This window comes from Oryctolagus cuniculus, chromosome 16, assembly GCF_051225735.1.
Source record: "Oryctolagus cuniculus isolate XC-2025 breed Fujian yellow rabbit chromosome 16, ASM5122573v1, whole genome shotgun sequence".
In the NCBI taxonomy this organism is placed as follows: domain Eukaryota; kingdom Metazoa; phylum Chordata; class Mammalia; order Lagomorpha; family Leporidae; genus Oryctolagus; species Oryctolagus cuniculus.
Genome location: NC_142882.1, coordinates 38,713,642 through 38,774,589, shown reverse-complemented (window position 1 = coordinate 38,774,589; position 60,948 = coordinate 38,713,642). Strand labels below are relative to the sequence as shown.

At 43.8% G+C, this 60,948-nt stretch overlaps 1 pseudogene across 1 annotated transcript; it reads left to right on the top strand.

The window, feature by feature from the left end:
- Positions 1-6,983: 6,983 nt before the first annotated feature.
- Positions 6,984-13,504, top strand: LOC100358210 (small ribosomal subunit protein uS5 pseudogene; annotated as a pseudogene). The gene is made up of 2 exons (XR_016222353.1): positions 6,984-7,295; positions 12,482-13,504. The product of XR_016222353.1 is annotated as a small ribosomal subunit protein uS5 pseudogene (transcript).
- Positions 13,505-60,948: the final 47,444 nt, after the last annotated feature.

Here is a 60,948-nt window from a genome sequence, read left to right as displayed (position 1 = left end):
GTGGCCCAGGAAGGCAGTGGAAGATAGGCCAGCTACTTGGGCCCCTGCACCCTCAGGGGAGACCAGGAGGGAAGCACCTGGCTCCTGGCTTCGGATCTCCATAGCTCTGGCCGTAGCAGCTATTTGGGGGGGTAACCAACAGAGGGAAGACCTTTCTCTGTCTCCCCCCCTCCTCTCTCTCTCATTGTCTTAACTATATCTGTCAAATAAATGAAAAAAAATTAAAAAAGAAAGGTATGCTGAATTAAATTTGAAAAAAAAAAAAAGGAACTATGGAATACAGCAAAAGCAGTGTTAAAAGGGAAGTTTATAGCAATTTGTGCCTACATCAAGAAATTGGAAAGTCATGAAATAAATGAATTGTCAATTCATCTCGGAAGCTAGAAAAAAAAAAACAGTAAAGCAAAACACAAATTAGTAGGAGGAAAGAACTAATTAAAGCTAAGGAAGAAACAAACAAAATTGAAAAAACAATTGCAAAATAAGAATGATATGAATTGCTGTTTTTTTAGAAAATTAAAAAAAATTCACACATCATTGGCCCAACTAACCAAAAAAGAAAAAAATAAAAGAGGGAGGAAACCCAAATCAACAAAATCATGGAGAAGGCCGCCCCAAGAGGCCGGCCGCCCTTGGAAAGATGTGCTGGCCCTTTCCAGAAGGCCTGTGGATATAACTGGAAAAAGCTGTTCTCAGCTTTCCTCTCAACCTTTACAAACAAAACGCTTTGCCTGCACCCAGGCCTTCTAGATGGACAGAGCTTTTTGACATTTGATAAGTAGATATAGGAAAATCGCATGTCTTGCTAATGCCCGTTGGTAGTTGAATTATCATACCAATGAAAAGATGTAGTTTAATCTACATGTTCAGAAGTACCGGACATAGGTTAAAGGTAGAAGGAGTGAAATTGCTTTGTAAATATCTTACTGGTATACTCATGAATTGCATCTCTGGGGAATGGACTTGTTGGCCACCACTGTGAGCCTTGTGCCACCTGTGCTTGTTTTGTGGTTTGGAGGACTTGGCATCTAGATTCTAGATGTTAAAGAGGGTGGCAGTGCATGACAGAGGAGTTAGGGAAACTAGCATATTTTAGATATTAGTGATGAAATTCATAGGAAAGCTTGTCCTCCCTGTATATGACTTTTGGATGTCCGTGTGTAAAGCCACCCCCAAGCGTTACATAAGCTTGCACTTTTCCTCTGGATCAAAGGCAGAGAGGAAAGTGAGGAGGGAATGGCTGCAGACCAAACTGGTCACATTTCAAGGATACACCAGTTGCTAACCATTGTGACATTTGTGCAATTTTGTTTAAGGTGTTGTGTTCTTAGAGGGCAAGCCCTTACCCTAGAGGACGTCGGAAAGTTCATGGAAAATAAAATCAAAAGAAACTTATCTTGGTACAAAGAAATTGAAGCCCATATAGCTTCTTTGTACTAAGTATTTTCCATGAACTTTTAGAAGAGCTACATCTGAAATATCGAGATATCTAGGTGTTTAGAGGTGGTTGGTGCATGTCAGAGTTGGAGCAGCGGATTACTACTTTCGTTTAGCTTTTAAAAAGTGATAGAAAACATTTGGAAGTGGAATTGTAAAGACCTTTGCTGAAGAGTATACTCTCTTGAATATTGTTTTTTGGGTTGAGAGAGGTGGGAGGGATGAGATTTCAAACTGTATTTTTGAGATTGTTTGCTAGAACATTGGTGCTTACCTATTGCCCTGTATGTTACATGTATTTCATTTAACATTGCTTTAATGTACATGTTGTGTATATACTGGGCAAAGGAGTCCTCATTCCACAATATCTACTCTCTAGATATTAAAGAGGTATCAATGTGTGACAAAAGTGGTGTTAATAATCTGACACGTGTTGTTTATTTTGTGTTAAATTTCCTAGAAAGACTGTCCTCTGAAAAGGACTTTTGGAAATGAAATTGTAACTTCACATGGTATTGAAAAGTGTGCCCACATCTACCTGTCGGCAGTGCAGAGAAGACTTTGGAAGAAACAAAGGCTTCTCTAGAGCTTCGTGAAGGTTTTTCTTTAGAAGACACTTTCTGAGAGAACCAGTTCTGCATGTATAGTTTCTGCAACACTCCTGTGTATAGGGTGGACACAAGGAAGTCCTCATTTGAAACATCTAGTCCTGCTAGATGTTTAGAAGTGCGCAAAATATGTTAAAAGTGGAGGTAGTGTATAATGCATTTTGTAGCTATCCTTTTGTGAAATTCATATGAAATACAGTCCTTTGGAAACAGAATCAGGCATTCCTTGTCTGAGTAGTATGCACTGTTGGGTTTGGTCCTTCTTCAGGGAAGAAGCAGTGGAAAAATGTCAAGAGCTTTCTACCAGCGTTTGCGTGGTGGGACAGGGTTAAGCATGGGCCATGCTGTTTGTCATGTTGTTTTTCTTTTCTTTGCTGTGTCTCGAATGTACATATACAGGGCAAAGGCATGCTACTTTACAACATCTAGTCTTTGTAGGTGTTCAAGGGGTTGCTGGGGTATGCTGAAAGTAGAGTTAGTGCTCAATTTCTTTGAGTCTGCTTTGTGTTACCACTCGTGGGAAACACTGTTCTTTGAACCAGTATGGAAGTGAAATTGTTAGATTCCCTGTAAGTGTTAGAGGCGGTTATCCAAGTCCACTGGGTTGGTGGAGCTGGGAAGGGAATGGTTTGCAAGGCACAGTGTTCTTGTTGAGAAGATTTTCACTGTAGTGCCTTTGTTACATGTGTTGGTTTTTAGAGGGTACTGTGTGGAGCGTGAGAACCTGACGCCCTCCCTGGAAACATCAGGTCTCTAGATGTTAAACTTAACACCCGTGTAAGGAGTTTGTCATTTCCTAGGAGTTTTTATATTTTTGGATTGGCATAAATCTTGAGGTCTAGGAGAGAATGCTGATGTCACTGTGTGGTGGCTGGCGTCAGGTGGGGCCTGGGGTTGGCATGAGTGAGTATGCTTCGAAGGGTTCCTTTCCTCTTATAATGTTCCAGTTGTCTATCGGTTCCTATATACGTGCGTGAACTGAGAAACAAGACCCATCTATGTGCTGCCAAGAAGACAAACCCCTACCATGATACAAACAGACTGAAAGTGAAAGAAGGGAAAAAGATATTCCATGGGAACAGAAAAGAAAAGGTCAGGTGAAGCCTTCTTAATATCAAACAACATAGACTTTTTCATTGAAAGTTTTTATTTGATGATTGCAAATTTCCTGTGTACAGAGAAACAACATATACTTTGGCACAAAAACTGTTACAGGAGACAGAGAAGGAATTCCTGCAGAGAACTCAGTCGCGGTTTGTTCTCCTGGGGCCCTCAGGAACAGATTATGGCATCTGGCCTACAGACTCCTGAACCCTGGCTGCCACTGATTGACGGCCCTGATCGGGGCCTTGAAGAGGCAGCGAAGCCCCCTGGGCCCACATGAGTGATCTCCCGTGGGCGATCGCCTCAGAGTGCAGACCCGGCCTCCAGGAATAAGGGCTCCGGACACCACCAGTGCCTGGGGCTCAATGAACAACCCTGAGGGGCTTCTCTGAGGCGCCAAAGATGCTGGGCCTTTGAGTGGTGCCAGTGAGGCCGCTCGAATGCCTTGGCGGCCAATAGGCGCTGGAGGGCCCCGGAAGGCAGGGGTCTGCAGACACCTGAGCCCTTGCTGCCACTGATCCATGGCCCTGATTGGGGCCTTGAAGAGACTGCAAAGCCCCCTGGGCCCACCTCAGTGATCTCCCGTGGGCGATCACCTTAGAGTGCAGACCCCACTTCCACGAGTAAGGGCCCCGCACACCACCAGCGCCTGGGGCTCAAGGACCACTGGTCCCCCCACCCCACGCCTGGGCCTCTGTGAGGCTCCTGCTCCGATGCTCCGAGGCCGGTGGAATGCCGTGGCGGCCATTTGGAGCTGGAGGGCCCCAGAAGGCGGGGTCTATGGAAGCATGCGTGGCCATGTTTTCAGTCCTTGGGCCACGCAGATGCGGGACCTGTGGTGAGCGCCGTGTCCCAGTTGGCTGACACCTCACCTGGTCCAAAGACGACGAGGATGATGATGACCACCGAGGACTCAGTGGCCTGGCAGAGAGCAGAGCCCCGCGGGACAGCAGGCGGCAGAGCGGTGAGTGGCCATGGGCACGGGCAGGCGGTCTCGGCACCTTCGGGAGAAGGCCTCCCCGAGAGGCCAGCCGCCTTTGGGAAGATGTGCTGGCCCCTTTCAGAAGGCCTGTGGATATAACTGGAACAAGCTGTTCTCAGCTTTCCCCTCAGCCTTTATAGACAAACGTCTTTTCCTGCATCCAGGAAGGGAAGAGGGAGGGTTCTAGGCCAGCCTGGTCATGTTTAGACGAAATCTTCATGTAACGACTATTGTTTTCTGTGTGCGTTTTCTCTCCTCTGTGTATAGTTGATAGTGCTTAGTACTTTTTTGAAATAGCTAGTCTTCCTAGATGTTTTGCTGTGTCAGGTATATGCTCAGAGTGAAGTATTAATATAACACATGTTGTAAATAATCTTTTGGTGAAAATTCATATGAAACTTTGTTTCGAGGGTGGAGGTGATGTGTGGCGAGACTCAGTCCTGAGCATTAGGCGTTGTGTTAGGGCACTAGTCTGTGGGAGGAGGAGGAGGTGGAAGAGAGGTGGAGCTCCAAAGAGCTCCACGCCAGTGTGCTTCTAGTGAGGCCAGACAGACACGTCCCCTGGGTGTGTGCTTTTTGTTTCACTCTGTCGTGTATAGAGTGTATACAAAGGACCAGTGAGTCCTGGCTTACAACATGTAGCCCAGGTAGCTGTGAAAGAGGTTTCCACTCTATGACGTAAGTAGAGTTGCTTAAACTAATTTTGTACATTTTATATTATGAATCCTGGGAAAGATTGTCTTTGGAAAATTGGAGCATTCTAGCTCCCTGAGATGGTGAAGAAGGGAAGGGTTCTGGGCCAGAAGGTTCACATTTTGAAGACACATTCAATTCTAACTATAGTTAGTTTTGTGCAGTTTAGGACTCTTTTCTTTCTTTTCTAGTCTTTTCTTTCGTTTCTAATCTTTTCTTTCCTTTTCTTTCTCAGATAGAATTAGACAGTGAGAGAGAGAGAGAGAGAGATAGGTCTTCCCTACATTGGTTCACCCCCAAATGGCTGCTATGGCCGGACCTCCGCCGATTGGAAGCCAGGAGTCAGGTGCTTCCTGCCAGTCTCCCGTGTGGGTGGCAGGGGCCCAAGCACTTGGGCCATCCTCCACTGTCTTCCCGGACCACAGCTGTTTTGTATATAGTGGACAGGTAAGTCCTTACGTAGAAACATCTAGTCTATTCTGGGTGTTAAGAAGTCCTGACCTAAGTTAATTGTAGAAGTGAAATCACTATGTAAGTATCTTTTTTTGGTAACACCAATGAAATGCTTCTCTTGGAATGAATGGAATTGTGAGCCAGCTCTGTGAGCCTTGTACCACCCACCTGTGCTTGTTCCGTGGTTTGGAGCAGGTAGACGTGGAGGAACTGCAAAAGGTATTATGCTGGTGTGTTCCTAATTGGGATGTTTCCAGTCATTCTTCTGTATGTTTTTTGCATGTTATTTTACTATGTGTATAGTTTATATAATGGACACCTGAGTCCTAATTTTTAAATCTGTTTTCTAGATGGTAAAGAGGTTTCCACTGGAAAACAGAGTAGTTAGCAAAACTAGCATTTTTAATGTATGTGTGTTGAAATTCATACTAAAGCTTGTCCTCTGTAAATCACTTGTGATTGTCAGTTGGTTTAGCCATTTCTAAGCATTGCATTGGCTTCTGTTTGTGCGCTGGATAGAAGGTTGAGAGGCAAGTGAGGAAGCAGTGGTTCCTGACCAAAATGGATATATTTAGAAGATACCTCCGATCCTAACCATTGTGACTTTTGTGCAAATTTGTTTAACGGTGTTGTGCTCTCAGTGGGCAAGTTCTGATCTGAGATTACCACAGAAAGTTCATGGAAAATGTATATAAAAATGTTTATCTTGGTGCAAATTAAGCCCACATAGCTTGTTTGTAATACGTACTTTCCATGAAGTTTTAGAAGAGCTGTGTATGAAATATCGAGTTTTCTATATGTTTAGAAATGTTTTGTGTATGTAAAAGTGGAGCAGTGGATTTCCCCTTTTGTAATAAGTAGCTTTTAAAAAGTGATAGGAAACGTTTGGAAGTGGAATTGCTAAGCTACTTTTGTGAAGGGTATAGTCTGTTTTACTTTTTCATTTGATTTTGGGAGGTTGGCTGGAAGATACTCCAAAATGTGTTTTGCTAGTGTATGCTATAGCATATGAGCTTCCCTTTTGCCCTATGTGTTACATGCATTTCATTTAACATTGCTTTAATGTAGAGGTTGTTTATATACTGGACAAAGGTGTCCTCATTCCACAATATCTAGTCTCTACATATTAAAGAGATGCCGATGTATGACAAAAGTGGTGTTAATAATCTGACACGTGTTGTACCTTTTGTGTTAAATTTCATGGAAAGACTGTCTTCTGAAAAGGACGTTTGGGAGTGAAATTGTAACACGACTTTACAGTGACAAGTGTGTCCACTTCTACCTGTCTGTATTGGAGAGAAGGACATGAAAGAAACGAAAGCTTCTCTAGACCTTCCTGAATGTCCCTACTTAGGAGAAACTTTTTGATATACCCAGTTCCATGTGTATAGTTTCCTCAACACTACTGTGTATGTAGTGGACAAAGTGAAGTCCCTATTTGAATCTTGTGTTCCTTCTGGATGTTTAGAAGGGCACAGTGTATGTTAAAATTGAGATAAAACATAATACATTTTGTAGCTATCCTATTGTAAACTTCATATGAAATACAGTCCTTTGGAAAAGCAACGATGAACTCCTTTTCTAAGTAGTACACACTGTTGTGTTGGGTGCTGCTTCAGGGAAGAAGTGGTGGAAAAAGTCTCAAGGGCTTTTTCCTATAGCATGTGTGCAGTAGGGGAGGGTGAACCATTGTCAATGTTTGTCATGTTGTTTTTCTTTGCTGTGTATATAATGGATACATAAAGGTCAGACGAGTCCTACTTTACAATATCTAGATGTTAAAGAGGTGGCTGGTGTATGACAAAGTAGAGTTAGTACACGAATGCATTGAGTATGCTTTGTGTTATAACTCATAGGAAGCACTGTTCTTACAACCACTTAGGGACGTTAAAAGGCCCACTAAGTGTAACAGGAACTTCGACCTGTTTACTGGGTTGGTAGAGATGGGAAGGGAGAGTTTTCTGGACTAGAATGTTCTTGTTGAGAAGACATGCATAGAAGAGCCTTTGTTACAACAGGTGGGTTTCTTGGTGGCTACTGTGTGGTTAGTGGGAAACTGAAGTCCTTCCTGGAAACATCAGGTCTCTAGGTATTTAAAATTAACGCCTGTTTAAGGAGTTTGTTATTTGGTAGGGGTGGTTGCATTTTGGGAATGGCATTAAACTTGAGGTCTTGGAGAGAATGCTGAAGTCCCTGGGTGGTGGCTGGCGGGATGAGGGGGCAGTGGTTGGCGTGAGGAAGCATGCATAGAAGGGTTCCCTTCCTCATGTTATAATGTTCCAATTGTCTGTCGTTATATACGTGCATTTGAGTGAAACTGCTGTGTATTAAATAAGTCCTGTGTCCAAAGTATGTTAACAGTAGAGGTAATAAGATATTCCCTATCTAAACACCCCTTTTGTTAGTTTGTAGGAAGGACTATCTTCTTGGAGTGACCCTTGCTAGCCCTCCTCTGGGAGGGAGATGTTGCAGTCCTGGGCTTAGTCCCTGGAATGGCAGTAGGCGAGGGTGAGGGAAGTGCTCATTACAAGTAGCTCCACATCTAGCAAATGGTTTTAGATTTGACCAGTAGGTATGCGTGCACTTTTTGGTAAATACCCATGTTTATTGTGGACAAAGTTCATTTGTTCCAGCGGCTACATGTTACAGATGTCTTAGGGCAGCAATAGATGATAAAAACTCTCTTTCTTTTCTCTGTCTCCTGACTTCTGGCTCTGTATCTGTCTCTCTCTCTCACACCCTCACCTTCTTTCTCCCTTCTTTTATCATACTCTCTTGTTAGTCAGACGGCAGGGATTTCAATGTCCACTGATCTGATTTTACAGGTCGCAATGGGAATTTTCTTTTTCCACGATCCTTCGGATTCTCTTGGTAGCCTCCTACGTAATAGGGTCCCTCTCAAATTGGCTCCAGCCCTCAAACCCCGATGCCTCATCTTTCTCTGTAATTGAGCGTGGCCCATGTATGACCTTAACAGTCAGTCAAAGTGGCCCCTCCATGGTACGTTTGAGCCCGATAGCATTCAAGATCTTTATCACTTCTGTGAATGTTCAGGAAAATGGAAGGAGACCCCATATGTTCAAGCTTGCTTTCTTCTATTTAAACCTTCTATGTGTGCTTCTTGCTTCCCAGCCCAGGTCCTATTGGCATCCAAAGTTTCCACTAGAGGTCAAGGGCTTGAGCCAAAACCTCTGCCTTCCACGTTTGCAGCCCCAACTCTTCACTGTCTCAGCTCACTGTACCTCCCCATCCCACCCAGGAATTCTGATTTTATCTTAGAATCAGGCCTGGTCCAAATTCTACTCTCCCTGTCTTATCAATGATCCATGCTTTCACTCCCCATCCCTTGCCCTCCAGCTGGTCTTTTGCCCCTCCCTCTCTTGTTCCAGTTTTACCATAAGCGTAGCAAGGGAGTGGTAATCCCATCGTTTTGAGCTCCCTGCTTATGGAGAAACAAATTAGGTATCCCACCCTTCTGATGGCACTTTTGTTTTATCATGAGCAAGCCAGACAGGAAAATCAGGTCTTTTGGCTTCCACTGCAGTGGGCTTCTTATCCCTGGTGCATTAGCTTCTGGTCCACCTTCACCTTTGGGCCTGTCTTGCAGCTGCTTGCACTTTTTTTTTTCAGAGGCAGACCCAATTGGCTGACTATGATTTCCTGGGCCTAAGGTGTTCTCAGGAAAAAAAGCAACTGTAACTAGACACTGAGTTTGAAGAAATTTCTATCTTTCAATCCAGGAAGATCACTACCTTTGAAAATACTGCTTTGTAACATGCTGAACTTAATTTGCAATTTATTTTAACAGGTTTCTGGGTAATCAGTACTCAGTGAAAGAGCAGTGGGGAATTAGTACTTGTTTTAGATGAATGCAATTTTAATTTTAATTGAATCCAGATAGAGATATAATACAATATCAGCATCTAAAGTCATTTAGGTGTAACTGCTCATTTAAATTGGGTTAAGGCATAAACTGTCCATGAAAAGTAGTTCAGCACTGCTTAAAGTAACTGAGGCTGGAATGTGATGTGTTACCTTATTGAAAAATGTTTTCTACATTTGGAGATTATTTCAAAATGTCAATCAAGAACATTGGCAGATGGAAAACAGCACAAGTATAGAAATGTGTACTCGGTAAGAAAGGCTATGAAGGAAAGAGTGTTCTTGGTAAGGAAGATTATGAAGGAAAGAGTTCTTTTGAGTATAAAGAAAGGATATAGTTTGTAAGGATGACTTCATCCTGATGGCTAGTTTACTCTAGACTGGAATGGAAATGATGGAATGTTTCAAGTTGAAGAGGGTGTGTGGAAGTCACAGAAGGTTATGAAAGAAAGAAATTTTGGATAGAAAAGCTATTAATCTATTTTTCTTTGACATAAAATTAGAATCTGATCTTCCATGAAAGCAGTGAGTTAAAGTAATCTATTTTGTTCTCCTAAAATCTGATTGTTTAAAACAGCTGAGTGTTTTATCAAGAGCTATGGGTCATTTAAATATGTGCTTATTTTCAAACATTTGAATGATCACTTTGTAACCATGATAAAATTTGGTCTATATTATGTCATGATGTTAAGCGATCCTATTTCAACCAGATATTGTGGATGTTGAGCCTTCTTTGCATCCTTGACAGTCATTCAAAAAATCAAAATTTCAAAAATTTAGACTTTGACAATTTCCAAATGGCCCCCAGGACACATGAGACACCAACTAATCAGGCTGTTTGCATTATGTTAGAAGTACTGTCAAGATGTGAAGTGGAGCTAAACTTTAAGTTTGTATAATATAAAATGCTACTGATACAAATGCATGAAAGATAAAAAGTCTAATGATCTTGTGTTACTAGACATGATGGTTATCTTAATGAGAAAGCTCTAAAGGCCTAAAAGGGTTAAATGCTTTGTAAAATCCTACAGGTGCTTTTTAAAAGACTATGTGAAGTAGGCCAGTGCCTCTTGTTGGGTAATGAGTTTATAATTTTAAACATGGCTATTTAAAGTCTTTTGTCATCCACAGTTTTGTATAGGCTCCAATGAGCTTTTTCCAGCCACTTCTGTTGCATTCAGTACTTTGGGGGTGGTTCTATAAACTGATGAAGCCAATAATATATTACAGGTACCAACTGAGAGAAAGTATGGATAACTGAGATTACTAAGAGAAGAAAGTCTTTGTATTCAATTGATAATTTACAGAAAAAAAAGTTAAAGATTTTTAAAAGCTTATTACTGAAACTGCTTTATTGTTCTATCTTTTATGTTATATGTGTATACATATTGTATGTCTACAAGGGAAAATTTATTAAGAATGTTGTTTTAATTGGCTTAGAGATAAAAGGTTGACCATCAATTTAAACAGCTAAAATTAATCAAAGATACATTTTGATTCATGTGACCTGGATCTCTGTATCAGATGTTTTAAATCTGTTGGTAGAAAGAAACTGAAAATGTTTTATATGCTTGTGCTTGAGTTTTCTGGTTAAATAAGCTACACCATGTTAGATATTTAAAAGGTGTTTCCAAATACATGTATTCTTCAAATTTATAGAAGGCATTGGATCTTCTGGTAAATGTTTTCCTATGTTGTTATCTAACGGTTGAAATCGCTTGCTAAGCTTTCATTTGATACTGCTATTGTCAGTAAGCAATCTGGGACTTGCTCCCTTATTTCTCTATTCTAAGCCCGACTTGTTCTCTCATTTCTCTGTTCTCTACAAGGTAGGAAACTAATTCTATTCTGAAGACTCCCCAAAATGCACAATTGGATTTTTAGACCTTATAAAAGGGATGGCTAGCATTTCTCTGTAATAGGATAGCCAAAATGAGAGCTTAAATTATAATTTCACAGCTAGAATTACTTTGCCATCAGCACAATAAACAGGCAGAACCTCCCTTTCAGACGAAACAAAAGGAGAGAACGTTTTAATTAAGGACATAGCTTTCCTCACAGGTATTGTCTACCTCAAAATAAACCACTATCAGAACATGCCTGTGACTATAGACTTCTAGTTTAGGCCACAACGATTAGAGATGGGACTTGAGAGCACCCCCTTGACTTGCATCCTCTTGTCTGCTTTAACAAAAACCAGGAGGAAAATAAAGCTAGGCATCAGAAGCAATGTAAAGATAGGTGGCAGGCCAATGAATGGCTGCTTTACACAGCCATTGATCTTCCCTCAAGGAGACCCAACAGGCCAGTCCACTGCAGTGGCTTTCAATGTGGTAAGCCAGGCCTTCAGCAGAAGTCAGCTTGTGAAGAGCCCTGGCAGCTCTGCCAGCCAAGAGTTGGATCACTGGAAATGGAACTGCCCTGGAGTCGAAGGACTTTCAGGTCAGAGCTACAGATCTTGCTGGCTCTAAGCTGAAAAGCCCTTCACTCGGCCCAGCTTCCAAAGTGACCACCGTTGCAGAGGGGACGGCCAAGAAGGGTCAGTAACATAGAAGTATAAATTTCCTGTTAGAGTTGTATCTTTTTGTTATAATTGATAGACTAGAGACATCCTGGATCAGGAATCGTTAAACCACCTCTGAGCAGTCAGCGAGTATCAGAAATTCCTCACTGGGCCAGCAGCAAGGGGGCAGAAGGAGGTACAAAGCAAGAGGTGTCCTATTTACATTTTGATGATAGTCATTGGTGGATGGGCATGTCTTTTGGCTGTGCTGTGGTAGTACATTAAGAAAGTGAATGCAAATATGCCTTCTTGCTGATATTTTGGTAGTACCAATCTGATCATGAATTCTCGTAGAAATAGAATGCTTAGTATGCAACATTGCTGTGTGTGTCACTGTGATGCAGTAAGGGAATGCAGCATCTTAATTGTAACCTGTACCAAACTTGCTTTTAGAGGCCTGTTGCTGTTTTTGTCTTTTACAAAATTCTTGCTCCCAAGAAAATCAGTGACATTTTTTCCTAGATTGAGTTGATGCAGTATATTTTTGGTTATCCAATAGTCATAGAACGTAGGGATTTTGAATTGGGAAAAAGTTTTTGAAGTGTGAAAAACCATGATCCATACATTCTTTATCAAAGTCACATAAAAGCAGATGTTGAGTGTGTATGCAAGGGACCTAAAAGGACTTGTTGATTTCAACTGCTTGTGACTGTAGATGACTTTGTTATTTGCTTCTTTTGTTTTGAAGTTTCATTTAATTCACTTGGTAGCTTTGATAAAATTAAAGTCATTTAACGCCCCCCCCCCCAAAAAAAAAAGACAAAGAGGGATGACACAATGCAACAGAGGATTTCAGCACCTCACTTTCATCATGGGTAGATCACGCAGACAGAAAACCAACAGAGACCACAAAGGTGACCCCTGCTATGGACAAAATGCATCTAACTGATTCGACAGAACTTTTCATCACACAGTTAAAGAACACATATTTTGCTCAGCAGTGCAAGGAGCTTTCTCCAGAATAGGTCGTATAGGAGGCCATAAAGCAAGTCTCATCAAATTAAAAAAAAATCAAAATCATAGCGCACAACTCTCTGATCAGGACAAGGAGTGGCTGCCGGTCACCAAGCTGGGCCGCCTGGTTAAGGACATGAAGATCAAGTCCCTGGAGGAGGTCTACCTGTTCTCCCTGCCCATCAAGGAGTCCGAGATCATCGACTTCTTCCTGGGCGCCGCCCTCAAGGACGAGATGCTGAAGATCATGCCGGTGCAGAAGCAGACGCGGGCCGGCCAGCAGACCCGCTTCAAGGCATTTGTGGCCATCAGGGGACTACAACGGCCACATTGGCCTGGGCGTGAAGTGCTCCAAGGAGGTGGCCACCGCCATCCGAGGGGCCATCATCCTGGCCAAGCTGTCCATCGTGCCTGTGCGGAGAGGCTACTGGGGGAACAAGATCAGCAAGCCCCACACACACAGTGCCGTGCAAGGTGACCGGCCGCTGTGGCTCTGCTGGTGCACCTCATCCCCGCGCCCAGGGGCACCGGGATCGTCTCCGACCCTGTCCCCAAGAAGCTGCTGCTGATGGCTGGCATTGACGACTGCTACACCTCAGCCTGGGGCTGCACTGCCACCCTCGGCAACTTTGCCAAGGCCACCTTCGATGCCATCTCCAAGACCTACAGCTACCTGACCCCCAACCTCTGGAAAGAGACCGTGTTCACCAAGTCTCCCTACCAGGAGTTCACCAACCACCTCATGAAAACGCGTACCAGGGTGTCCGTGCAGAGGACCCAGGCTCCAGCTGTGGCCACAACATAGGTTTTTACTTGAGAAAAATAAAGTGGATGGAGCCTGAAAAAAAAAAAAAAAAAAAGTTCAAATCCAACAACTCAAGAATCTGAAGAACATATGCAAACACATCAAGATTGAACAACATGCTCCTAAATGAACAGTAGTTTATAAAAGTAATCTCTGCTGTGGCCTGGGAAAGCAGTAGAAGATGGCCTGTGTGCTTGGTCCCCTGCACTCTTGTGGGAGACCTGAAAGAAGCTCCTGGCTCCTGGCTCCTGGCTTCAGATCGGTGCAGCTCTGGCTGTTGCAGCCATTTCTGGAGTGAACCAACGGAAGGAAGACCTTTCTCTCTGTCTCTTCCTCTCACTGTCTATAACTCTACCTCTCAAATAAAGAAATAAAGTCTTTTAAAAATATAAAATTAAATTAAACAACATTGACACAACATTTGCCCAAATACCCCCCCCCCAAAAAAAGAGGGGAAAACAAATCAACAAAATCAAAGTTTTGAAAAACTTAATGACAGATACCACAGAAATAAACAGAATCCTGAGGAAATACTTCAAAGAGGTTTATGCCAGCCTAGAAGAAATATATAGATTCTGGGACAGATGCAATCTACCTAAGTTGAGTAAAGTAGACATAGAACATCTAAACACACCAATGAGCAAAAGGGAGGTTGAATCTCAGAGAAAGAACTCCCGCAAACAAAAACAAAATCCCAGGACCAGATGGCTTTACTCTGAATTCTACCAGATATATAAAGAAGTAATTCAATTCTTCACAAGCTATTCAAAACAATTGAAAGGAAGGGAATCCCCCAAAATTAAATATATGCAAACTTAAGATGCCTGAAAAACATGCTCCTCAATGAAACGTGGGTCATAGAAGAAATCAAAGAATTTCCGGAAATGAATGATGATAAAAAATATCAAAATTTATGGCTGGGGCTCCAGGCCCAACCCCGTGGAGCCTCAGTGAGGCTCCCGCTCTGAGTCACCAAAGACAGACGCTGCACCTTGGAGAAGTGCCGGTGAGGCCGCTCGCATGCCGCAGCGGCCATCGGGAGCTGGAGGACCCCAGAGCAGCCATGTTTTCAGGTATTGGGCCTGCGCACATCTGGGACCTGTGGTGAGCACTGCCTTGTTGACCAACACCTCACCTGGTCGAAAGCCGAGGAGGATGATGATGACCACTGAGGACTCAGTGGCCTGGCAGTGAGCAGATCCCTGAGGACGGGCGGCAGAGCAGTGAGTGGCCCTGGGCATGGACGGGCAGTCTCACCTCCCATGGATGGTGGTGTCATCAGGGGGAGGCCGGCCGCCCTTGGAACAAAGGTGTCCTGGCCCCTTTCAGAAGGCCTGTGGATATCACTGGAAAAAGCTGTTCTCAGCTTTCCCCTTGGCCTTTACAAACAAAACGCGTGGCTGCTTGCAGTCCTTCGAGATGGAAAAGCTTACTGACACATTTGAGATTGGACTTAGAAAAATCACAGGTCTTGCAAAAGCCCATTCGTCTGGATTATTAAAGGAAAGAAAGCTCTTCAGGAAGTGACTGTGAACCACCTTGATTAAGCCACTCTTGGTGGCGTCCCGGGAGAGACAAGCAGCTGTGGACTTTCAGAAGTTTGGAGGACCTGGAGTGGAGCGAAGGGGAGGAAGGAAGATTCTAGTTAGCCTGGTCATTGGAGAAGGACATGTCCTTGTTACAACTATCGTTTTCTGTGTGTGTTTTCTGACTGCTATGTAGAGTTGACAGTCCTGAGTACTTTTTTGAAATGTCTAGTCTTACTAGATGTTCTGCAGTGCCTGATATATGTTCAAAGTAGAAGAAACGGGTTAACACATTTTCTAAATAGACTTTTTGTTTCAATGCATATGAAACTATGAAAGTTTTTTTTTGGGGGGGGGTGTTGGCGAGTGGCCAGACTCACTCCTGAGTGGTAGACCTTGTGTTTGGGGAAGGATTTGTGGGAGGAGGATCTGAAAGAGAGGACGGAAGTCCATAGAGCTCCACGCCACTGAGCCTCTTGTGAGGCAAGACCACTGTCTTCCTGGGTGTGTGCGTTGTGCAATGTGTTTCACTTTGCTGCATCTCATGGACGTGGAATTGTTGGCACCACTGCAAGCCTTGTGCCATCTGTGCAAGTTCCATGGTTTGGAGCAGGTGGAGGTGAGGAACCGCGGAAGATGTTCCTGCTTGGGATGTTTTCAGCCGTTTCCCTGTATGTTTTCTGCATTTTGTTTTACTCTGTATACAGTGTATATAAAGGACAATCGAGTCCTAATGTTGTAACATCTAGATTTCAGATGTTAAAGAGGTTGCCAGTGTATGGCAATAGGAAAACTAGCATATGTTATCTATTTGTATTGAAATTCATAGGAAAGCTTGTCCTCCCTAAATGACTTTTGGATGTCGGTGTGTGAAGCCATCTTTAAGCATTACATAAGCTTGTACTTGTGCACTGGATCAAGTGAAGAGAGAAAAGTGAGGAGGGATTGGCTCCAGACCAAACTGGTCATACTTAATGAATACCCCAGATCCTATCCATTGTGACCTTTGTGCAGTTTTGTTTAACGGTGTTGTGTTCATGGTAAGCAAGGCCTTACCAGGGTACTACAGAAAGTTCATGGAAAATGAAATCAAAAGAAGCTTATCTTGGTGCAAACAAATTGAAGCCCACATACCTTCTTTGAACTAAGTATTTTCCATGAAGTTTTAGTAGTGCTGCGTCTGAGATACCGAGTCTTCTAGATGTGTACAAGTGCTTGGTGTGTGTAAAAGTAGGAGCAGTGGATTACCACTCCTGTCAAGTAGGTTTTAAAAAGTGATAGGAACCGTTTAGCAGTAGAATTGTTAAGTCCCTTTGGTGAAGAGTATACTCTCTTGTACATTGTTTATCGGGTTGAGAGAAGTGGGTGGGAAGAGATTCCAAACTGTGTGTTTGCGAGTGTGTGCTAGAACATTCGCTCTTAGCTATTGTGCTATATGTTACATGTATTTCATTTACATTGCTGTAATGTACACGATGCGTATATACTGGACAAAGGAGTCCTCATTTTACAATGTCTAGTCAGTAATATTAAAGAGGTGCCGATGTATGGCAAAAGTAGTGTACATAAACTCACACGTATTGTGTATTTTGTGTTAAATTCCCTAGAAAGACTGTCCTCTGAAAAGGACTTTGGAAAGTGAAATTGTAACATCACATGGCAGTGACAAGTGTGCCCACATCTACCTGTTGGCTGTAGAGAGAAGGAGATAGAAGCAACGAAGTCTTCTCTAGACTTCCGTGAAGGTTCCTACTTAGAAGACACTTTCTGATAGAACCCGTTCCGTGTATATAGTTTCTTCAGCACTACTGTGTATAGGCTGGACACAAGGAAGTCCTCATTTGAAACATCTAGTCCTTCTGGAAGTTTAGAAGTGCACAAAGTATGTTAAAAGTAGAGGTAATGTATAATGATTTTGTAGCTATCCTTTTGTGAAATTCATACGAATTGCAGTCCCTTGTGAATGGAACCAGGCACTCCTTGTCTGAGTAGTACAAACTGTTGTGTTTGGTGCTGCTTTAAGGGAAGAAGCAGTGGGGGAAAAAAATCTAACGAGCTTTCTGCCGACGTGTGTGCGGTGGACACGTTTAAGCATGGTTCATGTTGTTAGTCGTGTTGTTTTACTTTTCTTTGGTGTGTAAGTAATGTACATTTACAGGGCAAACATGTCTTACTTTACAACATCTAGTGTTCATAGATGTTCATGGTGTTGCTGGTGTATGCTAAAAGCAGAGTTAGTGCACAGATCCTTTGAGTCTGCTTTGTGTTACCACTCCTAGGAAACACTGTTTTTAAAACCAGTATGGGGGGGCTGGCTCCTTGGCTCACTTGGCTAATCCTCTGCCTGCGGTTCCGGCATCCCATATGGGTACCGGGTTCTAGTCCTGGTTGCTCCTCTTCCAGTCCAGCTCTCTGCTGTGGCCCGAGAAGGCATTGGAGGATGGTTCAAGTGCTTGGGCCCCTGCACCCGCATGGGAGACCCGGAGGAAGCACCTGGCTCCTGGCTTCAGATCTGCATAGCTCCGGCCATAGCGGCCATTTCGGGGGTAAACCAACGGAAGGAAGACCTTTCTCTCTGTCTCTCTCTGTCTCTCTCTCACTCACTCTATCTGTCAAATAAATAATAATAATAATAATAATAATAATAATAATAAAATAGTATGGAAGTAAAATGTTAGATTCTCTGTAAGTATTTCAGGTGGTTATCCAAGTCCACTGGGTTGGTAGAAGTGGAAAGGGAATGGTTTGCAAGGCACAGTGTTCTTGTTGAGGAGGCATTCACTGTAGTGCCTTTGTTACATGGGTGGGTTTTTTAGAGACTACAGTGGTGCATGAGAACCTGAAGTCCTCCCTGGAAACATCAGATATCTAGGTGTTTAAAATGAGCACCCATGTAAGGAGTTTGTTGTTTCATAGGAGGGTTTACATTTTGGGAATGGCAACAATCTTGAGATCTTGGAGAGAATGCTGAAGTCAGTGGGTGGTGGATGGTGGATGGTGGATGGTGGATGGTGGGGTTGGGGTTGGAGTATGGAAGTATGCGTCGAAGGGTTCCTTTCCTTTTATAAAGTTCCAGTTGTCTATCTGTTGTTATATACGTGCATGGACTAAGAAACAAGACCCATCTATTTGCTGCCAAGAAGACAAACTCCTAACATGACACATAGACTGAAAGAAGGAAAGAAGATATTTGATGCGAACTGAAAAGGGCTTTCTAATATCAAACAACATTGACATTTTTATTTAAGGATTTTATTTACTGATTCCAAATTCCCTATGTACAGCTAAACAACATATACTTCAGCAGGAAAATTGACATAGAGGGAGTTCCCGCAAAGAACTCAGATGCGGTTTGCTCCCCCAGGGCACTCCGGGATGGATTATGGCATCTGGCCTGCAGACACCTGAACCCTCGCTGCCACTGATTGACGGCCCTAGTTGGGGCCTTGAAGAGGCGGCAAAGCCCCCCGGGCCCAGCTCAGTGATCTCCTGTGGGCGATGCCTCAGAATGCAGACCCTGGCTCCAAGAGTTAGGCCTCCGTACACAACCAGCTGCTTGGGCTGAAGGCCAAACTCCGCGGTGCCTCTGAGGCCCCTGCCCCGAGGCACCAAGGACGCTGCACCTTTGAGTGGTGATGGTGAGGCCATTCGAATGCCGCAGTGGCCATTAAGAGCTGGAGGGCCAGAGAAGGCGGGATCTATGGATCCCTGACCATGTTTTCAGGCTTTGGGGCAACCCAGATCGAGGACCTGGGTTGACCGCTGTGTCACAGTTGGCCAACGCCTCATCTGTTCCATAGGCAGAGCCTCACGAGAGGACAGGAGGTGGAGCGGTGAGTGGCCGTGGGCATGGGCTGGTGGTCTCGGCTCCTGCTGACAGTGGTGTCATCATGTTGAAGGCCGCCCCGAGAGGCCTGCTGCCCTAGGGAATGTGTGCTGGCCCTTTTCAGAAGTTCCTAAATGTAGGTTAAACACAGAAGGAGTGAAATCGCGTTGTAAATATCTTTTCGGTAACAATCATGAATTGCATCTCTGGGGAATGGAATTTTTGGCCACCACAGTGAGCCTTGTGCCACCTGTGCTTGTTCTGCGTTTTAGAGGAGGTAGGAGGCGAGGAACTGCAAAAGGTGTTGCTACTTGGGATGTTTTCAGCCATTTCCCTGTATGTTTTCTACATTTCCTTTTACTCTGTATAGTGTGTGTATAATGGTCAAAGGAGTCCTAATGTTGCAACATCAAGATTGCAGATGATATGTATGACAGAATTTGTATTTAAATTCATAGGAAAGCTCATCCTCTGTAAATGACTTTTGGATGTCCGTGGGTGAAGCCATCTCTAAGCATTACATAAGCTTGTACCTGTTTACTAGATCGAAGGCAGAGAGGAAAGTGAGAAGGGAACGGCTCCAGACCAAACTGGTCACATTTAAAGGATACCCCAGATCCTAACCTTTAGACGATGCGCAATTTTGTTTAAGGTGTTGTGTTCTTAGTGGGCAAGCCCTGACCTGAGAAGACTTCAGAAAGTTCATGGAAAATGAAATCAGAAGAAGCTTATGTTGGTGCAAACAAATTGAAGCCCATACAGCTTCTTCGTACGAAGTATTTTCTGTGAACTTTTGCAAGAGCTGCATCTGTTGTGTTTGGTGCTGCTTCAGGGTGAAGTGGTGGAAAAAAAGTAAAGGGCTTTTTGCCAGCTTGTGTGTGGAGTGACAAGGTTAAGCATGGGCCATGCTGTTTGTCATGTTGTTTTTCTTTTCTTTGCTGTGTCTAGAATGTACATATACAGGGCAAAGGCATGCTACTTTACAACATCTAGTCTTTGTAGGTGTTCAAGGGGTTGCTGGGGTATGCTGAAAGTAGAGTTAGTGCTCAATTTCTTTGAGTCTGCTTTGTGTTACCACTCGTGGGAAACACTGTTCTTTGAACCAGTATGGAAGTGAAATTGTTAGATTCCCTGTAAGTGTTAGAGGCGGTTATCCAAGTCCACTGGGTTGGTGGAGCTGGGAAGGGAATGGTTTGCAAGGCACAATGTGCTTGTTGAGAAGACACTCACATTAGAGCCTTTCTTACATGGGTGGCTTTCTTAGTTTGCCGTGAATGGACTGGGGAGAAGTGGCGCAGAATCAAGACACGGATACTGGGAGTCAGGTGAAAGCAGGCTAGAGGCGAGCAGGTCACAGGCTCATTCATTCCAGGAAGTACGTATGCTTCTACAGCCCAGGCAGCCAAACTGCTCAAGGGGAGGTTTAGGCCGTAACCAATCACAGCCTGTTGCAAGGCAGGCTCCCTTACCAGGAGGATCCCTATCATTTCCTGAGTAGCTGAGCACAGGTCTGACTCTCTCGCCAGCGCCATCCTGGCTCGGCATTCTCATTCCATCACAGAAGTGAAGAGGTTAAATTCCCTGTACGTATTACAGGTGGTTATACAGGTCCACTGGGTTTGTCGAAATGCGAAGGGAATGGTTTGCAAGGCACAGTGTTCTTGTTGAGAAGGCATTCACTTTGGAGACTTTGTGACATGGGTGGGTTTTTTAGAGGCTCATTTGTGGTGGGTGGAGCATGCAGTCCTCCCTGGAGACATCGGGTCTCTAGGTGCTTAAAATGAACACCCAGGTAAGCAGTTTGTCATTTCATAGGAGGGTTTACATTTTGGGAATGGCATAAATCTTGAGGTCTAGGAGAGAATGCTGACAGCACTGGGTGGTGGCCAGCGTCAGGTGGGGGCGGGGTTTGGTGTGAGGGAGTATGCATTGAAGGGTTCCCTTCCTCTTACAATGTTCCAATCCTGTGTCCATTGTTATTTATGCGCATGGACTAAGACACAAGACCCATCTATTTGCTGCCAAGAAGAAAGACCCCTACCATGATACACATAGACTGAAAGTAAGAGAAGGGAAAAGATATCCCATGGGAACAGAAAAGAAGAGGGCAGTTGAAACCTTCCTGAAATCAAACATCTTAGACTTCTTTGATTTAAAGCTTTTATTTCATGAATGCAAATTTCATATGTACAGCTAAACAACATATGTTTTAGCACAAAAACTTAAAAGAGACAAAGTGGGAGTTCCTGCTGAGAACTCAGATGCAGTTTGAGCCCCAGGGCTCTCCGGGATGGACTATTGCATCTGGGCTGCACACACCTGAACCTGGGCTGCCACTGATCGGTGTCCCTGATCGGGGCCTTGAAGAGGCGGCGAAGTCCCCCGGTCCCACCTCAGTGATCTCCTGTGGGCGATTGCCTCAGAGACCTTTCCCCGCCTCCGAGAGTAAGGGCTCTGCACCCCACCAGCAGCTGAGGCTCCAGGCCCAACCCCGTGGGCCTCTGTGAGGCTCATGCTCTGAGGCACCAAGGACACTGCGCCTTTGAGTGGTGGCGGTGCGGTGACTCCAATGCTGTGATGGCCATCATGATTTTGAGGGCCCGAGAAGTCGGGGTCTACAGACGCCGGCCAGGCCAGGCTTTCAGGCCTTGTGGCCACGCAGATCCGGGACCTGCGGTGAGCGCTGTGTCACAGTTGGCCAACACCTCACCTGGGCTGTAGATGATGACGACAACTACCAAGGACTCATCGGCCCGGCAGGGAGCAGAGCCCCGTGGGACAATGGCCAGCAGAGCGGTGAGTACCCATGGGCGTGGGTGGACGGGGTGTATCAGGGAGAAGCCCGCCTGGAAAGGCCAGCCGCCCTCGGGAAGGTGTGCCGGCCCCTTTTAGAAGGCCTGTGGATATAACTGGAACAAGCTGTTCTCAGCTTTCCCCTCGGCCTTTACAAACAAAATGCTTTGCCTGCATCTAGGCCTTTCTAGATGGACAGAGCTTTCCAACGTATGATAGAGTGGACTTAGAAAAATCACATGTCTTGCGAGCTCCCATTGCTAGTGGAATTATCATAGGAAAGACATGTTCTCTGGAAGTGGCCATAAGTGGCCTTGATTAACCCATACCTTGGGGGCACCCCTGAGGGACTTCCGCTGTGGCCTTTCAGAAGGTTCGAGGTCCTGGAGCAAAGGAGTGTGAGGAGGAAGGGAAGGAGGGATGGTTCTAGGGCAACCTGGTCATGTGGAGAAGACATCTCTTTGTCACAACTATTGTTTCCTGTGTGCATTTTTTCACCGCTACATAAAGTTGATAGTCCTGAGTATTTTTTGAAATATCTGGTCTTACCAGATGTTCTGGAGTGCCTGATAGCTGTTCAGAGTAGAAGTGGTCAAATAATACGTTATGTAAATAATATTTTGGTGAAAATACATATGGAACTTTTTTTGTGGGCAATGGGGGTGATCCAGTGTGAAACGTGAGTGTCTTAAATGCCATGTTGAATAAAGAAAAATATTTGATTTATTTACTTGAGAGTTTGAGTTACAGACAGAGGCAGAGACAGAGAGAAAAGCCTTCTCTCTGCTCATTTACTCCCCAAATGGCAGCCATGGTTGGAGCTGGGTAGATCCAAAGCCAGGAGCCAGGATCTACTTCTGTGTCTACCACGCTGGTACACAGGCCTAAGCACTTATACCAACTTCCACTGCTTTCCCAGGCCATTAGCAGAAAGTTGGCTAAGAAGAGGAGCAGCCAGGACATGAACGGCCATGGTGCAGCAGGCCAAAGCTTAGCTGATTCCACCACAGCTCTGATCCCTTAACTGGCATCTTAACGACCAGGCTGACAATCTGCCCCTATGGTAACTTTTTGAATTACCCTCATACTAAAAGGCAAATAGGAAAACAAAAAAAGAAGATTTTAGCCTTAAATGAGTATTTATCTTAAATGTAAGCTAATTGTAATAATGATTCTTAACGTTTAAAATGGTTTATTAATATTCCCCCCCCCCACTCTCTCTCGCGCTCTCTCACTCTCCCTCTGTCACTAACCCCTGTCACTCTGTCATTCAAATAAATAAATATTTTCAAAAAAGAAGAAAATAAGGAGGGAGAGAAAAAGGAAGAAGGAAAGGAGGTAGAGAAAGAATGAGAAAGGGAAAGAGGGAGATTTCTGCTACTGGTTCACTCCCCAAATGCTTACAAGAGCTGGGGCTGGGCAAGGCCAAGGCCAAGAACCCCATCTGGGTCTCCCACGTACATGGTAGGAACCCCAGTACCAGAAGCATCACACCAGTCCCCATAGTGTGCATTAGCAGGAAGCTGCATCAGAAGTGAGGACTAAACCAGGCACCCCAATACGGGATATGCATGCACCACAGGGTGGCTTAAATCAGCATGCTGCAATACTCAATCCTGGCATAATAGTCCACTCTGCCTGTCAAAAAAATAAATAAATAAAAAACATGATTCTCATATTAACATCCATAATCTCTGTTAACTTGGAAGGGATCCGTTCTTAACCAGTGCAGGTAAATTTATCACTTAACCAAGTGGGGAGCATTTTATCTTAATGTTAAACAAGCCAGCTAGAATTATTTGGAAACTTACTAGTAACATCTTGTTCACATTAATCAAAGAGTATTTATTGAGTTAATTTATGAACTACCAACTTTACAAATGACATGCAGATTTTAAAATGAGCAGATTATGTAAGAGTTGGCGGATCATCACCTATACTCACTGACCTTGGAAAATGTAATTGAAATTTCCAATGGGGTAGCATATTTTGATTAAATATAACATACTCTAAAACTTACATATCTGTCATCAGCTTTATTTAAGACCTTGTTATCTTTTTCTGTTTTTTTTTTTTTTATTTAGGATTTTTTTATTTATTTGAAAGTCAGAGTTACACAGAGAGAAAAGGAGAGGCAGAAGGAGTAGTCTTCCATCTGCTGGTTCACTCCCCTGTTGGCCTTAATATCCGGAGCTGTGCTCATCTGAAGCCAGGAACCAGGAGCTTCCTCCAGGTCTCCCACACGGGTGCAGGGGCCCACAGACCTGGGCATATTCTACTGCTTTTCCAGGCCATATCAGAGAGATGGATCAGATGTGGGGCAGCTGGATCTCAAACCAGCGCCCATATGGGATGCTGGCACTACAGGCGTTGGCTTAACCTGCTACGCCACAGCACCAGCCCTTTTCTGTCTGTTTATGACAATGTAGTACTCCTGGCTAAAATATTTTCCCCAGATAGTGTTATAATGCAGTTTGGAAGAAGAAGGAAAATAAATGAAAACCTAATACATTTCACTCCATTTGAGTGTCAAAGTCTGCCAACATTGTACATTTTCAGAATAGGGCCCAAGTCTGTCAGTGTGGTGACAGCCGTCAAGGTTTCTTGGAAAAGTCCCAGAATTACAGTCTTTGGATGGTGTGTCTGTCTAAGCCAGCGGTAGATTGCAGATGTGTTTTCCACTTTTTCTTTTAGCAATGAAAAGCATGCATTTATTAGCAGTCCTTCTCGGGGGGAATACCCATATTTTATATAAATATATCCTGAGGGGTTGACAATGAAAGGGCCTCACCTAATCCAACACTGCCTCGACAATCAGAGGCCAGCAATGCCCCAGTCTTCCACAGCCCATGCTAAGCCAGAGGCAGGCATGTGGCACCGGACACCCACCGGGACATCTTTTTCTCTTGGATAGAATTTTAAGTTCCCTGAATAAATCTATAGTAAACTGTTAAGTATTTAAAGCCGTGATGATGGAGGTGGGGCAGGGGAAGGAAGAATCAAGGAGTGAGCAAGAGCAAGAAAGAGGCACCAATGAATTTGGATTTCTGTATCTCATTTTTCAACTCAGTCACTGCATGTTCTTGGCTATTTGAGGTAGGTTTAAGTCCGATTCTAAATCAAAAATGCTCTGATTGCTTCTTTCTTTCATATTTCTATGATGTGACATTCAAAACTGTGCTTCTACTTGAGAATGACAGTCAGTTGACTATTATTACACTAATAATGATTATATTTGTGTTTGTTATTTTGGCAGCTAATATGTAAATACCATTTTTTCAGCTTCACATACCTGATTTCACTCAATTTTTACAGCATGTCTATCTATCTTTTTATTTTTTTAAATTTATTTATTTTTGACAGCCAGAGTGGACAGAGAGAGAAAGAGACAGAGAGAAAGGTCTTCCTTTGCCGTTGGTTCACCCTCCAATGGCCGCCGCGGCCGGTGCACCGTGCTGATCCGAAGGCAGGAGCCAGGTGCTTCTCCTGGTCTCCCATGCAGGTGCAGGTCCCAAGCACTTGGGACATCCTCCACTGCACTCCCGGGCCACAGCAGAGAGCTGGGCTGGAAGAGGGGCAACCGGGACAGAATCCGGCACCCCGACCGGGACTGGAACCCGGTGTGCCGGCGCCGCAGGTGGAGGATTAGCCTATTGAGCCGTGGCGCGGGCCCTGTCTATCTTACACTTTGCATTCTTTTGAAGATTTCTTTTACTTACTTGAAGGCAGAATTACACACACACAATTCAAGAGGGAGAGACAGCGAGAGAGAGAAAGATCTTCCATGTGCTTATTGACGCCACAAATGGCCTCAAAAGCCAGTGCTGGGCCAGGTTGAAACCCGGAGCCAGGAGCTTCATCCAGGTCGCCAGCATGGGTGCAGAGGCCCAAATATTTGGGTCATGCTCCGCTGCATTTCCAGGAGCATTACCAAGGAGCTGGATCAGAAGCAGAGCAGCCAGGACTTGAACCAGCAGCTATGTGTGGTGCCAGCACTGCAAGCATTGACTGAAACTGCTGCACCACAGTTCTGGGCCCTGGAACTACTTTTTATCTCCATTTATCTTTTTTACTTTTTATCTCAATTTTTCAAGTTGAGAAATACAAGGTACACATAATTGACAAATTTTTCTTGCGCCGCTCAGCTGGTAAGAATCAAAAAGGAAATACACGGAGGTTTAAAAAAATCTACCTTTAAACCAATCAGAAGAGCTCCTTATAACACTCTTTGTTATAAGAGAAGTAGAGACAGAGCTAACTACCTAAGGCACCACTTGGGCAACTCATGTCCCATATAGGAGTGCCTCGTTGGAGCGCCAGCTTCTCTTTGCTTCCAATCCAGGTTCCTGCTGGTGGACGTAGGAGGCAGCAGATAGTGGCCCAAGTACTTGGGTTTCTGCTACTGACACAGGAGACCAGATATGGTTTTGGGCTCCTGGCTTTGGTCTGGCCTAGGCCTGGGTATTATGACTTCTGGGCAGTGAACCAGTGGATGGAACATCTCTGGGCATGTGGGTGCATATCCCTCTCTGTGTGTCACCACAGATATGGAGACCACCAGTGTGGCAGTGTCTTGCCAGCCTCAGAAGAGCAAGAATCAGAGAAGATTTACAGGGTGGCCAGTTTTGTGCTCAAGGGGCCTAAACTGGGCCTTCAAATTAGGGGGTGGCTTGGAATAGGGCACAGATTGTGAGATAGTTGAAACTTCATCAACACTGTGTACTAAGGGTCCTAATGGGGCCCTGGGAGTCGGACACTGCAAGTTCTGAGTGTCAACAGCAGGTGTTTGAAAAAAAGTAACTTTTTACAAATGTAGGGGTAAAACAGACCTTCCCAAGTTCTATATTCGATTTTCTGAGGTAACTTCCTATTGTCTTCCGCAGTGGCTGTACCAGTAAACATTCCCACCAAGAGTGGATTAGTGTACTTTTTTCCCCACATCCTCGACAGCATTTCTTGGCTGTTGATTTCTGTATGAAGCCATTCTAACTGAAGTGTGGTAAAACCTCATTGTTGTTTTGATATGCATTTCCCTGATAGGTAATGATCCTGTGCATTTTTTCATGTGTCTGTTGGCCATTTAGACTTCTTCTTTTGAAAAATGCCTGTTTAAGAAATGTTCCCGTTTCTTAACTGGGTTGTTTGTTTTCTTGTTGAGACTCTTGAACTTCCTAAATAGTTGCACAGCTGGCAATGATTTCTCACCATCTGTCAGTGCCTCTTCACTTTGCTGAGTCTGTTTTTTGCAGTGCAGAAGCTACTCAGTTTGATGTAATCCCATTTGTCAAATTTGGCTTTGGTTGCCTGTGCCTCTGGGGTGTTTTCCAAGAACTCTTTTCCTATGCAAATGCCTGAAAGGGTTTCCCCAAAGGGCTCCAATAGTTTGATGGTATCGGGTATTAGACTTAGGGCTATAATCCATTTTGAGTGGATTTTTGTATAAGGTGTAAGGTAGGGGTCTCGCTTCATATTTCTGCATGTGGAGGTACAGTTTTCTCAGCACTACTGTTGAAGAGACTGTCTCTGTTCCAGGGATTGCTTTTAGCTCCTTGGTCAAAGATGCCACTTGGTTGTAGAAGTGACGGTTGATTTCTGGCATTCCCATTCTATTTCATTTGTCTGCCCGTATGTTTTGTACCAGTACCATGCAGTCTTGATGATACCTCCCCTGTAGTATGTCTTGAAATCTAGTGTTGTATGCCTCTGGCTTTATTTATGTTCTGTAAGGTTCCTTTAGGTTTTGGGAAATTGCTGTGTTTCCCTATGAATTTCAGCATCATTTTCTGCTATATCTGAGATGCATCTCCTTGGTATATTGATTGGTAACACGTTGACTTGTTAATTGTCTGTGGTGGTATGGACATTTGGATGATATTGAATCTTCCAATCCATGAACATGTAAGAACTTTTTTAGGATTTTATTTATGTATTTGAGAGAGAGAGATTTACATACACTTGGAGGATGAGAAAGAGGAATGTTTTCCATTGGCTGGTTCACTTCCCAGATGGCCACAATGACCAGAGCTTCTGTGATCCGAATCCAGTAGCCAGGAGTTTCTTCAATGTCTGCCACATGGATACAGTGCCCCAAACTCTTGGGCCATCTTGTCCTGCTTCCCCAGGCCATAGCAGAGGGCTGTGTCGGAAGTGGAGCACCTGGGACTAGAACCGGCACCTGTATGGGATACTGTCCGTGCAGGAAGAGTATTAATATTAACACAGTGCACCACAGTGCTATTTCTGAACATACACGATTTTTTTTTTTACATTTTTTATGTGTCTTCTCCTCTAGATAGTCGACATTCTTAGTTAAATTCATTCCAAGGCATTTGATTTTTCCTGTAGCTACTGTGAATGGGATTTTTGGCAGCGTCTCTGTATACCAGGCTATTGATTTTTGTGTGTTGATTTTGTATCCAGCCATTTTACCAACCTGTTCTATGAATTCTAATATTCTCTTAGCGGAGTCCTTTGGGTCCCCTACGTTTAGAATTCCATCATCTGCCAAGAGGGATAGTTTGACTTCCTCCTTCCCAAATTGTATCCTTTGATTTATTTTCCTTGCCAAATGGCTCTGGCTACAATGTCCAGAACTATTGTAAACAGCACTGCTGAGAGTGGGCATCCATGTCTAGTTCAGGATCTCAGTGGGAATGCTTCCAGCTTCTCCCCATTCAATGGGATGCTGGCCATGGGTTTGTCATAATTTGCCTTGACTCTGTTGAAGCATGTTCATTCTATTCCCAATTTGTTAAGGTTTTCATCGTGAAATGTTGTTGTACTTTAACAACTGCTTTCTGGTCCTCTGTTGAGATAGCGATGTGATTTTCATCTTCAGTTTTGTTTTTGTTTTGTTTTGTTTTGTTTTACTGTGATGTATCTCATTGGTTGATTGCGAATGTAGAGCCAGTGATAAATCCAAGTAGGTCCAGGTGAATGATGTTTCTGATGTGTTGCTGGATTCAAGTGGCTGGTAATTTGTTGAGGATTTTTGTGTCTATGTTCATCAGGGAAATTGGTCTATAGTTCTCTCTCTCTGTTACATCTTTTTCAGGGTTAGTAATTAATGTAATGTTGGCTTCATAGAAGGAGTTTGGGAGGATTCCACCCCTTTCAATGGTTTTGAATAACTCGAGAAGAACTGGATTTAGTTGTTAGAATGTCTGGCGGAATTCAGCAGTGATGCCATCTGGTCTTCCTGGCGAAGATCCCAGAAGCACAGGCAGTGAAAGCCAAAATTAATAAGTAGGATTACTTCTATCTGAGAAGCTTCTGCACTGCACACAAAACACTCAGCAAACTGAAGTGGCAGCTGACAGAATGGGCCAAATATTTGTACACTATTCAAATGACAAGATTAAATTCCAGTATATATAAAGAGCTCAAGAAACTCAACAAAAACAAAACTAAGCATCCAGTTAAGAAATGGGCAAAGAAACTGAATAGACGCTTTTCAAGTGAGGACATTCAAATGGCCAGTAGACAAATGAAAAAATGCTCAGGATCACTAGGATCAGGGAAATGCAAATCAAAGTTTCACATCATCACCGACACACTAGCTCACATATAGAAATGAACAAACAGCAAATGCTGGTGAGGATGTGGGCAAAGGGCAATTTAATCCACTGTCAGTGGGATTGCAAACTGGCACAGCTACTGTGGAATGCAGCATGGACATGCCTCAGAAAACTGAATATAGACCTACCAATGAACAAGCCATTCCGAATAATCAAGGGAATTTATCCAAAGGAAATGAAATCAGCATATGAAAGAGTTATCTGTACCCCCATGTTCATTACAGCTCAATTTACAGTAGCTAAGATATGAAATCAACCCGATTGTACATCAACTGAAGAGTGGACAAAGAAAGTATGATGCATGTATACATTATGTAATACTACACAGCAGTAAAAATAATGAAATTTTATCATATACAACAAATGGACACAACTGACAACCATTATACTTAGTGAAATAAGCGAGTCATAAAAGGACAAATACCACATGGTCTGTCTGATCTGCGGTAACTAATAGAGTGCATGAGATCCAATCTATGGGAGCAAAATTGACGCTTTGAGATGTGATGATTTTGAACAGCCCTTCACTTAACTTTTGGAGAACAAGGTTTCCCTTATTTGCTTTTGTTCTTTACTTCTTCCTTCCACATATTCTTTGGTGGAACCTCTACGTGGCATAGGCTTAATCATATGAGTATAAAAATTAACTGAATATTGATCTCTGTAAAAATAAGAATGGAAAATGAAGAGGGAGGAGGAAAAATTGTTGGTGTATGGGCAGGAGGGAAGTGGGCAGGGGAAGAAGCATCTTCCCCTGTTCCAAGTCTGTGTATATTAAATGCATGAAGTTGTATTACCTAAGGAAAATTAAAAGAAGTTCTTGGCTGGCACACTATGGCATGGCAGGTCAAGCAGTCACCTGCAGCCCTGGCATCCCTAATGGGCACCAGGTCAAGTCCCAGATGCTTCACTTTCAATCCAGCTCCCAGCTGATTCTCCTGTATGGGCAGCAGAAGATAACCAGTGTTTGGGCCTCTGCACCCACGTTGGAGACCTGAATGGAGCTTCTGGATCCTGGCTTTAGCCTGTTTCAACCCTGAATGTAGTGGCAATTCGGTAAGTAGACAAAGGATCGAAGATATTCTCCCTCCCACCCTCCTTCCCTCCTTTTTTTGACTCTTTAAAATAAAGAAATAAATCTTTTTAAAAAAAAATAATTGAGGAAGTGAGAGAGAGAAGGAAAAAGGGAAGGAGAGACAGGGATAGAGAATGAGAGAGAGAGTTTCTTCTGCTGACTCACTCCCCAAATGCCTACAGCATCTGGGCTGGGCCAGGCCAAAGCATAGGGCCAGGAGCCCCAGATTCATCTCCCACATCTGTGTTCAGAACCCCAATTCCAGAACCGTAATGCACTGTTCTTAATGGTGTTCATTAGCAGAAAGTTTCGTCACAAGTGAGAACTAAACAAGGCACACAATATGGGATATGCATGTAACATGGGATGGATGAACTCAACGTGCCCTTAAATCCAACTCCAGATTGGGACATCACTGTCAGGAAGATTTTCGACATCATTTATCATTCCAAGTTTCTGTGTTGTGTTAATGACTATCAGTCATCAGCCTGTCCATCTTCTACTTTTGTCTTGTTTTCTTAGCTTTTAATTGTATGAAATATAAACTTTTTTGTTGTTAATTTTCATGCATTATCTTCTGTATATATTAAATAGGTGAAAATAGGGTGTTACCTTTACTTATAGGTCATTGAATAGCGACAGGCTTATAATTTTTGTGTAATTATTCAAGGTCTTGCCTAATCTACTTGATGAGAAAATTCAGCTACTGATTTTGAGTCCCACATAGTTGTCTATGTGAGTGTGGATGAAAAGCTCCCCCTCTCCAGCCTCCTCTCACTACGGTTGTGCATGTCCTGCTGTTGTACATTGCCTCTCACTCTTAGCTGCATGTGATCTCTGCATGAAGAAAGCCAGAGGGAATAAACTTGGAGTTTAGTTTTTCCTTATAACCTACTATCTCAGGGTATATATCCCTTCTATCTTAATATCAGTTTTCTGGTGTTATTGATCTCCTTAAATACACAAATACCTCTGTACAGCTGGGAAATCAGTCTATGCTTCACTTCCTCTGTTATATCTTCTTCAAGTTTAGTGTTTAATGTGATGCTGGCTTCATAGAAGGAGTTTGGGAGGATTCTCTCCCTTCCAATTGTTTCTAATAGTTTTAGAAGATTTGGAGAGGCCGGAGCCACGGCTCACTAGGCTAATCCTCCACCTTGCGGCGCCGGCACTCCGGGTTCTAGTCCTGGTTGGGGCGCCGGATTCTGTCCCGGTTGCCCCTCTTCCAGGCCAGCTCTCTGCTGTGGCCAAGGAGTGCAGTGGAATATGGCCCAAGTGCTTGGGCCCTGCACCCCATGGGAGACCAGGAGAAGTACCTGGCTCCTGGCTTTGGATCAGCACGGTGCGTCAGCTGCAGTGCACCGGCCGCGGCGGCCATTGGAGGGTGAACCAACGGCAAAGGAAGACCTTTCTCTCTGTCTCTCTCTCTCACAGTCCACTCTGCCAGTCAAAAACATAAATAAATAAATAAATAAATAATAAAAGAAGAAGATTTGGAGTTAGTTCTGCTTTAAATGTCTGGTGGAATTCAGCGGCAAAGCCATCCAGTCTTGATCTTTGCTTTGCTGGGAGGGTCCTTATTACTGATTTAATTTCTGTCATGTTACTGGTCTGTTTAGATTTTCTATGTCTTCATGGCTCCATTAAAGTAGGCTTTATGTGTCCAGGGATCTATCCATTTCTTCTAGGTTTCCCGGTTTGTTGTCATACAGCTCATTGTAGTAATTTCTGATGATTCTTTTTATTTCTGTGGCGGTATTCGTTACATTCCTTTTCATCTCTGTCTTTTAATCATTTATTGATTTGGGTCTCTTTTTTTTTTTTTTTCAGTCAGTTGGGGAAAGGGTGTGTCAGTTTGTTTATTTTTTCAAAGAACCAGCTTTTCATTTTGCTGTTTTTTTGTTGTTGTTGTTGTTTCTTTCAGTTTTGTTTGTTTCTTCTCCAAGTTTAATTATTTCTTTCTCTTAACTAGTTGTTGAATAGTTTGTTGTTGTTTCTCTAGGTCCTTGAGATGCATTGATAGTTCATTTATTTGGTGCTTTTCCAATTTCTTGATGTAGGCACCAATTACTATAAACTTTCCTCTTAACACTGCTTTTGCAGAATCTCATAAATTTTGATATGATGTACTGTCACCTTCATTCATTTCCAGACATTGTTTGATTTCTCTTTGATTTCTTCATTGACCCACTGTTCATTAGGAACATGTTGTAGAGTCTCCATGTGTTTACATACATTTTACAGATTCTTGGGTTGTTGATTTCTAGTTTCATTCCATTGTGGTCCAAGAGGATGCATGGTATGTTTCAATTTTCTGAATTTGCTGAGACTTGCTTTAATGGCTTAGCATGTGGTCTATCCTAGAGAATGTCCTATGCATTGGTGAGAAGACTGTGTATTCTACATCTGTGGGAAGAAAAATTTTGTAGATATCCATGATGTAGTTTTTATTCTATATGTCATTTAACTGTTGTTGTTTCATTGCTGATTTTCTGTCTGTTCTGTACATTGCTGAAAATGGAGTATTGAAGTCCTCCATTATGATTATAGGGGCGTCTCTGTCTCCTTTTGGATCCATTATCATTTCTTTCAAATAACAAGGTACCCTGTAATTAGGTGCATATACATTTTTTTGGAAAGGCAGAGTTACATAGAGGCAGATGCAGAGAGAGAGAGAGAGGCATCTTTCGTCCACTGGTCCACTCCCCAGATGGTCACAATGGCTGGAGCTGAGCCCGTCTGAAGCCAGGTACCAGGAGCTTCTTCCCAGTCTCCCATGTGATTACAGGGGTGCAAGGACTTGGCCCATTATCCACTGCTTCCCAGGCCTTAGCAGGGAGCCACGGCTCACTAGGCTAATCCTCCACCTTGCGGCACCGGCAGAAATGGGACAGCCAGGAATCGAATTGGCACCTGTAGGTGATTGCAGTTTAAATAAAACCCAGAGAGGTGCAGGTGTCTGGGGCAGGTCTCAAGACCCTACTTGAGAAGCACACATGGACTACCCCAGTGCCTGGGTTCCAGTCCTGGCACTGCTTTCAATCTCACGTTCCTACTCAACACGCACTGTGAGAGGAAGCATGTGAACACCCAAGTGTTCCCTGACACCCAGCATGAGAGACCCAGATGCAGATCCAGGCTTCAGGCTTGGTGTCCCCGGCCTGCTGGCTTCCCAGAGAGGAAAGAGCACATGCAGTGGACCAGAGGTTACCCAGTACCTGTGATAAACAAGGCTGTTCAATGGGTGCAGAGGGAAGGTGGGCAGGAGGGCAGGTGAGTTTAGGTCTCCATTGAGAGGAGGAGCTGAGTCCTGCCCTGAAGGGGACAGAGCCAGGCATGGCTTTGAAGGACAGCAACAGTGGGAGTCCACACTTCGTGTTGCTGTGAAATAAAACCCACACTGTGGAACAGATGGGGGCACCCAGCCTGCCACCCCATCCCTGGCCTGCTTCTTGCTTCCCTAGCCCTGCCCTCAGGGAGAAGGACAGTCTCACCTGGATGGGGAGGAACCAGGATCATGATAGGTGGGCTGTGAGCCTTGTAGTACACTGAAGAGGAAAGTCTTCCCCGCTGCCTCTCTTGGGAATCCACAGTCTTGTGGCCCTGGAACCTGCCTTGGCAAAGGCCCCTCCTACAGACACCAGCCCCTCCGAGCTGCTGTGCTTTACCATCGCTCTCAACTCTGGAGCCCAGGGTCCAGGGAAGCTGAAGTTGGGACGTGGCAAAGCCTCTCGGGACTTCTCCAGGAGGGAAACACGTCTTGGGCCAGGATACTGGGCACTGACCAGTTAGGGAACGCAGAAGCAAGGTCAGGAGAACCAAGCCCACCGGGGGCATTGCCCAGGCCACCTCTGTGACTCCCAACAGGGCTTGATTTTTGGGACCTTGTCATTGTGGTCTCACATGGGCAGGTACGCACGCCAGCAGGAACCGTGTTCCCATTGCACCTCTGACAATGGTAGCCATGTCACATGCATGCAGGGAGCTCACCCGGAGTGCCTGCATGACTGCGCTGCACATGGTCACAGTTTTATCCCATCAGGACTACTGTGAACCATTTGTCACTCCAGTAGGTGACCTTGAGATTTCTCGGAGTCACTTTTCTCTGTAACTGCCCTGAGGCCTCCAAGAATGGCCAGCCCACCCACATAAGCTGGAATACAGTGCAGCTCTGAGTGTGTCCTGATAGGAGGCAGAACAGCAAATGAGCTCTGTGATGTGTATGGGGGAGCATCGATTTTACCTTCAGATTGGAAAGGAATGATCATTAGCTAAGTATCATCCCATCTACAGCTTCCCCAGGTAGCGAACGAGAGGCCCTGTCCTCTGCTGGCAGCCTCCAGCTGACTTCCAGCTCCGTCCTGTGTTCACAGGCAGCTTTGGAAGTCCATTCTCTGGCGAGGTGACCCAGTGTCTTAACACTTGCAGGGAAACCTCAGCTACATAGCCGCCTCTGTTCTGAGCTGAACCCAGGCCACAGTTGAAATTCTGGCCCAGCTCCAACCTGCAGCTGCCTGAGTCCACACTTGGCCAGTCCCGTACACTGTGATGTCAGAGTCCTTGGCCCTTGGGGGTGGGGTCTTGTTCTCCGTTGGCAATGCAGGTGGGTATTGGGTATGGATACGCAATTCTACCTCAGTGCACATTCCAAGTGACTAGGACCTCCCTGCTGTGTGAGAGGTTTAGGAACACTCCTTTCTCTGCTCCCTCCCACTCCTCAACTCCCTCCCTCTACGCACCCCTCACCATCATCACCCCACCACCCTCTCACCTCCATCCCTCCCACACTCCAGTATCCAGCCCACATTGCCCTTTCAACCCCCCACCCCCACCAGCCTCTGGAACCAATACTCTGTTCTCTAGGTCTTGGAGGTCAGCCTTTGTCTTAGCCCCAGAGCAGTGAGAGGGGCCTGTATTTGTCATGTGACATCCTCTTGCCTGTTACCTCCATCCATCCATGCCAAGGTGTACACAGGGACGCAAACACCACACAGGACCAATTCCATGCATACAGTTCAGATTTTTATTCATGAGAAGCATAGAAAACTCTCAAGCAAATGAAAAAGCTTCAGGAGGCCCCGCTTTCGACCCCTGTTCTTGATGTGCTCTGAGGTAGGCTAGCAGGGGGCCACCTTTCGGCTGCGGGAGCCAGGGCTAGGGGTTGGGGCTGGCAGGCAGCAGGCACACAGGAGGAATCTGAGGATGCTCCTGCCAATCCTCCTGCCCAGCCCCTGCCGGCCCTTGCTCTGGACAGAGGCAGCTGCTGAGGTCCCAGGCTCCTGAGGCTCAGCTGCTGGGACCTCTGGCACCACCAGGTGCAGTCTGCTCCTGGGGCTGGGGGTGGGAGGGACGACCACAGGGACGGGCTCGGGGGCTGGGCTGGCACCAGGGCTCCTCTCCCTCAGCTGTCCAGGGAGGGAAATGGCCAGCACGGGGGCAGCAACGGCAGGCTCCGGCTCAGGTTCCAACTCTGACTCCGACTCCAGATCCAACTCCAGCTCGGGCATGGGCTCCGGCTCCAGCACCAGCTCTGAATCCAACTCCGCCTCGGACTCAGACCCCAGCTCAGGCTCGGGTTCCCTGTGTCCCTGAGGAGAGAGGGGAAGACGGGTGAGGAGGACAGGTGCACTCCGGACCTCCCTCATGCCCACAAAACCATGAAGCTGTGCGGGGAGACCACGGCCAGACCCACGCTCTGCCAACAGGGCTGTACCTGCTCCAGGCTCCGGGAGTCCGGCTGCAGGGACATCCGGCTGGATCCTCCAGGACCAGATGGCACCGAGGCTCCAGCGTCCGGAAGCAGACCCAGGCCCGCCAGGTACTCCTGGGCCTCTGGGTCCTCGGGAACCCCCAGGGGCTGCACCACGGTCACCTCCTCGCCCTCAGCTTCCTCTCGTAAGGGGTCAAACCACCATTGCTGGCGGGCAGATTCCGCTGTAGGCCTGTCGCAGGGGTCTGGGCTGAGGAGTGAGCTCAGGAGCTCCTCCAGGGCTGGGCTGGCCGCACACGGGAGCTCGTAGCTCCCCCTCTGGATGCAGTCCCGCAGCTCCTCCCGGTCCTTCCCGCTGAAGGGCATGGCCCCCGCCAGCATGACAAAGAGGATGACCCCCAGGCTCCAAAGGTCTGCTGCGAATGGATCATACGGCTCCTGCCGGAACACCTCGGGGGCGCTGTACTTTGGGGTCCCGCAGAAGCCGGACACTAGCTCGCCCTCGGGCAGATGGCAGCTGAGCCCAAAGTCCACCAGCTTGACATTCATGTCTGAGTCCAGCAGTAGGTTTTTCAGCTTGAGGTCCCTGTGGGCCACGCGCTGCTCATGGCAGTGGCCCACGGCCGCCAGGATCTGATCAAATATAACCATGGCCTCGGGCTCTGGCAGGCCACCCCGGCTCATCACGTACTGGTGGAGGCTGCCCCTTTGCGCCAGCTCCAACACCAGGCAGTGGTGTTGGCCGACGCAACCCACCTCCAGCAGCTTGATGATGTTCTCGTGGCTCAGGAGCTGCATGATGCTGGCCTCTTGCATCACTCGCCTGGCGCCGAAAGGGTCCCTCTCGTCTTCCTTGAACAGCTTCGCGGCCACCAGCCGCTGGCTGGACGGCTGGCAGGCCAGCAGCACCCTGCTGAAGCTGCCCCTGCCCAGGACTGACAGAAACTGGAGATCAAGCTGACGGCTGGTGTCGACATCCAGGTCCTCACGGCCTTCCAGGCTGGTGTCCCTAACTACACTCTCTGCTCTGCTCTGGCTAATATTCCTGTCCATAGACGCTAACTAAGGAGCTACCCTAACTACAATAACTAAGAAAATAAAGGGACAACAAGGGGACTACCTGCTGATCTGACTATAGTGGCACACTAGCTATACTAACTACACTAATCACACACAGTGGCAAGACTAAGTCCTATCTAACCAAAACAGAAAACAAAAACCAGAAAAACTCCAAAAAAACAAATACTGAATAGCTACACTAACACTATGAAATCTAGCAGCACTGTCTAGCTAAAGATGGGGGAAGCCAAAAAGAAAAAAAACTGCAAAAAAAGACACACTGGGCCAAAAAAGAAATAGGAGGAAAAAAACAAACTAAAACAAAATGGGGAAAAGAAAAAAACAAATAGAACAAGAAACAAACAAACAAACAAAACAGCACACCAACACCAACCAACACAAGTGCAAGCAAAGAGGGGTCCAAGTCACACAGGTCACCGAAATAGCTCCCTGGTAAAGCGGACAAAAACCTGGGCCACGCAGCCGCTTATATAGGCGTGTGGAATCCTGTCATCATAGGGCTCCTTATGAAGTCAGAGGGAGAAATGGACCAATGGCAGTGCAGCAGGGACTTGCACGAATTTCTATTTCATGACAGTTGGTCTTTATGAAGTCAGAGCCAGGCGGGGACCAATCAAGGTTGAGCGGCAGCCAAGAACTCCAAGAGGTTTTGGTTAGGTTTGTGATACAGATTGATGTTTATTTTTTGAGACATTAAAACATGTAGGATGCCCCAATATATTATGGAAGTATGTGATCAATGTCTTCCTATGAAGTCAGAGCGAGAAATGGACCAATAGCAGTCCAGCAAGGACTTGCATGAATTTGTATTTCATGACAGTTGGTCCTTAGGAAGTCAGAGCAAGGCAGGGACCAGTCACAGCCACGGCTAATCCTCAGGAGTTTTCTCAAAAACCTTCCAGTTAAACAAAACCAAGGACCCATGAACTTTTGGCTTAGGGTGGTAATAGATTGACGTTTATATTTTGAGACATTAAAACATGTAGGATGCTCCAGTGGCCTTTTCTTTTCTCGTTTAAAGAGTGATAACAGCTCTTAGGTCTTTAAAGACTTCTGTCTGCAATCAAGATACACATCCAGTTTTTTGAATCTCTGAATTGTAGGTCTCAGAATGATGTTACTACTTCTCTGGCATCCTGATAACCTTGACAAAGTGTTCTGTTGCCTGTGGCACCACCAGACGCATTATTCACATGGACAGAGCTGAGAGGAAGGGAATCTCTGATCATCCTTTCCCCCTAAGACCATCACTGGAATTCTTGTTAGAAACCCTGGAGAACCAGAAGGTAGCTGGGTTGGCATAGGTCAGGTGTGGAAGGCCATCTAAGTGCAGCTGAGAGAGCTGCTTTCTCCAAATTGTCCTTAGAATAGCAGGGAGAAATCGAGACATTTCCAGATGTCTCAGGATTTCTGAGCTACTCTTTTTTTTTTTTCCACAGACAGAGTGGACAGTGAAATAGACAGAGAGAAAGGTCTTCCTTTACCGTTGGTTCACCCTCTAACGGCCACCGCGGCCAGTGCACCACGCTGATCCGAAGCCAGGAGCCAGGTGCCTCTCCTGGTCATTCCTCAGTGTTTGTTCTGGAGGCTGGATGACTAAAATCAGGTCTGCAGCAGACTTGATGTCTAAAAAGCACTCCCTCTCTGCTGCTGCCGTGCCTTCTTCAGAGAGAGATGGTAAGATGGAAAGGCTGGTGGTTTGCTGTGGTTGGTTGAAGCCAAGTACATGTGTGGAAAAATTGCATTGTAGCCCTTGAAAAAGTACCACATCTTATTTCAACACTCACCCGTAAATTTTAAGGAAAGATCATGCCTTCCTGGGGTGTCCTCAGATTGTTTAATCACAACCTCACCCCTTCAAGCACTTTTAGACAGTCACGTATTCTGGGGCCTACAATGGAGTCCAGCAGGTTAAACCCTGCTACAGCAGCATCACATGTGGGCACTGATTGGAGGCCTGGGTGCTCCACTTCCAATCCAGCTCCCTGCTATTGTGCCTGGGAAAGCAGCAGTAGATGGCCCAAGTATTTGGGCCTCTGCCACCCATGTGGAGGATCTGAATGGAGTTCAGGACAGACCTGAGCCAGCCCTGGTAATTGTGGCTCCTTGGGGAGTGAACCAGCAGTTGGAAGATATCCCTTTCCCCTCTGCCCTCTGCCCTGTTCCCCCTCTCATGCTGTATCTCTGACTTTCAAGTAAGTATCTAACTCTTTTTATTTTAGAAAAAATGAACCCACTCATCCTGTGAAAGAGAATGGAGCCCTAGTCCTGCATTCCCCACCTCTATACTGTAGCATTGACCCTGCAGTTTGAACATGAAGTCTGGAGGGACATGGACATTCCTCACCACTAGTCCTGCTCTGCATGAAAGGAATCTTTGAGGCTGAACTACAGGATGGTGAATCCGAAAAGGAATACGATCTCTGGGAAGGCTAATTGTCTGGTATGATCAACTTACGCTGAGTGTATGTGTTGAAATAGTGAACTGTAACCATAAAACAAGTAGTACATGCTAATCTCATATCTAAAATACTCTTTAATTTCTATCATCAATGATGTATACTTTCAATTGTAGAGATCTTTTACCTCTTTGGTCACAGGTATTCCCATTACTTTCCTTTTTTCTTAGTGTAGCTGTTGAACATGGGATTGGCTTTCTACTGGTTAGTGTATGTTGACTTTGCAGCCTGAAACTTTGCTGATTGTGTTAGTTCTCTCAGCATTCTGGTAGAGTCTTTGGGGAGATTTCTATATGTAAGATCATTCATTAGCCAAAAGTGACAGTTTGGCCTCTCTTCAATTTAGGTGCCCTTGATTTTTTCTCTTGCCTAATTTCTCTAGCTAGTATTTCCAGGACAATGTGGAACAAAACTTGAATGATTTTAAAAAAGAATCTGCATAACTTTAGTACCTTTTAGCATCAATGTTGGTTTTACAATGTCTAGAAATACGGTTTCATTTCAAGGTGTATTTCTTCAGTTTTTAAACTGAATTTTCCAGTATAGGAATCAAATTATTAAACTGGACTTACTGATTTTATATAGTCTAATTATAGTAGAATAAACAGGATTTATAGGTCTGTTATCTCTGAGATCAGCCGGTAGTACTTCTCTTTAAGAAATACAGAAAGTGGCACCAGTGTACTGGCATGGTAGGTAAAGCCATCCCTTGCTGGCATCCCCTATGGGCGCTGCATCGTGTCATAGCTGCTCCAGTTCTGACCCAGCTCCCTGATTATTGCCTAGGCAAAGCACAAGTCTTTGCACCCCTGCCACCCAACCGTGAGACCCATATAATGCTCCTGCTCCCTGGCTTTGGCCTGGCCCAGCCCTGGCTGTTGTGGCTTTCAGAGGAGTGAACCAGTGTATGGAATATTTCTCTCAGTCTCACTTTCTCTTTCTGGAGCTCTGGCTTTAAATAAATAATCTCTCTTTTTTAAGACAGAAGTACAGAAATAGCTTCAATTTTATTTTAGTTAATAATTCTAGTTCAGGATTGACTTAGTTTGACTAAAGGTGACATTTTCTTTTCTGACACGTGGTGAATGGTGTTTTCAGATTCTCTAACTGTCAAAAACAACGATGTCAAGAAAACAATAATGTGGGCATTTGTAATAAATACTTTCTCCTATGAACTCTAGGTTATTTCATGTCATCTATTAATATTGAAGTACATGGCACACATTAAGTGCATACATGGTCTGTTTTTATACCTTAAGTTATATTTTCCTGGCTGGCGCCACGGCTCAATAGGCTAATCCTCCGCCTGTGGTGCCAGCACACCGGGTTCTAGTCCTGGTCGGGGCGCCGGATTCTGTCCCGGTTGCCCCTCTTCCAGTTCAGCTCTCTGCTGTGGCCTGGGAGTGCAGTGGAGGATGGCCCAAGTGCTTGGGCCCTGCACCCGCATGGGAGACCAGGGGAAGCACCTGGCTCCTGCCATCGGATCAGCGTGGTGCGCCGGCCACAGCGGCCATTGGGGGGTAAACCAATGAAAAAGGAAGACCTTTCTGTCTCTCTCTCTCACTGTCCACTCTGCCTGTCAAAAAAATAAATAAATAAAAAAGATACATTTTCCTCACTTAAAAATTCAGCATTTATTTGAGGGCAGAGGGGAAGAAACAGACAAACACAGAGGTAGACAGACAGACAGATGGAGAGTGCCATCTGGTAATTCACTCCTTAAATTCCAGCAACAGCCGTGGAAGTGCTGCAGCTGGAAGCCAGGATCTTGGGGCCAGGACACAACAACACAGCGCAGGACTTCTACATCATTAATCAAAACCCATTTTTTTAAAAGATTTATTTTATTTATTTGAAAGACAGAGTTACAGAAAGAGGTAGAGACAGAGAGAGGTCCTCCATCCACTGGTTCACTTCCCATATGGCTGCAATAGCCAGAACTGCACCCATGTAAAGCCAGGAGCCAGGAGCTTCTTCTGGGTCTCCCACGTTGGTGCAGGGGCCCAAGGACTTGTGCCACCTTCTGCTTTCCCAGGTCGTAGTAGAGAGCTGTATTGGAAGTAGAGTAGACGGAAGTGGAACCAGTCCCTATATGGGATGCTGGCACTGTAGGTGGCACTTTACATTCTCAGCCACAGTGCTGGACCCATGTGGTATCTTTTTTTTTTTTTTTTTTTTTTTAAGATATATTTTGGGCCGGTGCCGCGGCTCACTAGGCTAATCCTCTGCCTTGCGGCGCCGGCACACCGGGTTCTAGTCCCAGTCGGGGCGCCGGATTCTGTCCCGGTTGCCCCTCTTCCAGGCCAGCTCTCTGCTGTGGCCAGGGAGTGCAGTGGAGGATGGCCCGAGTACTTGGGCCCTGCACCCGCATGGGAGACCAGGAGAAGTACCTGGCTCCTGCCATCGGATCAGCGCGGTGCGCAGGCTGCAGCACGCCAGCCGCAGCGGCCATTGGAGGGTGAACCAATGGCAAAAGGAAGACCTTTCTCTCTGTCTCTCTCTCTCTCTCACTGTCCACTCTGCCTTTCAAAAAAAAAAAAAAAGATATATTTTGTTTTATTTGTTTGAAAGGCAGAGTAAAGGGGGCAGAGTTGGGGGAAAGTTGGGGCATTGAAGAAAATCTTCCATCTACTAGTTCACTCCCAAATAGGCACAACTGCAGGGGCTATTCCAGGCCAAAGCCAGGAACCTGGAACTCCATCCAGGTCTCCCATATGGGTGGCAGGGGTCCAAACACTTCAGCTATCTTCTGCTGCTTTTAAGGCACAGTGGCAGGGAGCTGAGTTGGAAGCAGAGCAGCCAGGCCTCAAAACTTTCCTCTGATAGTAGATGCCACCATTGCAAGTGGCAACTTAACCCGTTATGCCACAACACTTAATAACGAGGCTATCTACTCCCTAAAAAATACCATAAAAGTTAGGTATTACTATAGCATCAGTGTGTCTCATACAGCACAGCTAGCGTTTGGCCAGGTTGAAGCCAGAAGTCAGGAGCACCATCCAAATCTCCCATGTTCGTGGATGGGGCCCAAGTACTTTGGCCATCTTGCCAGGCAAACTTGCAGAAAGCTGGAAGGGAAGTGAAACAGCCAGGACTTGACTGGGGGCTCTGATATGGGATTCAGACTTCACAAGCAGGAGCTTAACTAGCGGCACCACATGACTTTCCTCTGCATAGTACGTTTCTTTGTATTGGTGGGTCATTCTCCAGTGTACGGATGTACCACAGCCTGCTTATCCACTTGTCCATTGAGGGACAACTTGGTGGCTTCCAATTTTTGAAGATTATGAAAATAATTACTATAAACATTCTTATATAGATTTTTGCAGTAGTATAAAATTCTAAATCAAAAGGGGACATACCTAGGAGCATGATCTATAGTAAGATGTTAGGTTTATAAGAAACTACCAGATTGTCTTTCTAAAGCGGCTGTACCATTTTTGCACCCCTACCAGGAATAAATGACAGTTTTCCTGTTATTCCATGTTCTTGCCAGCATTTGTTATTCAGTTCTTTGGATTTAAGAATTTTTTTTTTTTTTCGACAGGCAGAGTGGACAGTGAAAGAGAGAGACAGAGAGAGAAAGGTCTTCCTTTGCCGTTGGTTCACCCTCCAATGGCCGCCGCTGTAGCCGGCGCACCGCGCTGATCCGATGGCAGGAGCCAGGAGCCAGGTGCTTTTCCTGGTCTCCCATGGGGTGCAGGGCCCAAGCACCTGGGCCATCCTCCACTGCACTCTCTGGCCACAGCAGAGGGCTGGCCTGGAAGAGGGGCAACCGGGACAGAATCCGGCGCCCCGACCGGGACTAGAACCCGGTGTGCCGGCGCTGCTAGGCGGAGGATTAGCCTAGTGAGCCGTGGCGCCGGCTGGATTTAAGAATTTCTAATAGGTATGTACTGGTATCTTGTTAATGTTCAGTTCTTTAATGTCCTATGCTATTGACCATAGGCATAGGAAAATTCCTATGCTTTTCTTGTCTGTGTATATAGTCTTCCATATAGTCTTCCACCGAGTATTTGTTCATAACTTCTACCGGCTGCTTAATGTGGTTGTTTCCTAATTGTTGAATATTATGTTTTCTTTGTATATATTAGGTATGACACCTTCATCTGGTGTTTGCAAGTATGTCTCCAGTATTTGGTTTACATTTTTGTTCTCTTTATAGTGCTTTTGTGCGGCAGGAGTTTTTGAATTTAATAAATTCCAAATTTATTTTTTTCCTTCACAGAAATTTTTTGGTTCTTCCGTATAGTTTGTCATGATCAAGTACAGGATCAAGAAGGTAATCTCCAATTTTACCTTATGGAAATTTTATAATATTGCTTTCTGCACCTTGGTCTGTGATTCATTTTGTATAAGTTTATGTAAAAGATATGAAGGTTCTGTTTAGATTCTTTATTTTTGCATAGGCACGACCATTTGTATTACTACCATTTGAATTGTGGAGACATATTTATAGAATTTCTTCTTTTTAAATTAGCACATAATACTTGTGTATATTTATAAGGTATGTTGTAATGATTCAATGCATGTATGCAACATGCAATAATCGAATAAAGGTAATTATCATTTGCATCTTGTTAAGCATTCACTATTTCTTTTCTTGAGAGTCTTTAAAATCTCTTTTCCTGATTCTTTATAAAATACCTGGTAAATTGTAACCCTAGCATTTTTTTCCTCCTACCTAACTGCCTTTTTTTTTAAATTTTTTAACTTTTATTTAATGAATATAAATTTCCAAAGTACAGCTTATGAATTACAATGGATTCCCCCCCATAACTTCCCTCCCACCTGTAACCCTCCCCTCTCCCACTCCCTCTCCCCTTCCAATCACATCAAGATTCATTTCCAATTATCTTTATATACAGAAGATCAGTTTAGCATATATTAAGTAAAGCTTTCAACAGTTGACACCCACACAGAAACAGGAAGTGTGAAATACTGTTTGAGTACTAGTTATAGCATTAAATCACAATGTACAGCACATTTAGGACGGAGATCCTACATGAGGAGTAAGTACACAGTGACTCCTGTTGTTGACTGAACAAATTGACACTCAGTTATGGCATCAGTAATCACCCTAGGCTCTTGTCATGAGTTGCCAAGGCTATGGAGGCCTTTTGAGTTCACCAACTCTGATCTTACTTAGACAAGGTCATAGTGAAAGTGGAAGTTCTCTTCTCCCTTCAGAGAAAGGTACCTCCTTCTTTGATGACCTGTTCTTTCCACTGGGATCACACTCGCAGAGATCTTTCATTTAGGTCCCCCCCCCCCAGAGTGTCTTGGCTTTTCATGCCTAAAATACTCTCATGGGCTCTTCAGCCAGATCTGACTGCCTTAAGGGCTGATTCTGAAGCCAGAGTGCTGTTTAGGACATCTGCCATTCTATGAGTCTGCTGTGTATCCTGCTTCCTATGTTGGATCGTTCTCTCCCTTTTTGATTCTGTCAGTTAGTATTTGCAGACACTTGTCTTGTTTGTGTGATCCCTTTGACTCTTAGTCCTATCATTATGATCAGTTGTGAACAGAAATTGATCACTTGGACTAGTGAGATGGCATTGGTACATGCCACCTTGATGGGATTGAATTGGAATCCCCTGGCACGTTTCTAACTCTAATATTTGGGGCAAGTCCGATTGAGAATGTCCCAAATTGTATATCTCCTCCCTCTCTTATTCCCACTGTTATATTTAACAGGGATCACTTTTCAGTTAACTTTAACCACCTAAGAATAATTGTGTGTTAATTACAGAGTTCAACCAATAGTATTAAATAGAACAAAAAAAAAATACTAAAAGGGATAAAGTATTAAGTTGTACATCGGCCGTCAGGGCAAGGGCTGATCAAGTCACTGTTTCTCATAGTGTCCATTTCACTTCAACAGGTTTCCTTTTTGGTGCTCTGTTAGTTGTCACCGATCAGGGAGAACATATGATATTTATCCCTTTGGGACTGGCTTATTTCACTCAGCATGATGTTTTCCAGAGTCCTCCATTTTGTTGCAAATGACCGGATTTCATTGTTTTTTCACTGCTATGTAGTATTCTATAGAGTACATGTCCCATAATTTCTTTATCCAGTCTACTGTTGATGGGCATTTAGGTTGATTCACGGTGTCTTTTTTTTAAAAATGTATTTATTTGAAAGTTAGAGGTTTTTTTTTTTTTTTTTTTTTTTTTTTTTGACAGGCAGAGTTAGACAGAGAGAGAGAGACAGAGAGAAAGGTCTTCCTTCCGTTGGTTCACCCCCAAATGGCTGCTATGGCCGGTGCACTGCACTGATCCGAAGCCAGGAGCCATACAGGTATAGGGCCCAAGCCCTTGGGCCATCCTCCACTGCTTTCCTGGGCCACTGCAGAGAGTTGGACTGGAAGAGGAGCAACCAGGACAGAACTGGTGCCCCAACCTGGACTGGAACCCGGGGTGCCAGCGCTGCAGGCGGAGGATTAGCCTAGTGAACCATGGCACCGGTGAAAGTTAGACTTCTACAGACAGGGAAGGAGGGGCAGAGAGAAAGAGAGCGAGACAGAGAAAGAGAGAGAGGTCTTCAATCCATTGGCTCACTTCCCAATTGATCATAACGGTCGGAGCTGTGGCGATCCAAAGCCTGGAGCCAGGAAGCAGGAACTTCTTCACGGTCTCCCATTTGGGAGCAGGGGCTCAAGGACCCTGGCCAACTTCCACTGCTTTATCAGGCCATAGCAGAGAGCTGGATTGCAAGTGGAGCAGGTGGGACTTGACCTGGTACACACATGGGATTCCAGCACTGCAGGTGACATCCTTACCCATGACACCACAACACTGCCCCTAACTGTCTTCTAATACCCTTATGTAGCCTCTCATTATCCTTCTTGCCACCTTCCCTTATATTCTCTAATGACCCATTTTGATGGGTTAAGGAAGGAGATGTGATGTAGTTATGGCATCTGAAAGCTGGACCTGGAGAGAGGTCTTTAGGTCGTTGGGGGCTGGTCCTCCAAATGAGTTCCCACAAGAGGGGAGGCTGCATAAGCCAAGAGTCCTTCCTTTGTCTGTTTGCTTCCAGGTCCACCGTGCAATGCTTCCTGCATACACACTGCATCATTGCTGGCTTCCATCACACACCAGGCTAGTGGGACCACCTGATCCTGAACCGTAAACCTCAAACTGTAAGACATAATGATGTGTTCCCTTCCCAAGAAGTTATTTTCCAGTATTTCAAATTAGCAAGTAACTGACTGTCACACTGATAGATAGGAAAGCAATTTGCTCTGTATTTACCTGAATTACTGGGGACATGATGTAATCGCTTAATAATTCTAGGAATTTGTTTTCTATCAGCTGAGGTTTCTTCATTAGATGATCATGTCATCAGTAAAAAAAAAAAAAAGTTTTATGGTTGCCTTCCTGATGGTTATGCATTTCTTTTATTTTTTTCTTGCATTGCTTTTCTTTGTATTATTGCATTAGCTTGGAATTACAGCACAGTGCCAACAGGAGAGGTGAGATACAGCATCCTTTTCTAGTTGCTGATTCTAGAGATCAAGTGTCTGGTTTCTCAACATTAGGTACAATACGAGCTGTGTTTGTAGGCATTCTTTATCAAGTGAGGAAGTTCCCCTCCCTTGTCTTTGATTATTTCTTAGTCACTCTAAAGGATTTTATTGGATGGTCCACAAATGATCCCTAAATTTAGAACCAGCTTGAATGATCATATTGATACTAGACCTGTTCTTCTACAGATGGGCTAGTTTCTTTAGGAGACCACAATGATGAAAATCTGAACTAAACTATTCATGTACATATTTGCATATCTAGTGTTCAGTGCATTGAATTTAGCATGCTTCTCTTGAGTTCCAACTGTGTGCAGAAAGGTATATAATCAAGGTAAATTTAAAGAATTCCATATAAAATAAGTGAGTTTGACTTTTAAAAATATTTATTTTCTTCATTTGAAAGGCACAGTGAGAGAGACTGAAAACACATTCACACACACACACAGAGCGAACAAGAGAGAGGGAGAGAGAGATTGATTTTCCATCTTCCATAGAATTGATACACAGTAATTGAATTTTTTTCTTTTGTTAATACTTTCATTTAATAAATGCATTTTTCATAGTTTCAACTTTTAGAATACAGTGTTTCTTTCCCCTCCCACCCCCACTCCCATACCACCTCCTACTACCTCTCCCATTCCCTTCTTCATTATGGTTCATTTTTAGTTATTTTTATACACAGAGGACCAACACTCTATGTTAAGTACTGATTTCAACAGTTTGCACCCACACCCACACACAGCACATAGAGTACAGTTTGAGAACAATTTCTGCAGTTAATTCTCATAGTACAACTCATTAAGGATGGACATGGGGATTAAGTGCACAGTGATTTCTGTTGTTCCTTTACCAAGAAACACTCTTTATTTATAACGTCCGTGATCACTAGAGGCTCTTGCCATGGGCTGCCAAGCCTTTTGTGACGACAGACTCCATCAGTATTTGGACACAGCCATAAGCAAAGTGGAAGTTCTCTCCTCCCTTTAGAGAGAAGTACATCCTTCTTTGATGGCCCCTTCTTTCCACTGAGGTATCATGGAGATCCTTCGTGTAGGATTATTTTTTGTCACAGTCTTGGCTTTCTTTGCCTGCAATGCTCTTAGAGGCCTTTCAGCCATACCAGGAAGCCTTAAGGATTGATTCTGAGGTCAGAGCGTTACTTACAGTGAATGTCATTCTAGGAGTCTGCTGTGTGGACTGCTTCTCATATTGGACATGCCCTCCTTGTTAATTTTGTCTATTATTATTACCAGGCACTTGATGTTATTTATATGATCACTTTACAGGTAAATCTATCTATATGTTGACTTTAACATTTAATAGGATCACTTTAACCATTAAGATGGCATTTTTACCGCCACTTTTGATGGGAGTGGAGTCCCATATCAAGTTTTTAGGCTGTACCCTTACAAGTAAGTCTGTAGGACTGTATGCAGAACTATATAGATTTACAGGTATAGACTACCTCCTCCCTTTCTTATTCCCACTCTTACTTTTTAATGGGATCTTTTCTCAATTGACTTAATATACATATGATTAACTCTATGTTACTTAAAGAGTTCAATATTAGTATGAAGAAGAGAAAAGCAAAAGAAAGAAAAAAACAGAGAAAAAAAGAAAACACTAAATAAAAACCAAGAATAAAAAACTGTCCCTCACTTTTAAAGCACAGGATTTGCTTTTTTTATATATAAACATGAAACTATCACTAGAAACAAAATAGAAATTATATCCATTGTCCCCAAAGTTCCCTTGTGGCCAAAAAAGCAGCATATTTTAAGGTGGAATTCATGTAATACATGCTAGAGTACAGAATAAATGAATACAGAAATAAATCCATATATCTTATTCTGATTTTTGGAAAGAGTACCGAGATTATTCAAAGTAGTGGGAATAGTGTTTTTGACAAATGCTATTGGATATCCACATGCAGAAGAATGATGTTGAACTCCTACCTCATACTGTATGGTAATGTACTCTATTTAAATCAACAATCTAAATATGAAGGTTAAAAACAATAAAACTCAGAGACAAAAGCGTAAGGGTGAATCTTCATGATCTTGGATTAAGCAAAGGATTCTTAGGACACTAGAACACTGAGCAACAACAGCAACAAAACAGATCCATTGCATCTCATGAAAATCATAGATTTTGGGCAGGCCTTTGGTGCCGAAGTCAAGACTTGGGTTGCCCCATTCTGTATCACTCAAACCTGAGTTTGAGTTCTGGCTCTGCTTCCAGTTCTTGTTCATTTGCACTCTGGAAGGCAGCATGTGATGGCTCAAGTCGTCGAGTCCCTGCCACACATGCAGGAGACCTGGTTTGAGTTCTGAGTTTTTGGCTTCATTCTGGCCCAGAACTGCATTGCAGGCTTTTGAGGAGTGAATCAGTGGTTGGAAGATCTGCCTGTCTGTCTATCATTCTGTCTGTCTCTATCACTCTTTCTCTCTTTTTCTGCCTGACAATTAAAATGAAATAAGTAAATATTTTAAGGAAAAAATTTTAAATTTAAAGTATTAAAGAGCATATTCCAGAAAGTGAAAAGATGATTTATAGAATGTGATATGATTCATATATATGAAGAGTATGAGATTACATTGAGAACCCTTATCACTGAACCAAAAAGAAAGTGAAGAAGATATATAAAAGGGTAAAAGCACATGCAAAGATGCTCATGAGGGAAATGGAAATCAGTGTATCACAGTGAGATACCACTTTAACACCACCATAATGGTTAATATAAAAGCAAACAAACTGAACAAGTATCAGTAGGGATGGAGAGCAGTTGTAACCACCATGCATTGGTCATGAGGATGCAAAAAGACTCAGCCACTGTGGATAACCATTTTCTGGTTTCTCATAAGGTAACATATAGATGCCAGTGTGCCGTGGTGGTTAAAGCTGATGCCTGCTGTGTTGGCATCCTGTATGGGTAACGGTACAATTCTTGGCTGCTCCACTTCCAAACCAGATCCCTGATAATGTGCTGTAAGATCAGTGAAGGATAACCCAAGTGCTTGGGTCCCTGCACCCATGTAGAAGACCTGGATGAAGCTCCTGGCTCTTGGCTTTGGTCTGACCCAGCCTTGGCCATGGCAGTCATTTGGGGAGTGAACCTGCAGATGGAAATTCTCTTCCTCCCTCCCTCCATCTCTCCCTCTCTTTCTCCTTCTCTCCCTCTCTCCCTCTTTCTGTCGCTTGCCCTCCCTCCCTCTCTCCCTGCTTCACCCCTCTCCCCCTCTACCTCTCTCTCTCACTCTCATTTCTCTCTCTCTCTCTCTCTCTCTCTCTCTCTTTGCCCCTCAAATACTTCCTCCCGGTCTCCCATGAGGGTGCAGGGACCCAGGCACTTGGGCCATCCTCTGCTGCCCTCTCAGGGCAACAGCAGAGAGCTGGACTGGAAGAGGAGCAACCAGGACTAGTACCCGGCGCCCTAACCGGGACTAGAACCCACGGTGCTGGCCCCACAAGCGGAGGATTAGCCAAGTGAGCCACAGGGCCGGCCCTTTGCTGATGAATTCTACCAGAGATTTAAGAACTATCTCAAGATATTCAAAACAATTCATTGAAAGGGAGGGAATCCTGCCAAACTCCTTTGTTGAAGCCAGCATCACATTAATTACTCAACCTGAAAAAGATATAACAGAGAAAGAGAACTATAAAAAATTTTCCTGATGAACATAGATGCAAAAATCTAAAATAATGGAATTCAACAACACATCACAAACATCATTCACCTGGACCAAGTTGGATTTATCACTGGCTCTACATTTGCAAATGAATCAGTGAAATATGTAACATTAAAAAACTGAAGAGAAAAATCATATGACTAGCTCAATAGATGACCAGGAAGCATTTGATAAAATACAATAATATTTCATGGTGAAAACCTTAAGTACATTGGGTATAGAAGGAACCCACAGCCAGCATTCTATTGAATGGTGAAGAGCTGAAAGCATTCCCATTGAGATCCGGAACCAGAAATGGATGACCCCTCTCAACACTGCTATTTAAAATCGTCCTGGAAGTTGTAGCCAGAGCCATTAGGCAAGGGAAAGAATTCAAAGGATACAATTTGGGAAGGAGGAAGTAAAAATATCCCTATTGGCAGATGACATGATTCTAAGTATAGAGGATCCAAGAGACTCAGCTACAAGACTATTGGATCTCATAGAAGAGTTTGGTAAAATGGCTGTATATAAAATCAACACACAAAAATCAATAGTCGTGTATACAGAGACAAAGCCACAAATCCCATTCACAATAGCTACAGGAAAAATCAAATGCCTTGGAGTAAATGTACATACATATCCCATATTGGGGTGCCTGGTTGAGTTCTCATTTGTGATGCAACTTCCTGCTAATGCACACCATGGGGGACAGTGAGTGATTGGTCTGGTACTGTGGATCCTACCACCCACATGGGAGACCTAGAGGTAGTTCTTGGCCCTTGGCTTTGGCCTGGTCCAGCCCCAGCTGTTGTAGGCATTTGGGGCATGAATCAGAAGAAATCTCTCTCTGTCTAGCGCGTTCGCTCTCTCTCTCTCTCTTTCCCTTTCCTTTTTCCCCTTTCTCCCTCCATCTATTATTTCTTTTTTGTTAAAGATTTATTTATTTATTTGAAGTACAGAGTCACAGACAGGAGCGGCAAAGAGAGAGAGAGAGAGAGATCTTCCATCAGTTGTCTACTTATCAAATGGCCACTACATTCAGAGAGTATATATTCATGGGATTAAGCATACACCAAGTAGAGGGTTCACTAATTAATATGAAGAAGGAAAGAAGTAAAGAACAAAAACAAACAAATAAGAAAAACTGTTCCACAACAGTCAATCGAAGGGCTGTTCAAAAATCATCACATCTCAAAGTGTCAGTTTCGCTCCTATAGATTATATTTTACACACTCTAAAAGTTTCCACAGATCAGACAGACCATGTGGATTTTGTCCTTTTATGACTTGCTTATTTCACAAAGTATAATGATTGTCAGTTGCATCCATTTGTTACAAATTACAGTATTTCTTTATTTACTACAGTGTAGTATTCCATAGTGTGTACATACGTCATAATTTCTTTGTCCAGTTTTCAGTCGATGTGCATCCATATTGATTCCATATCTTAGCTATTGTATGGTGAGCTGAAATGAACATAGGGTTACAAATAACTTTTCATTTGCTGATTTCATTTCCTTTGGATAAATTCTCTTGAGTGGAATAGCTGGGTCATGTGGTAGGTCTATATTCAGCTTTCTGAGGCATCTGCATACTGTCTCCCACAGTGGCTGTACCAGTTTGCATTCCAACAAACAGTGGATTATGTTGCCCTTCTCTCCATGTCCTCACCAGCATTTGTTGTTTGTTCATTTCTTTATGTGAGTTATTGTAATGGTGATAAGGTGAAACCTCATAGCGATCCTGAGCAGTTTTTCATTTGTCTATTGGCCATTTGCATTTCCTCAGTTGAAAAAAAAATACTGTTCAGTTCCTTTGCCCATTTCTTAATTGGATGTTTGGTTTTGCTGTTTTTGAGTTTCCTGAGCTCTTTATAGATTCTGGAAGTTAATCCTTTTTCATTTGCATAGCTTATAAATATTTTGTCTCATTCTGCCAGTTGCAACTTCACTTTGCTGAGTGTGTCTTTTGCAGTGCAGAAGCTTCTTAGATAGAAATAACCCCACTTGTTAATTTGGATTGATTTCCTGTGCTTTTGGGGTCTTTTCCAAGAAGTCTTCCTCTATGCCACTGTCTTTCAGGGTTTCACCATTGTTCTCTAGTAGATTGATCATATCACATCATAAATTTAGGTCTCTGATCCATTTTGAGTGTATTTTTGTGTAAAGTTTGAGGCTGGAATCTTGTTTCATGCTTCTGCATGTGGAGATCCAGTTTTCCCAGCACCATTTGTTGAAGAGACTGTCTTGGCAATACGAGTTTATTTTTGCTCTTTTGTCAAAGATAAGTTGGTTGTAGATAAGTGGACCGATTTCTGGGTTTTCTATTGTGCCCCATTGGTCTACACATCTGTTTTTGTGCTAGTATCAGGCTGTTTTGAATATAACTGGCCTTTAGTAAGTATTGAGGTCTGGTATTGTGATGCTTCCAGTTTGTTTTTGTTGTTTAAGATTGCTTTAGCCGTTCAGGGTCTTTTGTGTTTCCATATGAATTTTAGCATAGCTTTTTCTAGATCTGAGAAGAATGTTGTTGGTATTTTGATTGGTATTGCATTGCATTGAATCTATAAATTGCTTTCAGTAGTATGTGCATTTTGAAAATGTTTATTCTTCCAATCCATGAAAGTTTTTTCAACTTTTTTGTGTATTCTTCTATTTCTTTCTTTAATGTTTTCTAATTTTCATCATAGAGATTTTTGATGTCCTTGGTTAAATTTATTTCTAGTTATTTATATTTTTAGCTGTTGTAACTGGGATTGTACTTAGTTATTTCTCCTCCATGGTATTGTTTGTGCATACAAAGGCTATTAATTTTTCTGTGTTTATTTCATATCCTGCTACTTTACCAAACTCTTTTAGGAGTTCCAATAGTCTCTTCGTGGAATATTTTGGGTTCCCTATATATAGGATCATGTCCTCAGCAAATAGGGATAGTTTAGTTTCTTCCTTCCCTATTTGCATCCCTTTGATATCTCTTTCTTGCCTGACGGCTCTGCCTAAAACTTCCATCACTATATTAAATAGCAGTGGTGAAATCGGGCATCTTTTCTGGTTCTGCATCTTAATGGGAATTCCTCTAATTTTCTTCCATTCAGTAGGATTCTGGCTGTGGGTTTGTTATAAATGTTTTTATTATGTTGGGGGAATGTTCCTTCTATACCCAATTTATATTTAATGTTTTCATCATAAAAAGGTATTAAATTCTGTCAGATGCTTTCTATGCATATGTCGAGATAAGCACAGGGTTTTTGGTCTTCTGCTTGTTAATGTGGTTAATCATGTTTATTGATTTTTGGATTCTGAAACATCCCTGTATACAAGGATAAATCACAGTAGATCCAGGTGAATTATCTTTCTGTTGTGTTGTGGATTTCATTGGCTAGTATTTGTTGAGAAATTTTTTGTCTATGTTTATTAGAGAAATTGGTCTGTAGTTCTGTTTATCTGTTGTATCTTTTTCTGGCTTATGAATTAAGCTGATGCATACTCCTTCATAAAAACAGGAGTTCAGGGGATTCCCTCCCTTTAAATTGTTTTGAATAACTTGAGAAGAACTGGCATTGGTTCTCCCTTAAATGTCTGATAGAATTCAGCAAATAAGCCATCTGGTCCTAGGCCTTTTGTTGTTGTTGGAGGGTGCTTATTACTGATTCGATCTTCGTGTTGGTGATTGGTCTGTTGAAATTTTTTAGGTCTTCATGGCTCTATATAAGTAAGTCGTATGTGACCAGGAATCTTTTCCTTTCTTCTAGGTTTTCTGATTCAGTATCATACAGGTTTTTGTGGTAATTTCTGAATTTTTTTGCTTTTTGTGGTGTCTGTTGTTATATTCCTTTTTTTAATGTATGATTTTTGTTTATTTTCGGTCGGCTCTCTCTCTTGTTGTTTGTTGTTGTTGTTGTTGTTGTTGTTGTTTTTTGCCAGTTGGACCAATGGTTTGTCAGTTTTATTTTTCTGATATTTTTTAATTTTATTTTATTTTATATTTCTGATATTTTTCTCCATATCACTCATATTTTTTGCATTCAATTTTGTCTGTTTATTCTTTAGCTTTAATTATTTATTTCTTCCTACTAATTTATGGTTTAGTTTGTTGTTTTTTCTAGGTTCCTGAGATGCATTGACAGTGCATTTATTTTGTGGCTTTCCAGTTTCTTGATGTAGACACTAATTGATATAAACTTCCCTCTTAATACTGCTTTTGCTGTATTCCATAGGTTTTTATAGGAGATACTGCTATTTTCATATGTTTTCACAAATTCTGTAATTTCTCTTGATTTTTTTCTAACCCACGTTCAATTAGGAGCATAGTGTTCAGTCTCCACGTGTTTGTGCTTTTCAGCTTCAGTCCATTGTGATCAGAGAATGGCAAGGTATGATTTTGATTTTTTTCAATTTCTTGAGAAGTTAGATCCTTGCCTAGTATATGGTCTATCCTGGAGAAAGTTTCATGAACTGTTGAGAAGAATGTGTGTCCTGTAACTGTGCCATGAAATGTTCTGTAGATATCAGTTATATCCATTTGGTCCATAGCTAGGGTTAGCTGTGTTGTTTCTTTGTTGGTTTCTGTCCTGTTGATCTATCCATGGAGAAAATGGGGTTTTGAAGTCTTTTGTTACTATTTTTTTTTTTTTGACAGGCAGAGGTGTACAGTAAGAGAGAGAGACAGAGAGAAAGGTCTTCCTTTGCCGTTGGTTCACCCTCCAATGGCCGCCGCTGTAGCCGGCGCACCGCGCTGATCCGATGGCAGGAGCCAGGTACTTATCCTGGTCTCCTATGGGGTGCAGGGCCCAAGCAGTTGGGCCATCCTCCACTGCACTCCCGGTCCACAGCAGAGAGCTGGCCTGGAAGAGGGGCAACCGGGACAGAATCCAGCGCCCCGACCGGGACTAGAACCCAGTGTGCCGGCGCCGCTAGGCGGAGGATTAGCCTAGTGAGCCGCGGCGCCGGCCCTTTTGTTACTATTGTACTGGTGTATATGTCTCCCTTTAGATCTGTTAACAGATATTTTTAATAGCGAAGTGCTCTGTAATTGCATGCATATATATACATTGTTATAGTTACACCTTCCTGTTGTATTGACCCCTTCATAATTACATTGTGTCCCTATTTGTCTCTTTTTTTTCTTCTATTTTTTTAAAATAGACTTTGTTTTATCAAAGCTAATAAGTGCATTACAGGAAACTTAAAAACACAAGAAACAAAGAAGAAAGTCGCCCGCAATCACAAGCAGTTGAGTTCAACATGTCCTTCTGGGTCCTGTGCATGTGCACATAACAGCCATTTTATGTGACTAATATACAGAAAGTATGGATCATGCTTTTTCACACTTCATGTAATGTTTACCAATTCAAAATCCAAAACCTGTGTGAGAATTTTGATAACCAAAAATATACTGCATCAACTCAATCTGCTAAGCTGTAATGTGAATGTCTTCTCAACACGAACATTCTGGCCTAGAAACCTTTTCCTTCCCATCTATGCCAAGCCAACGGATTTGTATAATAACCTGTCATACTTACAGGGAATTTAAGAATTTCATTTCCAAAAGTGGTTTTAAGAACAGTCTTTCCTATGAGTTTTAACATAAAGCATACTCAGCTCTACTTTTCTCATAAACCAGCAACCTCTTTAACATCTAGGAAGCCTAGATGTTGTAAAGTAGTGCATGTTTGCCTGTTATATTTACATTATATACCCAGTAAAGTAAAACAGCATTACAAACAACATGGACAATGGTTAACCTTGTCCCACTGCATGCACACTGGTGAAAAGCTCTTTAGACATTACTTCCTCTGCTTCCTCCCTGAAGCAGCACCAACACAAGTGCATATTGCTCAATGAATTTTTCATCCCACATCCAAAAGACAGTATTTTATATGAATTTCACAAAAGGATAGCTATAAGATGTATTATTTACTAGCTCTACTTTTATCATAGCCATGTACTTTTAAACATCCAGAAGTAGGTGTTTTAAATAAGGAATTAAATTGGCTCACTATATACAAAGTAGGATTGAAAAAACTATACACATGTAACTGGTTTTATTAGAAAGTCGCTTCTAAATAGGAACATTCACAAAGGGCTAGAGAAGCCTTCCTTTCTTCCTACTCCTCTCCACCACCACGGTAGATGCAGGCACACTTGTCACTGCAATGTGATGTTACAACTTCACTTCCAAAAGTCCTTTACAAAAGACAATCTTTGTATGAGTTTTAACACAAAATATACAAAATGTGTTAGTTTGCCTACTCTGCTTTTGTCATAGATCGGCACCTCTTTAATATCTAGGACTACAAATTGTGAAATTTGACTCCATTGTCTTGTATATACACAATATATACATTACTGCACAGTTAAATTAAATGCATGTAACATATAGGGAAATAGGTAAGTTCATATTTTCTAGCACACACTAGCAAAAACACATTTTGGAATCTCTTCCCTCCCGTCTCCTTCAACCCAATGTAAAAAGTACAACAGAGAATACTGTTCACAAAATTGGCTTACCAATTCCACTTCCAAACATTTATTATCACTTTTAAAAAGCTAGTTACAGGCCGGCGCCACGGCTCACTAGGCTAATCCTCCTCCGCCTTGCTGCCCCGGCACACCGGTTCTAGTCCTGGTCGGGGCGCCGGATTCTGTCCCGGTTGCCCCTCTTCCAGGCCAGCTCTCTGCTGTGGCCAGGGAGTGCAGTGGAGGATGGCCCAAGTCCTTGGGCCCTGCACCCCATGGGAGACCAGGATAAGTATCTGGCTCCTGCCTTCGGATCAGCGCGGTGCGCCGGCCGCAGCACGCCGGCCGCGCCAGCCATTGGAGGGTGAACCAATGGCAAAGGAAGACCTTTCTCTCTGTCTCTCTCTCTCACTGTCCACTCTGCCTGTCAAAAAAAAAAAAAAAAAAAAAAAAAAAAAAACTAGTTATAGGCCAGTGCCACAGCTCACTAGCCTAATCCTCTGCCTGCAGCACCGGCACCCCGGGTTCTAGTCCTGGTCAGGGCGCCAGATTCTGTCCCGGTTGCTCCTCTTCCAGTCCAGCTCTCTGCTGTGGCCCGGAGTGCAGTGGAGGATGGCCCCAGTCCTTGGGCCCTGCACCCGCATGGGAGACCAGGAGGAAGCACCTGGCTCCTGGCTTCAGATTGGCACAGCGTGCCGGCTGCAGCGGCCACTTGGAGGGTGAACCAACGGAAAAGGAAGACCTTTCTCTCTGTCTGTCTCTCTCTCTCTCTCTCTCTCTCTCTCTCACTGTCCACTCTGCCTGTCAAAAAATAAAAAAATAAATAAATAAAATAAAAAAATAAAACTAGTTACAAAAGTGATAATCCACAGTTCCAATACTTTTAAATATACAAAGCGCTTCTAAACATCTAGATAACTAGGTATTTCATATGGAGAACTTCAAAAAGTTCATGGAAAATACTTATGAAAAAATGCTATATAGGCTTCAATTTTTTTGCACCAAAATACACATCTTTTAATTTCATTTTCCATGAACGTTATGAAGTCCTCTCCTGTAAGGACTTGCCCACTAGAAAAGCAAAACTGTTTAACAAAATTGCACAAAGGTCACAATGGGTATGATCTGAGGTATCTTCTAAATATGACCATTTTGGGCTTGGAGTATGGGGTCCAGACTCTGAGATCCAGACTCTGGGAGGCGACCACCTTCAAGAAATCACCAAGGTGGGGCCTAGGTGTGCTTTGCCACCTCTTCAAGGCCCAGGTCACAATTGTGAACCATTCACAAAAAGGGCTCAGATGTCTGCAGGGCAGAGGTCATAGTCTATCCCAGGGAGGCCCCCCAGCCCATGTGCCAGCACTGGGATGGAGGGACTGGAGATCATACTGAATCCAAGTTCTCTGCCAGAACTCCTTTTTTGTCTCGTTTAACAGTTTTTGTGCTAAAGTTTATGTTTCTGATAGGATGGCTACACCTGCCCCTTTTTTTCATTTCCCGTGGAATATCTTTTTCCATTCTTTCTATGTGTATCATGTTAGTGACGTGTGTTTCTTGTTGGCAACAAATAGATGGGTCTCGTTTCTTAGTCCATGTTGTCCGTCCGTATCATTTAACTGGAGAGTTGAAGCCATTCACATTCAAGGTAACTGCTTGGCCTTGCCTTTTTTCCATGTATATTACAATCGTTAGCTTTGGGTTTCTTTTGTACTTTTATTGGGGGATTTTCTGTCTTTGCAGTCTTTCATGACAGTGGATTTCTTTCTGTGTTTATCTGTGTAGCACATCCTTCAGCATCTTTTGTAATATGGACACATGTTGAGAAAATCTTTCAATTTCTGTTTCTTACTGAACGGCTTTATTTCACTTTGATTCAAAAATGAGAGCTTAGCATGGTACAATATTCTGGGTTGACAATTTTTTTTTCTCTTAAGAATTGGACTGTATTGTTCCATTGTCTTCTAGCTTATAGGGTTTCTGATGAGAATCAGATGTGAGTCTGATTGGAGATCCTCGAAGATAATCTGGCATTTCACTCATGTACATTTTATAGGTTTTCTTCTGCTGTACTGTGGAAAGTTTGACTACAATGTGTCATTGTGTAGATTTTACCCACGTTCTATGTGCTTTCTGTACTTGGACCTTTCTTGGAGTACCCAGGGTCAGGCCCCAGTATGTTCAAAACTCATCCACTCTGCCATATGAGCCTCAGGTGTGATTTGCCAGCCCCTCCTGTGAGCACCGTTCCCGCTGCTGTGAGCTTCTCTAGGCTACCAAGGAGCTCAGAGCGTGTGCTGCAGCGCTGTGATTGCCCATAACTCAGCCACACCCTGTCTGCTCTAACAGGGTCACTGTTTTCTCAGCCTCAGTACCCAGGAGTGCAGGAGGAGCCACGCTGCCCTGAAGGCATGTTCTGGCAACAGGGGACTGAGGTGTTCCCAGAGCCTGTTGTCGCCCTGTGTTCCAGCCCACTGGATTGAGTCCTGGCCTCCCAACCATGTTTGATAGGGTAGATAGATTTTCTCTGTGGTAAAACATCTGCATCACAAGCGCTCACAGTCCCTGCCTGCCTCATCCCTGCTTACTTCAAGATTGTGGTGGGTACTTAGGAGAGTTCTACAGGCTGTGTGCGTCCCTTCCACAGGGATGGCAACCCCTCACCTCCTATCGCAAGGTGAGTGCAGCTGGCATGATGGAGGCCATCTCAGTCAGTTGCACCTGCACTGCTGTGGGTGCCACTGTCAACTGAGTGGAGGGCAACCAGCAGGCTTGTTGGGTGCACGCACACAATCTTGGGCTACATGCCCAACCCTGAAGATGCCACCAAACCTCCCACCATGGGCTACAGGTCCCAGTTGCAGGAAGGAGAAGCGGAGAGATGCTTTCTTTTCTCTCTTTTTTTCCTTTCCTCCTCACCATCTGGGTGAATGGTATCCCCACTGGATTAAAAATGGCACAGTTCATTCAACTTTCCCTCTGGCTGTGGCAACAGCATTGCAGGCCCTGGAGTCCAATCTCAGCTGGTTTGCCAGGGCAGGTAGGAAGATGCTCCCCTTCCCAGATCCATGTTGTTGTGTCCTCCTTCCTCTTACTGTACTTCCCTTTGTGTCTGCACTTTTGCCACAGATTCAGGCCTTTTCTACTGCTTCTGCTGGGAGTCACACTGCAGTTTATACTTAATTTTGACATGTATAAATCAGACTTCCCTGTCACTATTCCACCATCATGGAATCCTTCCTCCCTCCCTCTCGTCCTGTCATTCTCACTTTCAAATAAATGCATCATTGGAACGTATAATACTGAACTTCAGTTCCTATCTCTTTGATGTTGAGCATACATACAACTGCAATGTTCTCAGCATTTTCTTGTCCTCTGTGATGAGAAGAATAAACATGTAACTATAAGGACAGAGAGTGGTTGTCATTTAGCACAGAGAAATATTTCCTTCATTTCCCTCCATTCAAGTACATCAGGCTACCCAGTTGCCATGTGGGCATGATATAGAGTTTTGGGACTGCCAACAGCCAATAGAACTTTAAGAAATCCAGTGACTATCTGAAAGATCAGTTTACATTTTAAATAATTCCTTTCCAAGATGTGAACATGAAAGACTTTTTAATTTTTGTGTGTCTTCTTTTATTTATTTCTTTAATGTTTTACAAATTGTATCTTAGATATCTTATACATTCTTAGTTAAATTTATTCCAGTGTATTTGATTTTTTGTAGCTGTTATGAATGGGATTCATTTTAGAATGAAT